Source organism: Plecotus auritus (genome assembly GCF_963455305.1).
Source record: "Plecotus auritus genome assembly, chromosome: 4".
Classification (NCBI taxonomy): domain Eukaryota; kingdom Metazoa; phylum Chordata; class Mammalia; order Chiroptera; family Vespertilionidae; genus Plecotus; species Plecotus auritus.
The window spans coordinates 127,387,173-127,454,835 of NC_137775.1; the positions used below are offsets into that span (position 1 = coordinate 127,387,173).

A 67,663-nucleotide genomic window follows, 5' to 3' on the forward strand; every position below is an offset into this window, starting at 1 on the left:
ACTAAAATGCAATAAAGTATGATTCCTAAAAGTAGCTATGTCATAGACAAGAAAATATCACCTTTGCTTTTTAAAAAAAATCTTTGTTTAAAAATCAAAATCTATGATACGATATAATTTTTGTTTAAAGAAAGGCTCTAAAACACAGAAATTTGGAAAGATGTAAACAAAGTGATTTTCTTTGGGTGGAGAAATTATTGGTGATTACGCAAAACACTTACGTTTTATATAAACTTTCTATTACAAGCAATTTCATTGTCATAATCAGAAAGACATTTTCATTTTGGGAAATGGTACAGAAACAAAGACATCAATTTGGTACAAATGCAGATGGATGACTTTAGAGACAGTTCAGAATTGACTATTAAAAGGCCTTCTGTTTTGTTTTAATATAGAGTGAAAACTAGACAGGGCCACATCTACAGGGAGATTCCGCAGATGTGGACTCAGTGATTGCAGTGTTTAAGGGTAAACATTATAAAAATAAACAAATGAGCAAACTAATGGAATGTGATAGACAGGATGCCCAACTAATTACTATAAATGCTGTGTCCTTTTTTTTGTCAGAGACCCAGAATGGACTTTAACCTCTAAGTCTATTAATCTGGCTTCTATCACTGAGTATAGAGCTAGTGGCACTTTATGTTCTAAATCATAAATACGTAATTTGCCCTTGGTATGCTCTTTCCATTAAAGTTTGTTATCTCATCGTAGGAATGGAAAATGTACGAATGGCAGATATCACACAGGTGGGTGTCTACAACCTTGAGAATTTGACATGCAGGTGGGAATTTTACCATGTGGGAATTCACTTGAGTTCTTAGACTGCTGACAGGTCAGCCCCAGTCACGGTCCCTATAAATAACTGCAGGACTGACACTGAATTCTAGACTCTGGGAAAACCCTTGACGATGAGGTTGATCCTGTTTTTTGGTGCCCTTTTGGGGCATATCTACTGTCGAGAAACATTTGTGGGGTAAGTTATGCTTTCTGATACCGGTTTGAATTTTGCTTACTTGATGCATAGAGGCTCTCACTGGATTGTGGCAGAATCATGGATTTAAGTATTCAGCATTTTCAGAGTGTTCTCTTAGATTTGGAGAGGAGATAGTGGGATTAATAGAAATGAGCCATTGAGAGAGAGGGGGGGGGGATGACATTTAAATATAAAAACAAAACTGAAAACCAAATACATATACCCTATTTCTCTCCGTCCTTACTCATTTTCCCCTCTGATGATCAGGATGTAGAAGTGACAGACATGACTGAAAATAAAGCTGTTAGGCCATTTGTCTCAGTGCGATCTCAGTAAGTGACAGGTTATTCTCCCACCTCCTTCTCCCTACCTTCCTCAGTTTCATCCTCCATGTCAACCCTTGTCTTCCCATCTGCAGATCTAGCGCCCAGGCAGTGGAACCTCATAAAGTGGGAAGACCAATCCAAATCCAACTCTCATGGCTTTGTAAGATTCATCTTTGCTCCAAAATACTTTGGTTCCAAGATTCTATGAAGGGCTTTAGGCAGAATTTTCTTTTTTGTTTTGTTATTGTTGTTGTTTTTGTTAATTCTCAACCAGAGGATATTTTTCCATTGAATTTTTTTTAGAGAGAGTGTAAGGGAGGGAGGGGGGAGAGAGAGAGAGAGAAACATCGATGTGAAAGAGACACATCGAATGGTTGCCTCCCGAGTGTGCCCTAATAAGGGCCAGGGATTGCCCTTGACGGGAATCGAATCCATGACTTCAGTCTGCAGGCCAACGCTCTAACCGCTCAGCCAAAACGGCTAGAGCTAGGCAGCATTTCTTGAAGAGTATTCCAGGGAACTAACAAAGTGGTCAAATAAATTTGGCCCTCAAAAGTGGGTGGTCAAATAAACTTTGGAATCAGAGGGTTAAATAAACTATAGGATTTCTAGGTTCTTTTACTACTATAGCATGCGCTGTAAATCTATGAGAGGGGATCTAGGTTGCGGCATCTACCCAATATTTTTGATCATGAAACTCCGCTTCCCTTTTTTTTTCTTTTTTAATGCTGAGTAACTCAAATGGCTACTATTCCTTAGCATGCACACCAGGAAATACTAGCTTAATGTAGTACTTTTCCCAGTGCCTTTCCATTTTAAAGTAGGACTCCTGGGAATCTATGCATTAATCAAAAGGAATGAGACTCAAATGAAAGCATTTTCAGACCATCTATGGCAGGTGGATACTTGAAGGCAGGAGAGCCTTGAAGATCCCATTCTATCACATACAGTATATTCCACTCGAGTTCATTGGAAATTGCATGGTGCTTAGTTTCAGAAGACTTAAATTCTTATCCCTGTGTATGCTCTTTGTACCAATCCCTTCCCCACTGTACAAATGGGCAGGGTAGTGACACAGGAAGTGACCTACTTGGAAAAAGGGATTGAGGAGAAACATCTGTCACCAAGGGTGACAAAAATCCAGCTCTACTACCAATTTTTTCCTAAAGATATGTGTTTGCTTGTTTTACAACTTCTTTTTCCTGCCAAATTGTCCTTGATATCCTTTGTTCGCCATTACGTATATATGTGTTTGTGTGGAGAGAGAGGCACACCATGACTTTCCTGAGTCCCAGTTGTCCCTAGCCATATCTCAAGTTTGGGCTACATAAATGGTGCTTGGAGATGGAACTCGGATACATTTCAATTTTAATATATTTTATTGTGACTTTTTACAGAGAGGAAGGGAGAGGGATAGAGAGTTAGAAACATTGATGAGAGAGAAACATCAATCAGCTGCCTCCTGCACGCCCCTACTGGGGATGTGCCCGCAACCAAGGTACATGCCCTTGACGGAATCGAACCTGGGACCCTTGAGTCCGCAGGCCGACGCTCTATCCACTGAGCCAAACCGGTCAGGGCGGAACTCGGATACATTTCAATGAACCACAGCAAACAAACTAACAAACCATACTAGGTCTACCCAGATGTGAATTCAATTCCTCTTACAAGCACCGAAGTAATTATTCTACTTTTTTTTTTTCATTTGTATCTGAAAAACAGGAACAGACAAGTTTTAAAAGCCAATTCTTTATGCGCAGCAGGTGCTATTTGAGAATAATCATTAGCTACAAGAAAGGTAACTTTAATGTCAAGCTTCCTGCTAGGAGTAGGTAAACCTCTTAATTATTATTTAGATAACATACCCTTGGGGGAAGTAAAGTCATTCTCTCAACTGCTCATTCTGGGGATGTGGGTCAGTATACTGTTCATCAGTTTCTTGATTGTCAAAAAGATTATTAACCGCTGCATTAACCTCCTGGCATGTGGAGACTAATAGGAGCAGAAAGCAACAGGAAACAGTGTCCAGGTTTTGCTTTTAAGGTCATGTCTGTGGTTAATATTCTTTAGAGATCAAGTTCTTGAGATCATACCAAGGAATGAAGAACAAATAAAAAATCTGGTGGAATTGGAGGCTGAAGAACATCTTCAGGTATCTGTCCTAGAGGGGATTTCTGTTTCTTAGAGACTACTCCACAGTTAGACACGACGGTTGAGATCTCTTACTTTGGACTGCATCTAACCTTCTCTGACAGTGTGTGGAATGCTAACTCATGAAGCTGGGATGCAGAAAACCTGGGCTCTTGTCCCAGCTATGTGACATTGGGCAAGCCACCCATGTTTCCTGTGTCTCATTTTCCCATTCAGTTTAATGAGAATAAGTAAACCATTCTTCTATCTCACAGGTTTATTGTAAGAATGAAAAGAGAGATTGCAGTTACTTTGAAAAATTTTGAAAACCTTTAACGCACTATTTACCTCCTAAAATGATGTATAGTATTAACATTCTGTTATAAAATGAATTAGATCACTTAAATGTCAACTGTTAAAAAAAACTGCCATAGTTTTAAATAATCTGTTCCTTCTGCCCATTTTAATATCTAACCATAGGAAGTGTGTGTGTGTGTGGGGGGGGGGGTTATAACTCATATGCTGATGCTTGGCTATTAAAAAACCCTTCTTGCAATATCATAGTGATTCTACAATGATTCCAGTCTTGTGGGCTTGAGTTAAAGTAGATATGAATTGATTTCTTGAAATCCATCAGTGCTGAGCTGTCCTTTTTCCCTGGAATTACCCACTCACTGCCTTGGTCTTTTATCCCTTTCAGCTTGATTTCTGGAAATCACCCACCATACCTGGAGAAACAGCCCATGTCCGGGTTCCCTTTGTCAGTGTCCAGGCCGTCAAAATTTTCTTGGAGTCCCAGGACATTGCTTATTCCATCATGATTGACGATGTTCAGGTAATTATCCCAGAGACCATCCTTCCAGAGGCTTGCTGATCCACTTGAACTGAAGGACCATCCTCCTTTATCCTTGGGTACTCTTTGCCAGCGAAGGGACCTGTGGGTTCCTTCCTGAAGTCTGGGCCACCCCTGCAGAGTGGGTAGGGAGACATTGTCACTCTCTCTTCTACATTTGACACAAATTGGATATGATAATCAAAAACTTAATGAAAGGGCAAGAGAGTCTCTGGCATGAAATACGAAAGGCAAACTGATGGATATTGGTCGAAGTAGGGAAAAGTAAGATGTTATTCATCTAGTTTTTTAAAATATATTTTTATTGATTTCAGAGAGGAGGGTAGAGGGAGAGAGAGATAGAAACATCAATGATGAGAGAGAATCATTGATTGGCTGCCTCCTGCACGCCCCAAACTGGGGATCGAGCCTGCAACTCAGGCATATGCCCTGACTAGGAATCTAACCATGCACTCCCGGTTCATAGGTCGATGCTCAACCACTGAGCCAATCCAGCTGGGCCAGTTTTTATTTTATTTTTTTCCTTTTTTTTTCTTTTCTTTCATCTAGTTTTTAATTGGAGGTTAGGCCATGTGAACCAAAGACAAAGCAGTCAACTCCATAGACTATAACAGAACTTATAGGGTAATTTACTTTTGGGAAGATTGGGCCAGAGCAGACACACGGATGGCCTAGCAGTTTTGTACTAATTATTCTAATTATTCTTTGCTACCAGGCCCCGTTACTGTACTTTATGTGTGTGTACTTTTTTAAAAAAATATATCTTATTGATATTTTACAGAGAGGAAGGGAGAGGGATAGAGAGCTAGAAACATCGATGAGAGAGAAACATCGATCAGCTGCCTCCTGCACACCTCCTACTGGGGATGTGCCCGCAACCAAGGTACATGCCCTTGACCGGAATCGAACCCGGGACCCTTCAGCCCGCAGGCCGACGCTCTATCCACTGAGCCAAACCGGTTTCGGCTGTGTGTGTACTTTTTAATAGTATAATTCGGGTACTAATGATTGACAGGACAAAGGGACAAAGAATGTAGTAGCTCCAGGGGCCATACCTCCTAATGGATGGTGGTAGGTCAGCAATTTTCAACCACTGTGCAGCAGGACTTTTTAAAACATGCAATACCTGTGTATTTAGTCAGGGGCACTGACCTCTTCTCCCTTAGATTGTTAAATTAAACAATGAACAACAGCCAACACAATAGCCATCTAGTGTCAATGAATCGAAATTATGCCTATTTTAGTCAGATCGGCAAAAAATATATTCTTTGGTGTGTTGCAGAATTTTAGTAATTAGTTTATGTGTGCCAGAATGTGAAAAAGGTTGGAATAGCTGTGATAGATAATTGTTTATAATCAATACTGTTGCCAGTTTGATATTTATCTCAGTTGTCATGCCATTCAGATGTTTCTAACAAAAAAATAATCATGGCTGTATTTTAAATTAGAAAGCTTTGATATGCTTGCTAAGGACTGTGACGTTGGCCAAAGGTCGCAGCATGAAACTTAAAAAATGAAATGAAATCCGGGACACAGAGATGGAGTTGGTTTTTTTCATAGCTACATCTATACACCCTGGGTCCCCGGAGAGGTAGGATGAACTATAAGACAACCATAGGACTGACTGTCATTCTATATTTGCAGCATCTGGCTGGCCAGAAGCCCCATTCATGCCCCATCCACTTTCAGGGTGCTACCAGAATAAGGTAGCCTATAGGACAGGAAAAGGGATGCTTGGGACTGGGGACTTGAGTGTTACCATTTCCTTCACAATTGTAGGTGCAAATGCATTGCTATACAGTAAGCATAGGTAAAATTGATTTGTCTTAGGTTCTGTTGGACAAAGAGAATGAAGAAATGTTATTTAATCAGAGAAGAGAACGGAATGGTAACTTCAACTTTGAAGCTTATCATACCTTGGAAGAGGTAGGTGTTTCAAAATGAACATCTGAGAAATGGGCCATTCTTTCCTCAGATAACAAAACCAATACGTCCACTTGGTTGATTTAATGGAAATTATTCTCATATTTCCTAATTTTCCCAAGTTTCCCTAGAATTTCACAGCCAGTATTAAGTATCACTGCCTTAAGGCAGAACCTGAAGCCCACCTGCCCATCTCCGCCGCCATCCCATTATTTTTGAAGTATCCACGAGTGTCTTTTAAGTGATCAGACAAACAGACTGCCACGCTCCTACTCTCTGCTCATGGCCCCTTGCTGATTTCTAGCCCGTGCTGCCTACAAAGCCATTTGAGAGCTGTGCTTCACGCTGTCACTGATGATAGAATCAGGGGACACCTTGACACCTCTGACTTCCAGCCGAGGCAGGGTCTCCCAAGCTGCCCACAGCTCCCTACCTCACAGTAGCAGTCTCTGCTTCTTTCCCGAGTTTGCTGGAGTGACGAGCACTCCCTTCCTCCCCCTCCCCCGCCCCCATCCCCAGCCACACACTGACCCCCGGGCACCTGGACAGTGTTGCCTTGTCTCTGCGACAGAACTTTTCTCAGGCCCACAGGGGTATATTTGCACTGACTGATTTGGGGGTGAGGGATGGAGGGGAGGGGATGAGGAGCTGGGGGGAGGGGCTTAAGGGGAGAGGTGGGGGAGTAGGCAAGAGCCAGAGAGGAGGTATCTTGTAGGTACTGACTCCCCAAATCAGGAATTATAAATTGCAAAGAACTCTGAAAACAAAGTTTCCCCCCTAATTTATTTAGTGGCAAAACATGACCTAAACTCATTTGGGGGCAAAATCTGACCTGAACTGACTTGCTACTCATTTGTGTCACTGCTAGACATATCAATGCATTTGAATACGGAGCGATGCTGCGTGTATAATATACAATGCAGGCTTCCTACCTTCCTAAATCTCTCCCCCGCCACCACCAAAACCCCTTAATTTGCAAATGTGTGTGGCCCCTAAGGATTTCAGATAAGGGTTTATGGATCGATACAGTGAGGGTGAACAGGGAATGCCACTCTCCTTCGCGGGCCTCACAAATTGGGGTCTGTCCTACGGAGCGCAAATGCTGGCCGCAGCTGGAGGAGCTGCTTTCCTGCTGCTCCTTCTCCAGACGCGCCCAGCCCCGTCTCAGTCCCGGCAATGGACACAGCTTGGGCGCCCCAGCTGCACAGAATTTCAATCAACTTCACAAATAGGAGGCGAGGTAGCTGCCGACCAGCGCATCTGCTGCCTGACCGAGCCCTGCTGCGTTTTGTAATGCTCGCCTCGCCTCTAAATCCATCTTTTTATTTTTTGGTGCCACTACCATTTGTGTTCCTCCGCGGGTAAGGGGGAGCAGCTTTCCGCCTGGGGAAGCTGCACTTCAGGGCCGGGCGAGGCAAGCCTGGAAAGGGCCATTTTGTTTTAAGCACAAAACAGAAAAAAGCCGGCGCCGCAGCCGCAAAATGGTTCCCCGGCCCCAGCCCTTCAGATGCCCAGCGCCCCTCTCTCAGCCCGCCCCAGCCTTGTAGATGCCCAGCTTTGCAGAGGCCCAGCGCCCCTCTCAGCCCGGCCCCAGCCCTTCAGATGCCCAGTACCCCTCTCTCAGCCCGCCTCAACCCTGCAGATGCCCAGCGCTCCCCTCTCAGCTCGGATGCAAACGTCCCCATCCAGCGGCATCTGCCCGCTGCCCTGTCCGCTTTGTCCTGGGGGGATGGGAAAGGGGAGAGAGAAAAGTCGCTGATAGGTGCATCAGATTATTCACTTACAGTGCCTATTTATTTATCTTAATTAAACATTTCAGATTTCCCAAGCAATGGATAACCTCGTGGCTGAGCACCCGGGACTAGTGAGCAAAGTGACTATTGGCTATTCTTTCGAAAAACGGCCCATGAACGTGCTCAAGGTACACATGCAGCGTGGGGGGTCTCCTCCCCAGGCTCGAACCCGCTGCTCCCAGGCGGCCGTGGTTCCCGCGCTGCCGGGGAGCCTTCCTCCGCCCCCGCCTGCCCTCCAACCGGTCCTTGCCGGTTTTGAGTATCCACCTCCCCATTACCGCCCCCGCTTGTTCCCCCTTTCTTTTTCTTTTTCTCTATCCTACGCAAACTGACGCAGGTCTGCGGGAGTGAATTAATGCTCTCAATTTGATAAATTCACTTGCAGGGAACCGGAGGCCCAGGCGCCAATAGCAACCGAGGGAGGGGGCGGTGGTGCGAGCCCTAGAGTCCGGGGAGGAGGGGGCGGTGGTCCAGGCCCCAGAGTCTGGGGAGGATGGGGGAGGTGCAGGACACGGGGTGGGGAGAATAGGTGAGATATTCTGTATTTAATCAAGCTAGTAGTTCTGTGCCGTGTTTCTCTCCCCCCTTTTTTCTTTCCTCTTTTTTTTTTTAAGCCGGGAGATTAAAAAAAAAAAAAAGGCGCCTAAGCCAGAGCCGCATTTAAAAAGGAAGGGTTCCCGCATTAAAAAAACAAACAAACAAAAAAGGAGTTCCCGCTGTGTGCGAAAGGATGGCAGGAAACTAAATAGCAAAGGCAAATGCCCACAAACAGGCATTTTTTAAAGTATTCCAACCTGAAACCTCTAATAGACTTAGTGCTGAAATTTCAAGTTTTTTCACCTCGCCCTGAAAAAGAGTGAAAATTATTTCCCCAGATTTCCTAGAAAGCGTTTGTTAAGGAAAAAAAAAAAAAAAAGAATGTCACAACTCCCTGCTAAATTTGGAAACGTTATGGCTGAGAACCAACGGACTCGGGACAGATGGATTTCACCAGAATGTTTTTCTCAAAGCAGGCCCGAGAGGAGTGGTTTGCCTACTTTATTGACACTGGACTAGGGTACATTTGCTAATATTCACTACCTTCTTTTAAAAAATGTCTTCTTGCCTGTTTCTCCTGCAGCTGGGTCAGGAAACCGCAGCCCCCGCTCCCCACCCCACCCCACCCCACCCCCACCGCCGGCTTTTCCTGGCTTCCCTTCTCCAGGGTGGTTCGTGGTTGAGAATGTGTGTTTTTTTTAAAGTACCCTGCTTTTTGCATTTGAGCTCTTTGGAGGAAAAGGCGGGGAACACTTTGAACGAAAACTCTCAAAACCCGTGAAATATAATTTTTAGCAAGGATTTGCATTTCTCATTTACCTTATCGGCTATGTTTAGAGTGCTGCGCAGACATAGAAATTGATGGTGCAAAAATAATGTTTTCCTCCCCATTTACTGATCCAGTTGGCAAAACCACTGCTCCAAATAAAACTAAGCCACTTAGACCATAAAATTTAAACTCTGGGAAGCACCTCAGAGCCTGCCATCCTGTTTTTATGAAGGACTCAAAAGGTTATCATGAACATTTTTATTACATAAATGACACAATCATTGCATAAAATTGGAAGAGAAACAAAATAAACAAAAAAAGGGGGGTGTGTGGGAGAAAAACATCCCCATATTCCTAATTCCACAAGTATGGAATGATAGCTATTGTTGCATATCCTTTTATTTTTCTCTCCCTCTCCCTTTATCTCATATGTTTGTATGTGTACATATACACACATACACACGAACTAGCCTTTTTAGAAAATAAAAGTGGCATCACACTATTTTGTAACCTGGTGTTTTTTTTTAAATTTGCAACATACAATGAACATATTTTCATGTCATCACATTATCTGCAATGATTTTTTACAAACACGAAAAAAGAAAAAGTCTCTGCCCTCCTTAGCCTGCACTTAGCTTACATTAAAGGAACAAAAAATCACATTAAGTGAGAAGAGTTAATTGATGCATCACTGTCTACACCTCCTCCTTCTCTCTCAGTCACATCAAGTACAGGAAGAGGGACAGACAAGGCCCCGGGTAGAAGAGAGGGGACCCGGGGCTGCAGCGCTCACATTTCCCTGCTTCTCTTGCAGTTCAGTACCGGAGGAAACAAGCCGGCCATCTGGCTGGACGCTGGGATCCATGCTCGAGAGTGGGTAACACAAGCTACTGCTCTGTGGACAGCAAATAAGGTGATTTTGCCTAACATTCTTCCATTATTTTGTTTTTTCTGGGATCAGGACCCACTTAACCACACAACAATCCCTGTGGTCCTAACGGCTGAAGCGCTCAGCTCAACTGCTTCTCTTGTCACACAGGCAGGAATCAGATCCATTCAACCTCTTTTGGTATTGCCCCAGCTAGCACCCTGGCACTCTTCCTCTGGTGGGCCACTGTGTGCCTGCTAAAAGAAAAGCAAGCTAGAAGAGATTGAAAGGGTAGAAAAGAAGGACCCTGGGGAGTCAGATTTCAGCTTAAGAACAGACAAGAGAAAAATTGCTTTGCTGCCTCGAATTCTCAGGGCCGAGGCATGATGGGCTAGAAATCTATAAAACCACCAAGGGGGCTCAGATGGAAAATATAAACAGGTGCTAGAAGAGTTTACTTTGACCTACAGATCCAAAGTGGAATTCGTTAAGGGTTTTTGGTGGTTCTGAAAAATTTCCAAATCTGATTTTGAAGTCAGGGTGTAGCGATACCTCTCTTCCACATGTTCATTGGAATTAGAGTCAGGACACCAGGCTGGGTGTGACCTCGTCTGGTATTTCTTAAGTAATTCAAAAGTGACACGCTATAAATCAGAATGTTAATTCATGAGCAAAGGAAATCAATCCACATCAGATCATTCAAGCATGTGCAACCACGTGCATACTGACTGATACATTTTTCCCTTCAATTAAAATGTGGTTACCTTTAGGGTATTATGAAATGGATATTTAACAGTTGAATAATAATGCTTTAGGATGGCTGAGCACAGGAAATGAGTAAATTTTAATCCAGCAGAAACTTCAACTCTACTGCAATTGATTGCAAGTAGAAATTTAATTCCCCAAATGGAATTTAACTGGCTCTCTGTATCTTTAGAAAAGTCTCCGCATATTTAAGTTATCTGATGTTGGTTGAGAGTTCTTTTGGAAAGCTACCCTGTGTGGTGATTAAGGTAAACTTGCAAATATTTCTTTGATTCATAGATTCCTATAAGCCACATACACCATTGCCTACCATTGCAAAATGCCTCACCAGAATTAATAGGAAGGATTCTGCTGCTTTTTAGAGAAAATGGTTAAGTAATATCTGATTTTTATTTAATATAAGTAAATACTTCTGACCAGAAATAAAAGTGTAGACGCTGGCATATGAAACACATTAACACTGCAGGAAATTGGATGAAGTCCTGTGAGACTTTTCATTGACCAGCAGTGATATCTAGTTCATGTGTGGAAAAAACACATTGCCTTAATGTTCTATCCTGTATTCCCTGGTGAAAGGGAACGGTGAGTTTGACATATATGTTGTTGCCTCTGCTCAGATTGCCTCTGATTATGGAAATGACCCATCCATCACTTCCATTTTGGACACAATGGACATCTTCCTGCTGCCGGTCACAAACCCCGATGGATATGTGTTCTCTCAAACCAAAGTAAGTTTGGACTTTTTCTCCTCAAAACAAGAATCTAAGGAGAAGTGTAGGAACTTTGAAAACAAAATAAAAGTAATCTTCCTGTCCTTGACTCACTGTAAACAGAATGCCTAATCTCTCCATAGTGGCCCTGAATTGAGGCAAGCAGTGGAATTTATAATCACTTCTTATTACAGCACACAGTGGCTTCACATATTGCCTCCGTCAGTGCCTCATTTCAGCTGTTAGGCTGGGCTATTAGAGCTCATTGTTCACTGTGAGTCACCTAGGAGATTTGTTCCAATTATCTCTGTGTTTTTGTGGCAGGATTGATAGAAAAGTGGAGGCGGATGTTACCTGCTGACAATTAGATTTGTGGTAGGATTTAGGTAGGCAGTACAATACATCTAACATTTTACTTAAAATCTGTAGAAGAAATCTCTGGAGTATTACTAAAAGGAGTTATGTCGTTCTTCTCCCCCCCCCCCCCCACTTTAAAAATCTCATTACAAAACGCCATTGTGGCAACTGTGACCCCATGTATGTTCAAAATGAGTGAGAGCTTCAAATTTATTTTTGGAGAGATCTGTCTATGATAGCATTTTTCAACGAGGTTTCAAAAGGAACTCATACAAATACTAGTACTCATCTTATGAGATACCCTATGAATAAAAGTTCCACAGTGAAGTTTGGGAACTATCGCCCACTATATCCCTTTCTTGGAGTTTCATTAAAAAAAAAAAAAAAATTTAGAGCATTAAAAAACCCTTAGAAGTTCTAAAGTAAATCAGCCAATTTAGTTCTATATTTTCCCAAACGATTCTGTCATGGAACCCTTGCTTTCTCCCCACTTTTTGTTTGTTTGTTTTGTTTTTGTTGTTAACATTTAATAGAACTGCTGTTCCAAGGAGCAGGGTTTGGCAGGCAGGTCGGTATTCATTTGAGGAGATGGGGGACTGTCTGCTTCTCTCTGTGTGAAACGGACTGGAAGCCCCCAGCAGAACTCCGAGGGAGCACTACTCCACACCTCCGTGGCAAGGGAAATTCGTGCAGCATCACAGGGGCCTTATGGAGGGATGGAGGGAGTGAACAGAATTCTGAAGAGACCGTCTCATCAGGATGAATGACCCTATCCCACCCCCTTTCTTTTTCTCTTTTGGTTGGATTTTAAAGAATCGTATGTGGCGAAAGACCCGGTCCAAAGTATCTGGAAGCCGCTGTGTTGGGGTTGATCCTAACCGGAACTGGGACGCAGGTTTTGGAGGTGAGCGCAGGGACTTGCCTCCAGGAACGGTCAGACTTTGGCCTGCTAGCTGTTTTGCATGGCTCTGCAGGACTGTCAGCCCGCTAAGCCCATTCAGGATTCAAGCCATTTAAAAACCAATTTGAAGAACACTTAACTAAATTCCCTTCACAGGCTCGCCGTGCTGTCACAGCGCTCCGAGCAGCATTTAATATATTTTGTCTCACATCTTGGTTTTCCCACAAGCTGCAGCCCAGCTCAGCTTCTGAGCTCTCAGGGTAGGACGGTGCGCAATGGCGGGAGGCCTCCGGAAGCCCCGAACCAACCACTAGAGGGGGTTAGGATCTATACGGAGAGAAGCATTACATCACCCATGGATGCTTCGAGAAAGAAAACTCAAGTCCAAATAAGACTAAGAAACTGATTTTCAAAATAGATTCAAAAGAGAAAATATTAGCTTGCTGCTCTGGCTTTGTTGACTTGCAGCTCTAATTGCTCGGAGTTCAGTGGCAGTCTGGTTGGGTGCTCCTTTATGCTTTCAGGCATCAGTTAAAGCTCCTTATATTTAATCACAGAATTGAAATTTGTTTGTTTTTTCCTTATTAGGTATGATAACAGTGAGGTGAGAAACTATCTCTTTCACTGCAGTTTTCCTAACATCTAGCGCAGTGTCTGGAACATAGAAGGCAATCATGGAATATTTGTAAGACAAATAAATTAGTGAGGTTCATTGAAGCAAAAGAAAACATATTAGGGGATTGTGATAGGATACGGATGAGTGGCAACTTCTTCATCGATTTTACAAGTGTGTGTGTGTGTGTGTGTGTGTTTTAGTGTAGGGAAAAAAAATCAAAAGTATCAGATCCAAAATAATGTTGTTCTTAGAAAAGAATCCTAAAATAAAGGTGACAGGCTATATTTACCTTTGTCCATATCACTTACTTAGAGACCTAGGGAGTCCCTGCTCCTACCCATCCCATCAGAATTTCTCTAGCAGTCATAGCCCTGACCAGGCCACAGTGGACCCACTTCAGTGGTCATGAGTTACTCTAGTTGCTGAGAAAATCAAAGCCAAAGGTGTCCTTGTTGTCAGATGTAGTTGTGATTTCCTCGCTGTAGAAAAGATGTCAGAGGTTCTTTGCATTTGTGGCTTTGTGACTTAGAAGTACAGATGCATAGACTCTTCTACTCTTGGACTCTAAGAATTGGAAGGGATCCCAGAAAATGAACTTGCTCAACTCCTACCCAATGCAGGAATTCCATCTATAATATTAAATCTAGCTTTTCTTCCAACAACCGCCACAGAGAGGAGACTATCTAATTTGATAGCTCTCTTTGTCATATAGAACCATATTTTAAAGAAGAGAGCTATGTCCAGAATCACTTGCTTCCTGACTGTAACATGCTTGCTCTGATTTACAGAGGAGGAACTTGGTGATGCGTGGAAATTGCCTTCGTGCAGCGTCTCTGTTAAGCTCACTGTTCTCTCTTGGGTTTCTTACATCAGGACCTGGAGCCAGCAACAGTCCTTGCTCTGATTCATACCATGGACCCAGTGCCAACTCTGAAGTTGAGGTGAAATCCATAGTGGACTTCATCAAGAGTCATGGAAAAGTCAAGGCCTTCATTACCCTCCACAGCTATTCCCAGCTGCTGATGTTCCCCTATGGGTATAAATGTACCAAGGTAGACGACTTTGATGAACTGGTGAGTTTCTGAAACTTCATTTTAGCCCAACCACAAATATCCATTGTGTGGACAAGTAAGTTTCAGTCATAAAGTTAGGTACTGAGATGGGAGTGCACTAGCGATAGGTTATAAAGATCAATGAGACATAATATGTCCAACCACGGGGAAGATTGTGATGTGGACTTCCCTAAATTAAGTTTCCTTTGGAAATAGAATTCATGAAATTATTATTGCCTTAATCTTGATGAGCAGGACCCTGATTTGAACATAAACTCCCAGGATGTGCTTTCTGTTGCTTAGGAAATAACCACTTGGACCTACAATCAGAGATGCTCTATGCTCTCTTCCAGCTCCTTGCCTGATACCTTTGTGGTGCCTTTAGCTCCATGATCTGCCATTGTGGTGCACTCTAATGCATGATATTGGGCATTAAACACTCACTTCCCTAACTTGATATCTTCCACCATCTTTTCTGTTTGAGGAATAGGTAAACTGGTGGCAGTCTTAAATCAGATAGTGACATCTCAGAGGGCTGTTTACAAATGAGCAAGCACTATCCTCAGCTGAAGAGAATGTGCAAATATTTCCAATTTGGCTTTTAGGCTTGAATTTTGAAACCCATATACTAGAGATAAGCCTTGAGATGTGACCTTTTGGTGGATTTATTTCCAAATAGATTCTTGTCAATAGCTCCTGGCAGAAATGAAATAGATTATTCAAATTCAGGTGTAGCTTTTATCTCAGTTGGATTTTAGCACCGGAGGGCAGGTTTCAGGGTTGAATTGGGGGAAAAGAATGTCAGGATTGAAAAGAACCTAAAAGGTACTTTTAGTAGATCTAGATTACCTTAAATTATCCAAACCTGGTGCTCACATCTCTGCCAGATAGTTATTCATCCTGTGATTGGATGGGTTCCTGGCTTCAAGGAGCCTGTTCCATTTTGGGGCATATTTGATTGTTTGCATTCTTCCTAATAGAGAGCCAAAACACCTCCTTATGGTTTTCACCTACCAGCCCTGATTTATCATCTGGCTCCATGGAACAAGCTTATTTCTCTTTGAGAGGCAAATCCATTAATTACTTGAAGACCGGTAACCTGTTTTTCCTAGGTTTTTCCTTATCTCTGCTAAGTACCCCCAGTTCTTTCAAGCACTCGTAATAGGATCCCAAGTTTCCATACCATTCAGGTTGCTATTTTCCAAACATGCTTTGTTTTTTTTCTGTGTTCTTCAAGAGTAGCTCCCAGAAGTGACTGCTGTGGGTTAAGCAGCACAGCAGAGCGTGACCATAACTGCCCTCATCCAGACTGTGTGCTTCTGCTTATGCAGCCGAGGGTCAGTTAATTGGCAGTAGCACCGTAAGGTTGACTCATGTTGGGCTTATTGACAACTGAAACCCCCAAGCTCTCTGAGGATTCTGCCGAGCCAGGTTTCGCCCATCTGGTAATTGTACAGTTGTTTTCCTGGACCCAAGTTTAAGACCTTACATTTATCCCTAGCAAGGATAGTAAAGCCTCAATCAGTCAAAATTGGAACCCTCAAATAATGGAAAATATTTTGCTGAGCTCTACTTCTCGGAAAAAGAGACAATCATGGGGAAATAAGCCAATGTAAGGATCTGGGGGGGGGGGGGAAATCAACTTTCTGGGTACATCCTGGGGTCAGTACACATTCTGTTGAGCCCCTTACTCCCACCCTATTTCCATCCACAGCCCTGAACAAGAAGAGTTTGTAGCAAAGTTATGACCCTGGTCATTATTAATGTAAGCGTCTGGATGACCAAATAAACGGGATGGGGGTCTTCATTTTTGTATTTTTTTTAATAGAGGATGTATCAGCTATTAAACTGATAGGAACAAATACTACACTTGATCTTAGCCAAAAGGCCGAGAAGCAATCATGTTGTATTTTAAAAGCGAACAAAAATGAGCTGTGCTTGCTTCTCATTGAAAATGGTTGAAACAAAAAGGGTGTTGAACTTAATTCTCAATTAACCAGAGAGTCCAGTTAACCAGACTGTCCCATTCTACATTCTGCTATTGGGCATCTGTTCTTCCAAGAGACAAGTGTTAGCCATTCATCTTTCCTTGCTTCTCTCACTGTAGAAGGAAGTGGCCCAAAAGGCTACCCAATCTCTGCAAAAACTGCACGGCACCAAGTACAAAGTGGGACCTATCTGCTCAGTCATCTGTAAGTATCTAATGTGTTTTTACAAATGATCCACTAAGATAGCAGGCACCATGTGATTTTGGGCCAAAGCCTTTAAATGCCCTGATGTGAAATTCATACGCCTTCATGCATGAAACCTAGCCTTATCCAGTTTCCCTCAGCAAGGCTAGATCTCCTCCATGAGATATTTACTATGTGATACTTAGAACAAAGAACTTTCTAAATACTGGAGTTGTGTGCTCTCTGTTCTGCTTGTACTGATCCTTACACCTCACTCTCATCCTTTGGAATCTGTGCTTGAAAATGGGCCTTTATTGAGACCTGGTCCTGATTCATCACTTTTATTAATTGCACCTTTCTTGGCCAGACTTCCTAAACTGCCTCTCCCAAAGTGGATTGGGATAAAAACAAGAAACAACTGCATTGCTATAGGAAATCCCAATGCACTCTCATGCAGATTCTGGGTCCCCCAAAGGCATCCCTCCAGTTTCTTATGGACACAGCCAGAAACTCAGGACCTTACGGTTGAATGGCCAGGAGTTCCCTAGTGCTCCCATGTCCATGATCCTTTGGAAACAAATGCCTCTTATAAGTACCCACTCTGTTCACCCTTTTATTAAGCATCTACTAAGTGCTAATCATTATGCCAAGTACTGGAGACATAATGAACCCATAGAGAACTCACTGTTTAATATGGAAGATAAAGAGGAAATCAATAAACTTTAGTATGATATGTGAAATAGAAGGCTATAAATGCTGCAGAAGTATTAGAAGTTGGAGGGATTTGACAGTGGAAAAGCTTCATACAGGAAGAAGGCAGGGTTTAAAAAATACATTTTTTTATTGATTACAGAGAGCAAGGGAGAGAGAGATAGAAACATCAATGATGAGAGAGAATCATTGATCAGCTGCCTTCTGCACGCCCCTCACTGGTGATCAAGCCGGCAACCTGGGCATGTACCTTGACTAGAATCAAACCGTGACTTCCTGGTTCCTAGGTCGATGCTCAACCACTGAGCCACGCCAGCTGGGCAAGAAGGCAGGGTTGTTTTTTTTGTTTGTTTTTTTAAAATATATATTTTTTATTGATTTCAGAGAGGAAAGGAGAGGGAGAGAGGGATAGAAACATCCATGATGAGAGAGAATCCTTGATCAGTTGCCTCCTGCATGCCCCCTAATGGGGATTGAGCCTGCAACCCAGGCATGTGCCCTTGACTGGAATCGAACCCTGGACCTTTCAGTCATCAGGCTGAGGCTCTATCCACTGAGCCAAACCAGCTAGGGCAAGAAGGCAGGATTTTGAAGGCTGATCACCAGAGAGCTAGAGAAGGGGAAAAGGAGGGGGGCATTCTGGCTCCTTCACAGCACATGCAAAGGCACAGAAGGATGAAACTTTATGACAGGCTCTGTGAACTATAAGGTTTGGGGCTGCTGGAATGAAAGTGTAAAAAGGGGAGTGGGGAGTTCAGGGTTTTGTGTACCATGTTAAGGAGTTTGGGTTTTAACCTAAAGGATTCTGGAAGCCACTGGAGAGTTTTCAGCAGGTCAGTGAGTGTCGAGGCATTGTGTTTTAATTTAGGTAAAACACATTAGCTTCAGCGTGGAGGATGAAGTAATAACATCCCACAAGAAGAGTAGGAGGAGTTTGGGGGAGAGATGGTGGGTGGCCCAACTGTTGTGGGCTGAAAGAGCACCAGGTGTCTGAATGGTGGAGTCAGACCAAATCTGGGTTTAGTAACCTAGGTACTTGGGTTTTGGCTAGGAAGGAATTCAGAGCCAGGACTCAGACTGTAAGAGAACATTTATTGGGTAAATCACAGAGGTAGAAGAAGTAATTCCTAGAAGAAATGGGCTTAGGAAACAAGTTATGGAGGTAAAGGAAGGGCTTGGAGCTTGGGAGTGAGGTAGCTAATGGTAATGTGCCGGGGCAGGGAGGGGGAGGAGAGGGGGAGGGGAAGAGATGGGACAGGGAAAGGGAGAGGCATGGGTGTGCTCCAAGAAGGGAGAGCCCTCTGGGTCCTCAGTCCTAAGGGTTTAAGGGTGGAGACTAGGGAGGTCCCAGGGGGAAGATCTCAATAGCACATGCAGCAGTTTTCCAGGTGTGTCCTTTCAGGGTTGTGCTCTCCACTGATTGATTGGCAGGCACAGGGCAGGGGGTCATTATTCAATGCAGCTGGTCCTGACAGCTGTGGCTGGTTTTGTTGCTTATCTGGGCCTGGAGCTGAAATATAACTTAGGCATGCCCCCTAATGGGGATTGAGCCTGCAACCCAGGCATGTGCCCTCTAGAGAGGTCAGGGGGTCCAAACAGCAAGACCAGTGACCAGCAGTGACCAGACCAGCGATATGGTAGGGGAGGGAAAGTCACCTGGGGGCGAGGTCTCACCCTAGAATTGATTGTCTGTTGTTAAGCACCTGGGGCTTTCCACATTGATGAGCTTCTGTACCTGGCCCATCAACCTTGCTTTGCTCATGTCTCTCGAACTGCCTACCACACAACCAGAGCAGTGAGATGGAAGAGAGACATTTAGGAGGTAAAAACCAAAGGTTTTTGCCATTTGTTGGATATTGAGAGTTTCTCACCAAAGGACATTGAATGGTGCCATTAACTGAGGGAGGCATCCAGGAAGATGAAACAGGGGTGGGCTTGGAAAGATACTGAATTGAGTTCTGGAAATATTGAGGTTGTGCTGAAGGTATTGGGCTACGTGGCCCTGAGATTTTGCAGAGATTTGGGGTTAGTTGACATAGAGAGGATGGTTGGTACAGGAGAGCAAGATCATTTGGAGTGGGAAGAGCCCTGGGCGGAAGAGGGGAGCAAGGCGATAGGCAGAAGAGGTTAGCAGTGAGGGAGAGAGACACAGCAGAGCTGGGCAGAGAGGAGGCAGACGACCTTGTGTTTCAGAAACGGGGAAGGAGCAATTGTTAAACAGGTGGCAGTGTTTAACAATGACAAAGGCCACAGAAAGGCCAAGTATTACAAGGACAGAATATTTACCATTGGATTTTCATCGCTATTGTTAAAAAACAAAATTCATCTGAGTAAATTTGAAGATGTAATTGGCTTTTTAAAGCGATTCATGAGTTGGACAGCATCCCATCTAGCAACTAGAAGGGCACTCTGGTGGTTGTACAAATGGAAGGTTTTTATAGGCAGAAAGAGGGTGGGGTGGGACCAAGAAGTTAAGAGTGGATTATTTCAGGCAAGGACACCTTTCCTTAGGGGAAGGGGGTCTTAAAGGGCAGATTAACTCACTACTGTGGATCAGGAAATTCCAAACTGATTTGTTTAAAATGCCACTCCTGGGAGAGGCTGAAACTGCAATTAGGTTAGGTATTAAAATCTAGGTTTGGTATCATGGGCTTTTAGCACAAGTGATGCCATTTTGGGCCTGTGGTTCTCTCTCTTTAATATGAGTGTGGGGGAGGAAGAAAATTTTCCTCTATCCTCAAGGTTCTTTCAGCTGGTTTAATAGACATGAGTACTGGCCGGGTGAGTCAGTTGGTTGGAGCATCATCCTGTGCACCAAAAAGGTGGCAGGTTTGATTCCTAGTCAGGGCACATACTTAGGTTGCCGGTTCAATCCCCGGTTGGGGTGTGTACGGGAAGTGACTAATGGATGTTCCTCTCTCACTTTGATGTTTCTCTCTCTCTCTCACTCAAAAACCAATAAAAACGTATCCTCAGGTGAGGCTTAAAAATAAATAAATGAATAAATAAACATGAGACAGATTAACAAGAAAAAATTTTAATTACATGCATATATATGTGAACTCCATGTACATGAGAGGTTCAATGACAGGGAAAACAAGGTATATATATATATATATATATATATATATATATATATGTGTGTGTGTGTGTGTGTGTGTGTGTGTGTGTGTGTGTGTGTGTATGGTCAGAATAATAAGAACAGATGTTCAGTAAGTTTGCCCTGTCCTATAAATAGGTAAAAAGAAAGAAAGAAAGAAAGAAAAGATGATTTCTGATAATCTTTTATTATGGGTAAGGCCGCTAATTCAAATTCTTCTAGGTAGTTTGGAAAGGGCAGAAGTTTCTCTCGAGCCTACAGAGTCCTGGTTGCCTTTAGCTCAGAACAACCTGCATACCACACCGGCACATCTTGGGGTAACTTGTTCTAAACCCCTACACTAGCTTATTGGTGACTTTAAGCAGAGTAGTTTCAGAAGAGTGGGGAGAGTAGCTGGAGGAGTACAGGGGTCAGGGAGAGGCCAGACTGGTGAGTAGACTACTCTTTAGGGCAGGGGTGGGGAACCTTCTTCTGCCAAGGACCATTTGGATGTTTATAACATCTTTTGAGGACCATGCAAAATGACCAACTTAAACATTAGCCTGCTTTATTTGGTCAAACATTTAATTAACACACCCCTACTACTTTGGCAGAGCCTGACCAAATGATTTCAAGGGCCTTATATGGCCTATGGGTCGGATGTCCCTCCCCTCTGATTTAGAGGAACCTGGATGTGAAGGGAAAGAGAGATAGGAATCAAGGATTTCTTCTTTTCTAAAACAAAAAACAAACAAACAAAAAAAACTTCATCAGAGGATATTTTTTCCATTGATTTCCAGAGAGTGGAAGTGGGGGGAGAAGGGGGAGAAAGAGAAACACATGGATTGGTTGCCTCCCACAGGAGCCCCTACGGGGCTGGAGAACCTGTAACCAAGGTACATGCCCGGGACCAAGAATTGAACCCACAACCCCTCGGTCCAAGTATTGGTGCTCTAACCACTGAACAAACCTGTCAGGATTTGCTTTTTTTCTTTTTTCTTTTCTTTTTTCTTTTTGAGATAAGAGACTGTGGGGAAGGATTAAGAGAGAGACAGGTGAAAGATACAGGAGAGATCAGAAATGACCAATGTAATACTGTCCCAGAGTGGGGGAGAAGAAGGGCAAGGAGGAGACAAGCGGAGGTGGGCAGATTGAGCTTGAACAAGAGGAGGGAGTCTGCAGACATGCTGGGGGCAAAGATAGCTACATCTGTAGGCGGGTGGTGGCAGAAATCTGAGGGAATGAACACTTGTGAGTCATGGTTTTCTTAATGGGAGTCATTAAAAAATAAAATTCAACCCAGTACATTTTAAGTTCTAATTGGCTTTATTAAGTGATTCATGAATCTGGCAGCATCTCATCTAGCAACTAGAAGGGCACTCTGGGGGTTGTAAAAGATGGAAGGTTTTTTTTCCCCAGTATATTTTTATTGATTTCAGAGAGGAAGGGAGAAGGAGAGAGAGATAGAAACATCAGTGATGAGAGAGAATCATTGATCTGCCTCCTGCACGCCCCCACCTGGGGATCGAGCCCGCAACCCGGGCATGTGCCCTGACCAGGAATTGAACCATGACTGCCTGGTTGGTTCATAGATCTATGTTTAACCACTGAGCCACACTGGCTGGGTGGTGGAAGTTTTTTATAGGAAGAAAGAGGATGGGACTAAGAAGTTAAGGGTGGATTATTTCAGGCAAGGACACCTTCCTTTAAGGCAGTGGTTCTCAACCTTTCTAATGCCGCAATCCTTTAATACAGTTCCTCATGTTGTGGTGATCCCCAGCCATAAAATTATTTTCGTTGCTACTTCATAACTGTAATTTTGCTACTGTTATGAATTGTAATGTAAATATCTGTGTTTTCCAATGGTCTTAGGTTCTACAGCAGCGGTTCTCAACCTGTGGGTCGCGAACCGCTAGAAGGGTCACCTAAGACCATCGGAAAACACAGACATTTACATTATGATTCATAACAGTAGCAAAATTACAGTTATGAAGTAGCAACGAAAATAATTTTATGGCTGGGGGTCACCACAACATGAGGAACTGTATTAAAGGGTCGCGGCATTAGAAAGGTTGAGAACCACTGCTTGAAGGGAAGGCGGTTTGGGGGGGTGGGGAAGTGGGTCTTACCAGGCAGATTCCCTCACTAGTGTAGATCAGGAAATTCCAAACTGATTTGTATAAAATGCCACTCCTGGGAGAGGCTGAAACTGCAATTAGATCAGGTATTAAATCTAGGTTTGGTGTCATGGGCTTTTAGCACAAGTGATGCCATTTTGGGCCTGTGGTTCTCTCTCGCGGAGTCTTGGAGAGCAGAGGAGGAACAGTTTACTCCTCTTACCTAGAATACTTATTGAAAACACACAAACTACTGCTCCGTTAATATCTCACATCGTGAAAGTTCTCTTTTTCCAGATTATGATTTTTCTTTTCTTCTTCCTATTATGATGCGTTTAAAAACGTCATAAAAAATAATCCAATAACCAACATTTTTATTTTGTTTCAATTTCATTAATGATTTTGTCAATGAACACATATATATTTATCTAGTTTGTAGATATAAGAACTACCAAACCTGTAGAGAATTTTTACAATAATTTATGTGAGCCAAACAGAGGATACACCTGGAAACAAGATCTCAACAAACAGAGGGCCCGCTCCCTCTCAGTAGCTTGCCTTCGCCTTTCCTTCCCTCCCCCCCCCCCCAGGTTACCTCTGCTTTTCTCTCTCCTAAGCAACAAGGGCACATCTACTACCTCTGTAATTTTCTAAATAAACTTTCTTTTATAATGAAAAAAAAAAAAAAAAGATCTCAACAGACTGAGAAAAATGATTCAGCAAATAACAGTTTGCAGTTTCTTTTATGCATTAAGGAGGGAGGGAAGTAAGGAAGATTGCATGACGATGAGAGAAAGCAAGGTGGAATCAGATGACACGATAATTAAGATTATGGGCTCTCATGAGGGTGGTCACGTTTTAGAAGGAGGGAGGGCTTTGGAAAGAGGCATTTCAAAAGCGAGTTAACTTAGATGCACAGAAATAATGGACATGGCAATCTTAAGGCACAGATAATCCTTTTATAGGCCTGGACGTGACTGTCCACCATGACTTGCCCAGTTAGGAATTTACGATCCGATCATGCTGTGAGATTACTTTCCTTAGAACCTCTTTTCTGTCCACAAGTTTTAATCCATGTCAGTGTTCTGTTTTGTGTCCAGCTTTTTTTAAGTTAACATTATTTCTTGTGTAATTTTATGTTTTTCCACACTAGGTATTTGTTATTCCGTTGTAATGCTATATCCCAGTTATTAGGTCTTTGGATTGTTTCAGCTTTTTGCTAAACAATGCTGCTATGAACATGTTGGTACAAACTCCTTTTTCTTTTAGAGCTCTTTGGTATGGACTCCCAAGGCAAGATTTCCAAATCAAATGGAATGAACAGCTTCGGAGCTTGTTACATGTTTTTTAGTCTATTCTCTGGAAAATTGATCTTCTTAGAGTTGCCCAGACCTTTTTTTTTTTTTTTTTTTTTTAAATATTCTTATTGATTTCAGAGAGGAAGGGAGAGGGAGAGAGAGATAGAAACATCAATGATGAGAGAGAATCATGGATTGGCTGTCTGCTGTATGCCCCACACTGGGGATGGGAGCCTGCAACCTGGGCATGTGCCCTGACTGGGAATCGAACTGTGACCTCCTGGTTCATAGGTCGATGTTCAACCACTGAGCCTCGCTGGCCGGGCTGCCCAGACCTTTTAAACCACTTCCATGTGGGATTGTCCTCTCCTTTGGTGGGGGAACCTTAGGGAGGAGAGCCTTTTGAGTGATGGCATAGGGAGGAAGGCATCATGGCCACTTAAGGCTGAGGAATGCATGCTTTCTCTGGTTGGCAGCTTCTGAGTGGAAGCTGGAGTTTGGAATGTCAGCAGAATGGCATCATATGCCCCCAGATTATACAAGGAATCTAGTTTCCCCCCTCCGTTGCTGAGGTATTTACAAGTAAGGTAGACCTTGGAAGGACTGAGATTTAGTATGTTTTTCTCGGTAAGATCACAGATATTGAAGACATTTTTAATAAGCAAATATCAGATAAGTATAGGGTTTGCTCTCTGATTTCTTTTTTTGGAACCTGGCCATTAGTGGTCAAGCAAGTTCTGGCTACATCTGTGCCCAGAGCTGCCTCTGTTATCTTTGATCCTGGCTTCATTCCAGTTTGGACAGGCATTGCCTCTAGGAACTAGTCCCAATTAACTTCTTGTTGCTTCCTGCTCAAGACTGGTATGCAGCTCTGAGTGAGCACCTGCTTCACTCCACCCAAGAGGTGGCTGGGCTTCTGTTGGGGGTGAGGCAGTTCCTCATTTGGAAAGGGTTCTGAGGAGCTGCACTACAGTAGGTGTTTGGTCCAGGAGGGGTTGTTTCTCATAAAGGTGTAGCGGGGAAAAGCACAGATCTTGGGGCAAGGACCTGGGTTTGAGTTATAGCTCCAAGTAACCTTGGGTATGTCACACATCTTCCATTGTTTTTTAGAAATATTTGTTTGTTTATTTATTTTTTTGTGTGTTAATCCTCACCTAAGGATATTTTTTTCATTGATTTTTTATTTATTGATTGATTTCAGAAAGAAAGGGAGAGGGAGAGAGAGATAGAAACATCAATGATGAGAGAGAATCATTGATTGGCTGCCTCCTGCACAGCCGCCACTGGGGATTGAGCCCATAACCTGGACGTATGCCCTTGACTGGAATGGAACCCAGGACCCTTCAGTCCACAGGCTGACGCTCTATCCACTGAGCCAGACAGGCTAGGGAGCCATTGATTTTTAGAAAGGAAGGGAGGGGCGGAGGGTGGGGGGAGAGAGAGAGAAAGAAAGAGAGAAAATCTATGTGAGAGAGACACATCCATTGGCTGCCTCCTGCTCAAGCTTTGACTGGGGCTGGGGATTGAACCTGCAACCCAGGTACGTGCCCTTGACTGGGAATCAAACCCGAGACCCCTGGGTGCCTGGGCCAACGCTCTAATCACGGTGACATACCAGCCAGGACCTCCCTTGGTTTCTTCATCTGTAAAATGGATTGTTGAGAGGCTCAAAAGATAGAATATAGATTAAAAGTGTTCACTAATTCTAAGGCACTAGATAAATGTTCTTTGTTAGTTTCCTGGTGAACTACTCTCCTCTGGATACCTCTTATCCTTAATGTGGCCCAATTTTTAAAATAGGATCCTAATAATTTATAATCATAGTTATAACAATAACTTAACATTTATTGAATGTCTACTCTATATACAGTATCCCAGCTCCTTCACTTAATCTCTCTGAACCTCAGTTTTCTCATCTGTAAAATGGAAATAATACTAATAATCTACTTTGTGACTCAAGTGGTGATTAAATGAACCAATTTAGCATACTGCCTATCACATTTAGTAAGCACTCAAAAAGTGTTGGAATTATAAACATTATATTATTCCATTTAATTCTCATTGCTCTGTGAAATAAGTAATATTTTTATCCCCATTTGATGGATGAAGCATTTTGGATGCAGTGAGATAAGTACATGTTTTATGTACTTATGTCTTGCAGAATTAGGATTCAGTTTGAAGCTAGCATTGCATTTACTACAGGCTTCTTAGTAGGACTGTGTCATGTAGCTACACTGAAGGCACAAGTTAGTAATTCTGGTACCCAGGAAGGTTCAGTTCAAGTCAGAAACCATTTGGTATTTGTTATTTACCAGGTTCCATAGCTGCTATGAGTGAAGACAAAGATATTAGTCACAGGAGTTCAGTGTTCATTCACAATCTTAATCATGAGTCCTGTTCTTGGTACAACCTCCCTGGTCTTCCACTTTGCCCAGCCCTGTTCTTAGGGACTAGGTGACTTTTTCCATCTCTGCCTCAGCTGTCTCCTTCATTTGACCTCTACTTCCCCTCCCTGGACCAGGCCTCAGAGCCCATCATGAGTCAGCTCCTCTGAGTCATGATTGCCCAAGTCTTTGTTGGCTAATGCCACCTTCCTTCATCATATGTCTTGTCTGTGGCCACACATTACACAGGTGCACTTTACTCTGTTGGGTGAACCATCACACACAGGTAGTGGACATGTTATTTTATATCAGAACAAGGCCTGTTCCACCCTTAGCTGAAAATCCCCTGAGGGAAGGGACCAAATTGTTTCTTGTATTTGTAATCCCTCCTCCCTCTCTAGAGAAAAAAATGTCTACACCTAGCACTTTTCTAAAGAAGGAAGTGGGGCAGCCTCCCTGTGTTGTAGCAGAGGCGAATTAGGAGAGCAGGCAGGATTCCAAATGGGTGGGTGAAGCCAGAGGCTCCTCAGAACACCAGAGGAAGGCCAAGTATAGTGTCCATTGACATAACACCTTTTGCTTTTCAAATTAATCTTGTAATTTTTCATAAGGGTGACCCCCTACTAAGCTATCCCTGCTTTGAAGGTCCTTGCAGATAGGGGCCTAACTTATCTTTTTAATAATAGTGGAACTTAACTTAGTAGTTACATAGCTGTGAGAGGCCAGTTGGGAATAGCATAACCAGACTTATTCTCATTTGCCCTTCAGACCAAGCCAGTGGAGGAAGCATTGACTGGGCCTATGATTCTGGCATCAAATACTCATTTGCCTTTGAACTGAGAGACACGGGTCGATACGGCTTCCTCCTGCCTGCCAAGCAGATCTTACCCACAGCCGAAGAGACCTGGCTTGGCTTGAAGACAATCATGGAGCATGTGCGAGACCATCCCTATTAGGGATCTGCAGAAATAAACACCATTAAAAGCTCTCTAGTTTGAAACAAAGTCGGGGAGTGATTATTCCTTTGTCGAATCCTGATTTAGGAGAATTCGTTCTTCAATTAATGCTGTCCTAAAATATAGTAAACCACTAAGCTGTACTCCTTCATCTTTTTAAAAAAATCCATTCTTAGCAAAATGCTCCCAACATCCTTTCAACATTAAAAAATGTGGTAAAATATACAAATCATAAAATTTACTATTTTAACCATTTTTAAGTGTACAATTCAGTGGCACTGTAAATGTACAGTGTTGTACAATTATCACCACCATCCATCTCCAGAACTTTTTCATCATCCCAAACAGAAACTCTACACCGGTTGAGCAATAACTCCCCGTTCTTTCTCCCTCCAGCCTCTGGTAACCTCTAGTCTACTTCTGTCTCTATGAATTTGCCTATTCTAGGCACCACATATAAATGAAATGACACAGTATTTGCCCTTTTGTGACTGGCTTAGTTCACTTAGCATAATGTTTTCAAGGTTCATGCATATTGTGGTATGTGCCAGCTCCTTCATCTTAACAGAGAAGCATTTTAGAGCTAGAAAGGGACTTTTGAGTTCATGTATTCAATAAGTACTAATTAAGCAACTACATTGTTCCAAGCACTATGGTAGGTACTGTGTCATCTGGTTCCATTATTTACTTTGCTTTTCCATTCCTGGTATGCTGCATTATAGAAACTGGTGGGGACCTAAGCCAATGACAATCCTTTCTGGTTGCCCTGTAATTTCCCTTTAGACATTTACTTCCATTAGGGGTTTACATTTTCTTCATGTGGATGATTTTCTCTGGAAGAAAAGGGTGGGAAGTGAATTCCAGCTTTCCTGGAATTCTGGGTACTTGATTCTTTAACTCACATTTCTCACAGATTCAGGTCTCAGGTTCTCCTTTTGGTAATTTCAAAGCTGAAATTTATCTTGGTGAAGGAGAGTCCCAGTCTTTGTGATGGACCAGGGTGGGAATAGGAGTTCTCTTTCAGTGTGGGAACGGTAAGAGAGCTGGGAGAGGGAGAGAGAGATAGAAACATCAATCATGAGAGAGACACATTGATTGGTTGCCTCTTGCATGCGCCCTAACTAGGGTCAGGGTTGCAGCCTATAACTGAGGTATGTGCCCTTGACCAGAATAGAACCCAGGACCCTTCAGTATGCAGGCCGATACTCTATCCACTGAGCCAAGCTGGCTAGGGCTCTGAGTCCTTTTTGACTAGGCTTATCCTGGGCCCTAAGTCAGTCTTAGCAAAGAATCCTGCTAAGGAAATCATCCCCCAGTCTTTGATATCTGATCAAGTTCCTTATCATCCACTTGTGATGTCTCAATACTTGGCCTGCCTTTAGCAAGAATCCTGTTAGGTCAGTTAAGCAAGTATCCCCCCTACCCTTGATGTCTCCTCTTTTAAAAAAAATACATTTTATTGATTTTTTACAGAGAGGAAGGGAGAGGGAGAGAGAGTCAGAAACATTGATGAGAGAGAAACATCCATCAGCTGCCTCCTGCACACCCTCTACTGGGGATGTGCCCGCAACCAAGGTACATGCCCTTGACTGAAATCGAACCTGGGACCCTTGAGTCCGCAGGCCGACGCTCTATCCACTGAGCCAAACCGGCTAGGGCAGCCAAACCGGCTAGGGCCTTGATGTCTCCTCTTATCAGTTGTCCATCCACTGACTCCTCACTCTGTTGTCTTTACTGTATTCAGAGTTGAACACAATTACTCTCTTCTATTTCATGACCCCTACTGCAATAATTTTGAATAAAGTCTTCCTTACTGTTTTAACAAATGTCAGAATAATGTTTTTTAACAGTCCCAGTCAGGACCCTTTGTTGTGTCCACTCTCCTTAGCAAGTGCAGAAAGGGTGTAGATCATGGGATGGGGGAGGCTTGTGGATTTGGGGCTCCCAGAACAGACTTGAAGGCCACAGAGCCCAGGAAGAAGTCATGGAGATCACAAGTGTTTTCCATTTATTCTGCTGTGACATGGTGGAAAGGACACTAGACTCAGAGTCTAGCAAATATAAGAAAGTTTTATTTTTAATAATACTATTAAGACTTAACTTTAGCTCAGACCCTAAGGAAAATGGATAATTTGTTCAGACTTAACACATTCTTTCTATACCCTCTGCCTCATATAATTCTACTTTCTTCCTGGAGTCCTAAGAATTATGTTTCAGATTCATAGCAGAGGCCACAAACTGTCATTGTTATGACCTGCTCTGGTGAATTCTCTGACAGGTTGTCAAATATGTGGTCTTGTGATTTCTTTGATACTCTTCACTTTTAAAAATACTCTAGAGGTAACTCTGTCTTAGGTTTACAACCTGGCCTCTCCTATGACTATGAATTCTATTTGGCACTCTGGGACTTCCTATTTATTAAAAAAAAACACCCCGATTTAAATACAGTGTTGAGCAATATGGCACCTTTGGCACAGAGTTTTCCAGCCTGAGGAGCAGGTTCCTGATTCTGTGAATCAGGAGGCTGGCCTTTATCACTCAAAAGGAATGAGAGAGTCATGGGTAGGGGCCCACCTGTCCATCATCAGAGTGGGAAGGCTACTTGGGAATCACATTAGCATTTTTGAGAACTGAGTCTGCCTCAGACTCCTTATAAATACATCTTGACTCAGCCATGGTGTGATAGATACCTTTGGGACATGAAGTGGATACTGTTCTTTGGGGCCCTTATTGGGCCCAGCATCTGCGGCCGAGGCAAGTTTTTTGGGTAAGTTCCCCTTGGACTTACTACTGCTTGGTTAGTTGAGAGATATGGGAGGCAGATGAATTTGGAAATGAATGGCTGATGCTACTTCAGGCGGTTTGGCATCGAGAAAAAAGCTCTGGGCTCCAGTCCCAGCTCTGCCCTGTGTCATCCTGGACAAGTTACTTGTCTCTCAGGCTCAATTTTACCTGTGAAATCAGGACTAGGTAGTCTCTGCAGTCCTCCCCAGCTCCCTAGTCTCCTGCCAATTATTTTTCTTCCTAGTTCTTATTTGTCCTGTCAATCCCAGGCATCTTCTGTTTTCTTACTGCTATATAGTATTATGAATTAACAAGTTACCAGAAATTGTTTCTAATTTCTGTCCTGCTTAAGGGAAAACCTAGGTCTTAGGTGTCTTGGTTTTACCTCTTTGTTAACAGTGAAGGCTTAGTAGAGCTGGTGCTTTCTCATTAGCACCTGGGACATGGAGATTTGATAGGTCTTGCCTAGCCACAGCTCTGAAAATTGACACGCCAGGATATACCTGTACACTGTGTACACAACATGCTCCACACGTAATGCTCTGTGGTTTGCAAAGGAGAGGACATTTGGGAGGTAGGAGAGATGAAAGGATGCCATGGTACCCTGCTGGAAGATTGGATTCTAATAACTCATTACTGCATAAATGCTTTGCCATTTGCAAAAAGCTTTAGTGCGCCTTATCTTTTGGATTACACAACAACTCTGACAGGCAAGGGTGTTATTTTCCTTAATTTAAACATGAAAAAACTCAGCTTCAGGAAGATTAAGAAACGCGCCCAAGGCCACTTAGCTGGTAAGCAGGGGAGCTGGAACTCTGAATGCAAAAACCATACCCTTTGCTGTAACACAAAGTAATCAGATAGAACCCTATATTTCACTGATCTATCTATATCTACCTGCTCACTCTATTATACTATCTGGCTAAAGGGACTTTGGGGTTGTTTGCTGTGGTAATTACATTAGCCCCCCCCTTATATGTGAGGGATGTGTTCCAAGACTCCCAGTGAATGCCTGAAACCACGGATAGTACCAAACCCTATATATATACTGTGTTTTTCTTATACATACATACTTATGACAAAGTTAATTTATAAATTAGGCGCATTAAGAGATTAATGATAATAACTAACAATAAAATAGAACAATTATAACAACATGCTGTAATAAAAGTATGTGCATGTAGTCTCTGCTTCTCAAAATATTTGATGGTGCTGTACTTACCCTTCATCTTGTGATGATGTGAGATGATGTGATGAGGTGAAGTGAGGTACTCAGGATGGCGTGTAATTGAAAATTTAAGAATTGTTTATTTCTCAAAATTTTCATTTAATAATTTCAGACTGCATTCTTGGGTAACTGAAACCAGGAAAAGCAAAACCATGGATAAGGGGGAACCACTGTACTTACATGAAACTGAGTAATTTTTATGGTGATGACTTCTGCTCACACCTGGTCTCTACTACCAAAAGCTTAGAGGCCCTTAGGCCCAGCAGGTGGCCAGGTAAGGAGATTTTCCTCAGGCAGTTCAGTGTAATAACTAACTTGCTGTCAAGCGGGCTGACACCTGGAGCTGTTAGGCTCCTGCTGCAGCTATGCAGGTGGCTGAAAAATCTTTATTTCTCAGGATACAGACTTCTCTTACAATACAGGGGGCACCTGAGTTGAGACAGCTGGGCTGGGCCCTGGAGTCCTGACCACAGGAGGGGGCACAGAAAGTGCCTGGGCTAATTGCAGATGGTTTTAGTGCCGAGCTCACCCCCAAACCTGGTCTCACCCCATAGTACAGAACCCAGCAAAGATAGTGGAATCCTTCCTGGGGTCCACAGACATGTCCCAGAAGGGGAACATTTAGATCAAGGATAAGCTGGCCTCTGAGCATTCAAGTAGTTGGGAAGCCAGGGCACACGTTGGCTTGGAGGGGGTACAGTGCTGAGGAGATGAAGGTGATGTCCTTCCCCCCCGCCCCCGCCACTCAAAGCCTCCACCCTAGGCTCTGTTCTTTCTACTCAACTCACTGACTTCCCTAGTCTGTCTCTGCTGGTGTCTTCTGCCTTGGTCTTCAGTCATTTTAAGGATGGGAAGGTGGCCAAGATGCCTAGAGATGTGGGGTGGGCAGAGAACAGGAAGTAGTTGCAGAACTAGTTGCAGTATCAACTGTAGCTGGCAGGCATTTAAGAGTTCTGGGCAGCCGTCTCTCAGTATTCGTGATAGATGCTAAGCCTGGCTGGGGATGCAGCTAAGAAAGGTACAAAGACCAGGCCACTTGGGGAGGGACAGAAGCTCAGCACCAAAGGGACTATTGACTGTCCAGAACATGGGACAAGGGTGAAAGAGTGAGAAGGGATCACCAACCATTGTGTAGGCAACAGTGGGACAGCCCTGGGTATCGGAATGGACCAGAGTTACCAAGAGCTGCCAGAATACCCGTGTAGAGAGGTGAACATGGCAACCTGCAAATCCCATCATATCTCCCCTCCCAGGCCAATCTTCCATAGTCAGAAGGAGCTTAAGGTCTTTGAATGGATTTCCAGATGGTGGACATAGGTTGTGTTCAGCCACCCACACAGGAAAGGGCATTTTCCAAAGAGAGACGATCACAAGAAAAAGGCTGCCCTTCACCTGGCGCCCACTTATGTTCCCGGTTTTGATGGACTGATGTTTATGGAAATAATGTTAAACAAGCTCTTCTCCCCAATCACTCTAGGTAGGGAAAACCTCATGGGTGATGGGAGTCGTCCTAAAGCCTGGGTGGGAGCTTGCTAGGTAACTAAGGAAAAGGGCTAGGTGTCTAGGCAGAGGGAACAGCATGTGCAAAGGCATAGAAGGGCAGAGTACATGGTGAATTTAGGATTTAATTGAGGCTGGAGCCAAGAAGGTATAGGAGGGAGAAGTGGAGAAGAGATAGATGGGGAAGGACCCGACCAGCCCTTTGTCGATGTAAAAAATGTCCAAACCTGTAGAGAATTTTCATATAAGTTGTTCTGAGTTTATTTGAACCAAACGGATGACATGCTGGGAAGCAAGCTCTCAAATGCTCCAGAAAATGACAGTTTTTGCAGTTTCTTTTATATATTTGGAATGAAGGAGAAAAGGTAAGGAAGATTACAAGAAGGTGGGGATTATAGGAAAGTTAACAAGATTATGTGCTCCCTTGAGGGGTCAGAAGTAGAGGCATTCAAAGGTGTGTGAACCTGGATGCATGGGAACAATGGACAAGGTTTGCTTAAGGTGAAGGTAAACATTTTAGAGATCTGGACGTGACTACCCACCAGGACTTGCCCAGTTAGGAACTGATGATCAGATTACTCCCTGAGGTTACTTTTGGTTAGATTGCCGAGCCCCCTTTTTGGTCCGAATCTTCCCTGCTGCCTCTCTGAATACTACAGCTGTGTCTTTAACCTCTGTAGCTGGGCTGCTGAGGGTGTGAGGAAATGGGCTGCGAATTTAATCATCAGCGCCAGTGAGATTCGCTGTGGTCCGTTGTCATGGACTTCCAGGGGTATGGAAGTTCTGTTGTGAAGTAACCACTTTGGAAAAAGTAAAACAAATGCTCTGGGTGAATGTGTAACATGATTTCGATAGTTCTGAGAGCTCCTTATTTTTATGTTCCTCTTTTTCTCTCTTCCTGTTCTTTTTCTCTCCCCTGCTTTGTGATTGCTCTCGTCAGTGCTGTATTTTACAAATGCCTAATTTGCCAGTATCAGTGCACAGGCGCTTTCTAGAACACCACTTCTAAGACGTTCTTTTCCTGGAGTGTTGGGGGTGGGTTGTGACAGAGCCTGGGTTTGGCAGATGGGCCCTGGGATTCAGCCAGGAGGAAGGATTTCCCTTCTGCTGTAAACCCTTCCCTTTTTGCGAGGCTGCCTGCCAGTGTCAGGGAGGTGGTGGTTTGACTCCCCATCCTCCCAGGGCTGCAGGCCCATGCCTAGCAAGCCTGTTGGGTTCTGACTGAGAGCTGCCCAGCCAGTGGCTTCTCCACTCTGGCCCCAGCAGCACCCAGGGACCCCATTAGCTGCCCACCTCCCAGGACCCTGTAGAGACCAGATGAGTTGGGAGAAAGTGAGCCTTTGGCACTGGCATTTCCTCCAGACCTGCCATCTGCAGGACCATGTCTCTTTGGGCTGGGCTAGACCTCCCAGAGATCCTGGAGAACCTCACAGAACAAAGTTACACCCTGAGAGTCCATCCGGATTGAGCTGGCTTTCTGAGGAGGAGATGCTGAGCTGCCACGTGAGGCTGCACGTTTAGCTCCCTGTGACAGAACCATTTTCTCTGTCAACAGGTCCTTCAGCCCACAGCTCTCTCCACCAGCGCTTCCTGCATTCATTCGTGTCAAAGGGATGACGCATGTGACAGTGTTGAGTGCAGATTCATTTGGCCCGTCACCTAGCAACGGCCTAATGGCTCCCCTGGCTACTTGAGCGGGCTGAGAGCACAAAGGCAGCTTTTCAGGCTCGTCCTTCTCCCACCCACACACAGGACTTCGGGGGGCCTCTACCCCTGCTGCTGTCGTGGATGCTAAATAGTGTATATGAAACAAGTGCAGGACAAATGGCCAAGGGGGGCTCGGGACCGGCCGGCTCCCTCTGGGCCCTCTCAGGGCCCCCTTAGGAGGATTGAATCCCAAGTTCAGCCCCAGCACCTTGGCCTTTATCTAATTCAAAAATTTTTTAAAAAATATATATTATTGATTTTTTACAGAGAGGAAGGGAGAGGGAGAGAGTTGGAAACATCGATGAGAGAGAAAGATCAATCAGCTGCCTCCTGCACACCCCCCATCTGGGGATGTGACCACAACCAAGGTAAATGCCCTTGACCGGAATCGAACCTGAGACCCTTGAGTCCACAGGCTGACGCTCTATCCACTGAGCCAAACCGTTTAGGGCTAATTCAAATTTTTATAGGATTCTGGAGCTGGATGCGATCAAAAGAGCACCCAGTCTCCCCACTTCTGCTAAGAGGAAAATAGCTAACCCTTCAGGGATGGAAGGTCTGTTCTCTTTTCCGGCTCTTTCCAGCACGGAACTTGGGCCAGAGTTACTTTCTTTAAAAAAAAAAAGGTATTGAATTAAATTTTATTTTTTTAATTGAATTTATTGGGGAGACATTGGTTCACAAAATCATACTCAACAAAACTTCCTCTGCACACTGCATCGTGCGTCGGGCCAGTTTCAGTCTTAGCCCCTGACAGTGAAGAACTGCTTCTTTATGTCTTGAGTTAGCTTTGCGTGTAACTCAGGAACATTCCTTTCTGCAAAATATATATGTTTTTCATTATAAAGTAATATGACCACATTACAGAAAACAGATACAAGGGGGGAAAAAGTCAGTCATCCATAATTCCACGACCCGAACATAAGCACTGTCAGCATTTGCTAGATTTCCGTTGTCTGTTTTTCTTCCAATGCATCTGCTTTTTCCATACTTGTGATCATGGCATACATACAATTCTGTGTCCTGCTCTTTCACTTAATATTTCCCTTAAAGTTATACCATAAGCACTTTTTCATATTAGCCACGTAGTCTTGTTTTTAATGGCTATACATTATAACCAAAGGCTAGACCATTTCCTCTCACTCGGCGCAATTATGTCTGGGATAGTAGGCTGGGGCTTATTTGCCAGCTGAAAGCTCACCATTATCTTTTGCTTCTCTCTCTTTTTCTCTCTAGGGATCAAGTTTTTAGGATTAACGTCAGAAATGGAGACGAGATCAGCAAACTAAATGAGCTAGTGAAATCAGACAACTTGAAGGTACCTGGTTCTTCCTAGTCCTCTTGGGTATCTTCTAATTTTGGTGGGAGAAGTCTTGTACCACTGGCATCATTTCTGGCGTTTCTGTCCTGGTCAATGTGCTTTTCCAAGATTGAGAGGGTTAAAGGGGGAGACGTGCTGTACATCATAACGGTGCTGGGAAGTGGGAAGCCTCAGCCGTGGGCTCCATCTTCCCATTTGCCATTGACTTATTATTATTATTTCTTGGGCTTTGCCAGGTATTGCCTGCTGGACAGGTCGGACCAGATAGACAAAGTTTGCCTTCTTGGGCAGAACCCAACTCCTCAGGGATCACCCTGCCTTCTGGCAGTTGTTCTAGAAGAATGAGCTAACTCATTATGCCTTTTACCTGAACTGTCCTTTAACCTGGTTTTTCTCTGTTATCTTCAGCTCAACCTCTGGAAATCTTCCTCTTCCTTGGGTCATCCTGTGGATGTCCTGGTCCCGGCTGTCAGTCTGCAACCGGTCAAATTCTTCCTCAAGTCCCAAGGCTTAGATTACTCAGTGACAATTGAAGACCTGCAGGTGGGTAAACCAAGGCTCCTGACTTGTCTTGCGTAGGACAAAGCAGCCAGAGTGGACCTGAGACATTTCCAAGGTCTGATCTTATTTTTCTCCATTTTACAGATGAAGACATTGAGGTTTATGGAAGTAAAGTGCGCTGACTTGTTAGAGGAGCATGTTGTAGTAGGAGGGGCATGATAGGGAGGGGAATCAGACAGATCTGGATCCAAATCCTGATTTTGCCAACTACTATTTGTGTGACTTTGGACAAGTTTTTAACCTCTTGAGCCTATTTCTTCATTGGTAAAATGTTAATAGTGATAACTACTTCATAGGATTTATTGAGAAAAGTGATTAAGTATATGTGAAATGTCTAACAGTGCCTGGTATGTCAGAAATGTCCACAAGTATTAAGTCTCTCTCCCTTTTCTTATTTGAAGTCAGGAGGGAAGAACAGAGCAGGGCAGGTGTTAGAGACCAGTCATAAAAAGCATCCTTTGAGAAAGGGGGAATGTCACCAACAGCCCCAGCAGAGGGAACACCACCCTAGCCAGGCATCAGTCTCACGACCTGTATTTAAACAGCAGGACAGTGTCTGGCTCATGTTCTCTCCTTCACCGAGGTAGGCTATGGACTAATTGGTGATTTGGCCCGGGAGTTTCCTGATGGCGTGAGCAGCTGTGAGCTTATTAATCATCCTCACATGTCATAGACATCTGCCAGGAGCCTTCAAAGTATGAGTGGTTATAAGAATTTCTTTGTTTCTGAATGGTTTCCCAAGCTGTGTATTTCAGAGGCACTGGATACCAGATGCGGGCTGATGTCTAGAGAATTCATAGTATAGAATAACAAAATAGCATATATATTACTTCCAGGGAGTGAGTGAGTTTTGAATGGGGTGATGTACAGTGGGCCCCAAGGAGTACGATTTTACAGATATGTGGAAGATAACTGACCTCCTTTACATCTTGGCTTTTGGGGTGCTTGATCTGTGTGCCAAAGGTGCCGCCATCTTGGCTGGCTCATGGACCACGGCATGGCAGAAACAACGTGAATCTCCATCTCCAACAGACCACTTCACAGTGTTGCCATCTCTGTTTTAGGCCCTTTTAGATAAAGAAGATGAAGAAATACAACACAACAAAGAGCAAGAACGGAGCAGTAATAACTTCAACTACGGGGCCTATCATTCCCTGGAAGCTGTAAGTGTTTCAGAGCAGGTTAAGATCAAGGTTATCCATCTCCTGGATTTTGTGACCCCTTTCCTTACTTTCAGGAGGTACTCATCCTCAGCATGACATCCCTTCACTGTGGGGCTAAAATGTGTACACTTGGATTCCTTTCTAATTCTTGGGTTGTTTAACGCCAGCACCTAAGGGCATAGTGAAAAGACAAACCACATTTTCTCCCACATGCATCCTTCTTTTCTTAAGCAACCCCTTAAAGAAAGCCATGAAATAATTGCAATCACTTCCAATGCTTGCAAATTAACCTTCTTGTACCCCACCGTAATTCTTGTATTTTATTCACCTATGTTAAAATGTTACTTATTCTAAGCAAGTAGATAAAGTGATTATTTCAAGGTTAACCAAGTATTTCCACTCATTTATCATGACTACTTAGAATATATATTTGTTCCATAATGCATTTTGGTGCTGTGTTTAGTTAGAAACCACTTTATATAGATGACTGACTTTCAAGGTAAGCCAACCCTTTACATGCAAAACTTGGAGCAGAATAATTTAATACGATAATTGGAACTTGAGGAATCAAGAGGAACTAATAGAATGGAATTGCATCACATACAATACAGTTGTCTTATGTCCCTCAGTGTATTCTTCATTAATCTGGAAAGTACTATCTTAGGATCTCATGCCAATTTAAATTGGTATTTGCCTTCCTATACCTGCATGTTGCTCTTTATGTCCAAAGATGGTGCTCCTGACATGCTGGTCATGAGGCGTATACTTTGGGTTGTTTTTCTTCTAGTGAGGGATTATTTCAAGGCTGACTAACTGTTTGCACTTCCTTCCCATGATTATCAGTAGCTTTGTTTATTGTGTACACTTCCAACTGCATTGCCCCTTGATCCTTCTTGTGACCAATGACATACATCTGCAAAACAGCTGGACAAAGTTAGGAGTTCAGACCAGGGCCACAAACGAAAGCAGAGCTCAGGGTCCAAACAGGGATTAAACCCATGATGTTAGCTTCAGTAACACCAGGCACTCCCTAGCTGAGCTAACCGGTTGCAAATGTCACCCAAGACCCTGGAGACATCATCGCTCGCTTGCCTGCTTCGGGAGCCTCACTTCCTTATTCGCTGGCTTTTGGTTTTTGTTCCCTGGTGTTAGGTGCCATTGTTACCTGTTTTACAGATATCTCTTGTTCCCTGAGAGGCCTTTTACTGTGGATTGGTGTACCATCATCTCCTCTTGGCTTGATCAGATTTAGTTGTTTTTTTTTTTTTTTTCCTAAAACCAGCTTTTAAGAGCTCATCTCCTACAACCACTTAGGTCTTAGTTCTCTAATGGGAATTTCATGTTTGTTTCTGCCAGGGTTTCTAATTTCAGACCATTTGTGTGTGTTGTGGTTGCTGTTATTTTTGTTTGTTTCTCAGGTGAGTTTTCCCTCTCCAGTCTGGACTCATGAAGCGTTTTGACTCTTTCCTCTCGTGGCTCAGGGTAGGCATCCGGCTTTCGCTCCACTTTCGAGGGTCAGTGGATAGAGTTTCCAGGCCCTTTTCATGGCTCAGTTGCCAATTCCCAGCTCTCAAGTTCTAGCTCCTTGCCCCACACATCCTGTGCCCTCTATTCCCACTCCTGGTTTGCTGTAAACCCTCAGCAGCTGAGGCATATGTGTGGGCTTCATCCTCTGCCCCCCACTCTGTCAGCTTGTTTCCTCTTCATTTCTGGCACCTGCCGTTTCCCCCTTTTCTGCTTTTTAACTTGGCTGTGAATAATTTTCATTGTATTTTATCTGGCTTGCCTATGTATTTGAGGGATGGTTTCTTGCTTCAATTTGCCACAGTGAATGCAACTCTGATAAATCCTTTAAGCTTGATTTTATTCTATGTGTTGATTGCACATTTTCCTCCTCTGTAAAGTCCTTCTTTCAATTTTAAGGTCTAAATATGAATTTTTTTATTTCCTTTTTTTTTGACCCTCAAAAGTTTTGATCAACTAAGATGGATGAACCCTATTTAACTCATTCCTAGCCATGATCAACAGCTCTTCACTTGTTCTCTTAAAGCCTTTAGAGGAATCATCTTCAAACTGAGTGCCTGTCCACTGGAATGCAGGAAGAAACTATTACCACTTCTACTTACATTTCTGTATATATATAGTGCATGCTAATATATATATTTCTTAAATATATTTCTTTATTGATTTCAGAGAGGAAGGCAGAGGGAGAGAGATAGAAACATCACTGATGAGAGAGAATCATTGATTGGCTGCCTCCTGCATGCCCCCTACTGGGGATTGAGCCCACAAACTGAGCATGTGCCCTTGACCGGAATCGACGCTCTATCCACTGAGCTAAATCAGCTAGGGCCATGCTAATATTTTTTTTTTTACTAATGGAGAAAGTGGTCAAAAAAGTTTGGAGATTTCAAGAGCCTGGGCTAAACTGGGCCACGCTGTTGATCCAGTCCAGTATGGTGCAAAGGGCCACACTGTTGGAGCAGTGGACTAGTTTAGTGGACTATAATTTTGTGGATGGATACAAGTGTACTATTTTCTAGAAAATTGTAGAAAAGGACTTTTTAGGCAGTTCTTTAAGAATAAGCATTCCATGCCAATTATATTGTCAACCCCATGGTTAGAAGGCTGGAAGAGATCGTTAAGATCATCAACATAAAGTTCACAGATACCTACCCAGAGCTGAACAAATTTTTAAGATGCCTCTCGGTTCACTTTCTCACGCTTCAGATTTACCAGGAGATGGACAGCATTGCTGGAGACTTTCCTGACTTGGCGAGCAGGGTGAAGATTGGGCATTCGTTTGAAGACCGGCCAATGTATGTACTGAAGGTAAGGCCCATGTTCTTTGAAGGGCCGAACTAGACACGGGCTCCTGGTTCCTTGTGCCCAGGACCCAACTATCGGGCCTCTGCCAAGGGCAGCTTTTTAGGACCTCCTTCAAATTTGGTCAGACAGGCAGTCTCCTACTTGCGCATTCTCATTCCAGGTTTCTACTAAAAGGCAAGATTAAGGGGATATCTTGGGGCAGGCAGAGCTTGTGGTGTGGGCGTGGGGCTGGAGGAGGTTAGTATTCTAGAAAGCTCTCAGGCTATACACAGTCTTCTTCCTTCATTCCCACCTTCTGTAAACAGCAAGACAAATTGGGATAGTTCTACAAATTCCATCCTGCTTCTAGGGGTACTTATTTGAAAAGCAATCTAGGAAGCTAATTTTAGGGTTGATGTAATTTTAAGCCCAGCCTCTGATCCTTGGCTGCACAAAGCCTAATTTCTAGGTATTTCTAACAGATTCAGGTCTATTTTGGCAGAGGAGGTAGATAATTTATGGCAGTAACATAAATTACATAAATAATCCAGCTGGATGAATAAAAAAGAATTTGGAGATGTGAACGACTGAGGATGCTAAGAATTTGTCAACCTCTAGCTTCATATTAGCCCTGAAGAACCCAGGCTTATAGCAATGGGTAAATTATCAGCAGGAGGAGACCTGCCTCGGAGCTGTTTGCTCAAATAATCTTCACACATTTAGAATATTTGCCTATCTGATGGAGACCCTGGCTTCATTAGCACTGAGCTCTGTCAGGTAGGGGAGGGGGCATGAAAAGGCAAGACCCAGAATTCATTTAGTGCCATTTACAAAGAGCTAGAGTGAACCCCCTCTTCCTCTTTTTCAAAACTGAATTCATTTATTGCATCAACCAGAACGGGCTGGTTCAGGCACTCTTGTTTCTCTCTGTTGGGATACCATTTGAGGTTTTTCAGGAGACACAATATTATCTCTAATCATACCGGCATTAGTTCACAATAGCAATTGTTTCCCTTTCCCATTTGCTTCCAACCCTGGAGCTTTGGCTGGGCCAGCCAGCCAGCCAGCCAATTAAGTTCCCTAGTCACTGATAAACTGATAAATAAGTGGTGACCTCAGGAACATTTGGTCTCTGAATTGTCTTAAATAGATTCAGTGACTAGGAACAAGCTGGAGAGAGGCGAGGTGGGCTGAGAAACGGGGTCAGAAGGGTCATTTTCTGGTCTCTTTTTCCTTCCACAGTTCAGCACTGGAAAAGGCAGTCAGCGGCCAGCCGTTTGGCTGAACGCAGGCATTCATTCCCGGGAGTGGATCTCACAGGCCACGGCCATGTGGACTGCGAGGAAGGTCATGTCACCTGGTATTAGGCGAGAATTCTGGTGGGCTCGGGGTGCCCCTGCAGCCTCCCATTAATCTGGGTCCAGGGGATAAGGTGGGAAGGCACAGTAGGCCGGGGGCCTTTTCATTTCGGAGCAGCAAAAGGTCAGAGCCCCTTGGTCAAGACTCTGTGGCTAAAGAGTGCATTCATGGCAGAGAGCAAGCTAATGAGTTGCAGAGGTGGCCCTGAAACACTGACCCATAGTCAGCTCAACAGAAAGGAAGCAGGGCCTTGCCAGCAGCAACACTCAGATGAGCTCTGTCTTTAGCCATTTGCCAGCCCCCCAGACCCTCAGGGACCTCACGCTGTCTCCATGTCCCACTGGGAAGCCCTCTTTGAGCCAGCACTGAGAGAAGAGGGGGCGTGTGGATAGGGAGGATCCATCTTCCCTACTCCTAGCATGGGGGCTCAGATTCCTAATAACTTCTAATGTGTGGCTCTCTGCTCCCCTGTCCCACCCCCTGGAAAGAAAGAATAAACCAGACAGCCCAGGACCCTGCAGCTGATGTCACCATGCAGCCATGCTCCCCCAGGTTTTCAAGTGCTCTGAGAGCCGGGTCTTTGATGGTGACAGGGAGGCTGCGGAGGGTGGATGCTGTTTTAGGAGCTGGGCATCTGGGGAAGATACACAGGCATAGACCTAACAATCCAGCCTTTGAGGGCATCGCTGACACATTTATTATCTCTGCTTAGATTGTATCTGATTACGGGAAGGATCCAGCCATCACCTCCATCTTGGAGAAAATGGATATTTTCTTGCTGCCTGTGGCCAATCCTGATGGATATGTATACACGCACACTGAAGTGAGTAATACCAAGTGGGCTGCTTGGAGTTAAGACTTGTTTGCTGAATTCCTTGCTTTGCCACTAAATAGTTGCATGACCTTGGAGAAAACTGCCACAATGTGCATGTTATAAGCTCCCTTGGGGTCTCATTTTCTAGTCATTCTCTGAGCTGAGAATCACCAGGGAATATTTTTTTTCTTAGAGAGAACAGTCTAATGAACTTCCTACATAGATCTTGAACAATTATCAACACCTTACCAATCTTTTTTCCATTTCTTTCCCTCCCACACATTTTTTCCTGATGTATTTTAAAGCAAGTCCTAGACATCAGGTTATTTCACCCAAAACTTCTTTAGTACACATCTCTAGCTAATGTAGTTAAAACAAAGAAACCACACCTGCCACTATCACCTTTAAAAAAGTAATGGAGCCCTAGCCAGTTTGGTTCAGTGGATAGAGCACTGGCCTGCAGACCAAAAGGTCCCGGGTTTGATTCCAGTCAAGGGCACATACCTTGGTTGCAGACTCCTCCCTGGCCCAGGCCCTGGTCAGGGCTCATGCAGGAGGCAACCAATCAATGTGTTTCTTTCACCTTGATATTTCTCTCTGTCTTTCCCTCTCTCTTCTGCTTTCCCTAAAAATCAATGGAAAAATATCATTGGGTGAGGATTAACAACAACAACAAAGAAGTAATGGAAATTACTTAAGCCAATTTGTTGCAATTAGGATCTAAATGAGATCTGATCCTGCATTTAAAAATATATATATATTCTTTGATTTCAAAGAGGAAGGGAGAGGAGAGAGAGACCAATGATTGATTGGCTGCCTCCTGCATGCTCCCTACTGGGGCTTGAGCCCACAAACCAGGCATGTGCCCTTGACCGGGAACTGAACGCGGGGCCCTTCAGTTCATAGGCTGAGGCTCTATCCACTGAGCCAAACAGGCTAGGGCTGATCTTGCATTATAAAAAAAGATTTTTAAAATTGATTTTTAGAAAGAGAAGAAGGGAGAGGGAGAGAGATAGAGAGACATCAAAGTGAGAACAACATCTATCTGCTGCTTCCTGCCCCTTACTGGGGATTGAGCCTGCAGCCCTGCAGGAATCAGGAATCGAAGTGGCAACCTTTTGGTGCAAGGGATGATGCCCAACCAACTGAGCCACACAGTTAGCACATAACAGTTAGCACTATCTCCTCTTCCCACCATCTCCTCACCCCTGCAACACACACACACTTAACTTTTAAAAAATATCATTCATTTTTAGAGAAACCAAGTAAATTGTCCTGTAGCATGTTGCACATTCTGAATTTGCCTGATGGCTTCTTGTGTGCCATTTAATTTATTCTCTTATTTCCGCATTCCCTATTTTCTGGTAGTCAGATCTAGAGGCTTGGTTGGATTCAGATTAAATTTTTAGGCAAGAATGCAATAGTTGTGGACTTCCTATCACATTAATGATCATTCAGGTGCACAATGTTCATCTGTCCCACTTTTTCTGCAGCCAAAAATGATTCAGTGGGTTCAGATGGTGTCACCCTGGTTCTTGCGTTATAAAATTCTCACGAGGGCATTTTGGGGGAGTCTTTCTCTCAGAACCAGAAGGGCTCAGCCTCCTCTTTTTGGGGTGAGAGGACGGGAGCCCTGATGATTCTCCAGAGAGAACTATAAGCAGCTCGCCCCATCCATGGTGCCCATTTCCATCTTTGGTCCCCAAAGAAAACTTTCACCTTTCTTGTGCTCTGGCTTATCTCTGGATGTTTGTTCCTTCCTGGGTGGATTTTTCAGAACCGACTTTGGAGGAAGACACGGTCCCTACATCCTAGAAGCCCCTGCATTGGTGTTGATCCAAATAGAAATTGGAATGCTAGTTTTGCCGGTAGGTTGGGGAGCTGGTTTTCAAATCCTGTTACCCCTGGGTAGCCTGGACCACAGGACTCCAAGCTGGCAGAGCGGGAGCCGGGTTCCAGGCCAGCTCCATTGCTGATTCACTGAGAGACTTGGGCGAATCCCTTACGCCCTCTATGTCTCATATTTTGGTTTTGTTTTAAAAAAAATTTGTGTGTGTGTGTGTGTGATTTTGAAAGGGAACAACTTAGCAATTCTGTCCTCCTGAGAGAACACTAATATTTAAAAACCATCACAGTTTTAGATATACACATCCATGCCTCTTCCTCATACCCTGGCTGCCTCAGCTTGTCCTGGGCGAGTTACTGGATGGGTGGAAGGGATCCTGGAGGCAACTCAGAAGAGAGCAGTTAGCACTTTTTTTGGTTTTTGTTTGTTTTGCTTTGTTTTTTAATCCTCACCTGAGGATATGTTGTTTTTTTTAATTAGTATTATTGATTTTAGAGAGACAGAGAGAGAAACATTGATCGGTTGCCTCCCATATGGGTCTGACCAGGGATTGAACCAGAAACCTGGGATGTGCCCTGACCTGAAAGGAACCCGCCACCTTTCGTTGTACGGGATGACACTCCAACCAGCTGAGCCACACTGACCAGGGCAAGCGAGTCACTGTAACAGACAAGATCTTGCGGTCTAACCTTAGATACATACATATGTGATGGAAAGAGAATAAGAATTAGGACACCTGGGCTGGAAGTTCCTACTGTTTAAAATCATTCTCACAATCGTGCCAACTGTGTGTCACGTACTTTCCCATATATTATTTTATTTACAATTCTTCCGACCTAGTGAGTGAATTTTATTATCTGAAATGAGACAGTGGACAATCTTAAGAATTTATGGTTGAGTTAGGATCTAAACTCATCTTACAATTCCAAATTCAAATAATTCTCTTTCACTGTTCCACTGATGTTTTTTTCTCAATATCGACTTGCACAGTACTTGCCTAGAAATACCACACCAACCAGTGTGCGGGGGGAAATAATGTGACTGGGAAAGGAGCTGATAAAAAGTTAGGTCAGATATTCCACAGCTGGAGTGGTTTTACACACCAGATACCTCAGGGAACTATATTGTGAAGTAATATTGAAGACAGTATTTCTAACACCTGACAAATAATCAAGAGATTTTAGCCACAACAATAGATTATTTTGGCAGTGCTTTGCCATTAAGATCTGAACCAAGAGAACAAGTTGACACCAGAATAAATGGAGTCATTTTCATTATTAATTGGTATTCATATTAATTATCTAGAATACTTATTAATTACATCTCATTGTCAAGTGTGATATTAATTATTTATGACAATTGTTAATGATACAATACAAGGTCAACTACCCTTTTAAAGGAGTTCTGCCAGTTTTCTTTCTCAGCTGTGGCAGATCTAACACCCGACATTCCACTCCTGCACCTCAATATACACACACCATGGACTAGGGGCATCTAACAGTGACCTGTCCATTGCCAATACCTTCCGTCCATCCTTTGGATTGTGGATCCTTCATTTCTGTTTTTTTGGCCTATGGGTTAATGTTTCTGCTTGGGCTGCCTCCAACAGGAAGGGGAGCCAGTGGCAATCCTTGCTCCGAAGTGTACCATGGACCCCATGCCAATTCAGAAATAGAGGTGAGGTCGGTGGTAGATTTCATTCAACAGCACGGGAATTTCAAATGCTTCATCGACCTGCACAGCTACTCACAGCTGCTGATGTATCCGTATGGGTACACAGTAAAAGAGGCCCCAGATGCTAAAGAGCTGGTGAGTAATGGGCTGCCTTCCACCCAGCCCCAGGCCTGCTTTACCTTCAGCTGCTGCCAAGGTGGTTGTTCTACAACTTTATAGGGAAAGTCTGGGAGCCTGGGCTTATTTCTTTAAGGGCCCAGGCTTCTTTCCCTGCTTATCAGACCTACAGGGATAGGAAGAAGATGGTGCCCTTATTTCTGTGTTTGCTGTGACTTCCAAGAACCACACCTGATCCTTGCCTTTCCTTCTCACTTGTTGTTCTGATAAAAACTTATTGCAGACCCACTGCTTGCCAAGAGCTGGGGTGGCACTGTGTTGGGTGAGGGGGCGGTGCTCCTCATTCCAGTTAAGGTAGAGTTAAGTAAGATGTAGGCCACAGCGTAGGGGTGCTCTGTGTCTCATACAGTGACTCACCCTAGGATGTGAACAGGCATGGAGGGTGGACTGAGGGAGCTGGGCTGACATCCGCAGAGTGACTGCGGGCCTCTCCCCACTGTGCTGGTCGGCTTTCACATGCCCCTCGGCCCAGGCCTTAGCTAGCCCATAAACCTCCCAGCAGATACAGGGTTCCTTGGCTTGGTGTGGGCAGATTCTGGTCTCAAGTAGGCACTCTGCATAGGACACATCTATATATGGCAGCCCCACCTCTACCTCCACTCTGGAATACCCAACTCTTAGAAGGTTTTCTCTTGAACATACTTGGCCTCACCTCATGCTCGTGAACATGACATTCCCTTCCCTTAGGATAGGTGAAGATGGTGCTGCCTGTACTAGATTCCTAATGGGCTGATGAGCAGCCCTCCAGGTCTTTGGAGAGCTGGAGTGTATAATACACATGCTTTCAGAATGCAAATGCGTCTTTTTTCACCTCCTTCTTTACCCCCTTCCCCAAACTAGTAGTAAAGAACTGGGGTGTGATGGGAGGAGTTCCCCTCATTTTGTAATCAGCCTTATCTTTAGTTGGATAGGAAAGAAGAGGAGACCAGAAGGGAAAATTGGGGGAGCAGCTGAGAATCTTCCAGACCATTACAGTGCAGAACAGCTGAGGAATATCAGGCTGCGGGATCCACTCTTTCTCATTCCGCTGACTCCCCTTCCTAGGACAAGGTGGCGAGGCGTGCGGCTAAAGCTCTGGCTTCCCTGTCTGGCACTCAGTACCACGTGGGTTCTACCTCTACCACTGTCTGTAAGTATTTATTCTTTATTTAGAAAGGCTTTGAGAGGAAACTTGAAATAGAGCAGGAGAAGAGCAGCAAGTTAGACTTCCTCCACTGTAATCTGATTGTCTTTGTTAGTAATAGACTAAAGTTATGTCAAACCTGTGTGGTAATAGCTGTTGCAGGCAGTCATCTTCATCAACATCATCACTGCTATCTCATGCCATTTATCATGTGCCCATGATGACTTGCCTGCCAGGGTGGTATGGTCTACATTCCTTATCTTCCATTAAAGATCCTGACATGGTTTATCAAAAATTCATCAAGCCCATCATTCCATTTTCTTTTTTTCCTCCCCATCATTACATTTCCAATGAAAACCCATATTTGAATTGGCAGACTCAGGTGGTAGTAGTAGGGTGGATGAGACTCCTTCACCTTGCTATCAGAAATGAACACGTGTTGGAGCATGGTAGGGTGGGAACTGGGTTAAGGTGTCCTACCAACAGTGGTTAGCATCAAGCCAAAAAAGAGAAAAAACCACACCAAGACCCCAAATCTGAAGATGGTCTTGAGGCTCAACACCTACAACCTCAACCTCATTTTGAGGAAATAACCTTTGTTTTGGTTTCTCACTGGAGTGTTTCATCTGAACAATTCACTCTATTCCTGCTGAGTTCCTTCCAGTCCCTATGTTTTGTGAGTCTGATTTCTAAATTAAAAAATTGAAGAAAATGATCATTCTCCAAGACACTAGCTATAAATGGGAAATGTACATACAAATGTGGGGAGCTCAGCTCTGACCCCTTTTAAGTTAGTGTCCTTCTTTTTCCCGCTAGTGCCTCCTCTGTAGTTTCCAACAGTGGTATGGTCTACATTCCTTATTTTCCAGAGCCCCTTAAGACTTGCTGATACTCGATTTGTTTTTTCTTCCGTACTGTAACCCACTCTCCCATTCTACCTGCTTTATCTTCCATTAGCTATTCTCTTCAGTCTTCCTCTTCTGGGTAGATTCTTATTTATTTATTTATTTATTTATTTATTTATTTATTTATTTTTTATTGATTTCAGAGAGGAAGGGAGAGGGAGAGAGATAGAAACATCAATGATGAGAGAGAATCATTGATCGGCTGCCTCCTGCAAGCCCCTTACTGGGGATTGAGCCCGCAACCCAGGCATATGCCCATGACCGAATTGAACCTGGGACCTTTCAGTCTGCAGGCTGACGCTCTATCCACTGAGCCAAACCAGCTAGAGCTATGGGAAGATTCTTCATCTCACCTCCAAGGTCCTCTGTCTCGGCCCTTGTCTGTGTTTCATAAGCCACAATGCTGCATAAGACAGTTAGCATGATGTTGGTGTTTGTGTTGCTAATTGCAGCAACAATTTATTAATTATTCATGCTTTATTATTATTAGTGTTGTTAAATGGGAACTCCTCAGAGAATAAACACATCAGGGAGTTTCTCCATCCTCTGCTTAATTAGTTAGAATCAAGTCCTGGACCAAAGAGAGCTAAACAGACTGGGTAGGAGCTCTCTGAGGAGGACCTCTCAAAAGATCTTTGTGGGTCATCAGGATCCTGACTTCTGGATCAAATACCAGGTTAAAGAATGGTCTTGTCCTCTGACATCAAACGCATTCTTCTCCCCAGCTTAGCTGTGCCAAAATCATGAGATACTCATCAGATGCCTTCAACAGAAGAGGAGGAAGGCTCTTCTGAGTTTTTTCCAGGAGACATTATTTCCTACCTCTTTTAAGAGCCCATCTTCTGTATTCTTTAAAAGCTTTGTCTGCCCTCCTTGCTTTCCAAAAATGTAATCAATTTTTGTATAATAATACTTGAACTCCATGGGTTATGGAATATGCTATACAAATAGTTGATGTTTGCCCTTTGAGAGCTGGACTTTTTCTTGGGCTTACCATTTTAGATGAGAATCATTCTAAAATCAATGAAAATCATTCTAAAAAGGAATTCACATTTTCTTGCCCTTTAAACAGATCATGTAGAAGAGATTTAAGCTCCTTTCTTTTTCTTTTTTTATTGATCTTAGAGAAAGGAAGGAAGGGAGAGAAAGAGAGAGTAACATGGATTGGCTGCCTCCCACATGCACGCCAACCGGAAATTGAAGCCACAACCTGGGTATGCGCCCTAACCCGGAATCAAACCTTTTGGTGTATAGGGTGACGCTAAAACCAACAGAGCCACACCAGCCAGGGCTAAGCTCCTTTCTTTATGACTCAGTGGCCTCCTGAATATCAATTGTTATATCCTGAAGGCTTACTGTACCCTATTGGACTAGTTAATCCCTGTGTTAAACAGCCTGGCCTGTTTTGCCTCTTTAATTCTGTGTCTTGCTTTTTAGAGTTTTCATGTCTCCTTCCTCTGGTCAGACTGTACTGCTTTCAGGCCAACTGTCTCCAGCAACCCTTTCCTTTCCTCTTACTGATTTTGATCTACTAAGGCCTTGGAAACAAGTTCTCTGGGCTGGGTTGGCTCATTAGATTGTGGGTATTAAGGATGGCCATTACAGCATTGTTTATAGTCACAGAAGACTGGTAATCCACAAAAACTGCTAAGCATATAACGGTCCATCAGTAGAGTGCTGGGGAAAAAAAGCACATTTGGTGCATTCTTCAGTGAAACAGTCCTAGAGTGTATGAGGTGGGCCTATGTGTGCTAATAGGAAATAACCTTCAAATGTTAGTTAAGAAATACAGTGTACAGGACAGTGTAAATAGTATGATCCCATCTGTGTTTAAAGAAAAAAAAAGAGTAGATAGACTTTGAACAGGGACCCAAATAAAGTGAAGTTCATGAACTCGATCACTTTGCTCAGCAGAGGTCTTCTTGTCGCCTTCCTGAATTTTGAATGCTCTGAAATAGTTGAGCTTGCTTGTGTATGTAACCTCTAGACACCTCTGGTGCCACTGCCTGTTTTTTGTTATTCAGCATTTTCTCAGGATAGAGAAAGGCTATGGCAACCGCACAAGGATTTCAGAGAGTGTAGGAGAGCATGTCCCATCCTCTCAGGGAGCAGGTACTCTCAGTGGAACCATCATCTCTAGAAAAATCACAAATGGTATCATGAAAAACAACCCTCAGGAACAATGGAAAAACGAAAGGACCCATATATTTATTTAACTGACATGTAACATGCCAAATGGACTAGAAGGAGGTTGAAGAAAGCATAGGCTCTATCCTGAGATGGACTTGGGTTTAAATTCTACCCTTGCCATTTTCCATCTGTATTTCCCTAGATAAATTACCCATTCTGAGCCTGGATTTCCACATCTGAAAAACAAGGACAATAATACCTACTCTCATTGGGTTTTTAAAGGTTAAATGAGATCATAAATGTAAACTTTCCAGTATAATGACTGGCTCCTGGTAGATGTACAATAAGTGATAGCTGCTATTGGCATAATTAGTTTATTTAACATCATCTACACTTTTACACTCTTACCCAATATTTGCTCTGGTAGAGTTTGAGAAGAAGCAGAAAAACGGGTCTCTTGCTTTCTCCCCAGCCTTTTGGCAGAGGGATGTTCTAAGGGCTGTGCTTTCTCCCTGGGTACCAGTTATCTCTTGCTATGTAAAAAGTTATCCTAAAACTTAGCAGCTTAGAGCAAGACACAGTTATTTTTTAAAAAACTGTTTTTGTGGGTCAGGAACTCAAGAGTGGAGTAGCTGGGTGGGTCTGGCTCGGGGTCTCTCATGAGGTCAAGATGTCTTCCAAGGCTACAGTCATCTAAAGGCTGGACTGGGCTGGAGGGTCCGTTTCTTCCATGGCTCCCTCAGGTGCCTGGCAAGTGGTGCTGATTATGGGGAGGCCTCAGTTCTTCACCACATGAATCTCTTTTAGGGCTGCTTGTGTGTCCTTACAACACGACAGCTGGCTTTCCTCAGAGCAAGTGGTCCAAGAGAGAGCAAGGTGGAAGCCACAGTAGCTTTTATGGCCTAGCCTTGACAGTTCCACACCTTCATTTCTGTAGTCTTTTGTTATACAGGTCAGGTAAGCCCTAATCACTGTAGGGGGCACTATATAAGGATGTGACTATCAGGGGACAAGGATCATTGGGGCTGTCTTGGGGGTTGTCTACCATACTCAGTCTCTGTAAAGATTGGTTTTGCATGACCTGCAGGAATCTATGGAATTAGTGACAAGGTGGGGATGAGGATTTAAAATCTCTTCATTTGAGACTAGTGAAGACCCTCATGGTGGAGGACAGCCTGAGACATATGGATCAGGCCAATGTCTGTGTCATAGGCCTAATGATTTGCAGAAAGAACTCTGGGTCCCTAAAGAACCACAGGCAGGCAGAACTCCCGGCCTCACTTAACCCTGAAAGAAACTGTGCTTCAAAGGTGTTTTCTCTTCTGATCTGCAGATCAAGCTAGTGGGAGCAGTGTTGACTGGGCGTATGATAATGGCATCAAGTATGCATTCACTTTTGAGTTAAGAGATACTGGGCACTATGGGTTCCTCCTGCCAGCCGACCAGATCATTCCCACTGCAGAGGAGACCTGGCTGGGGCTGAAGACCATCATGGAGCATGTACGAGACCACCTCTACTAGATGAGGAGCCCGCTCTGTCTACACTTATATATCCTCCAATGTATGTGCGCATGCTGAAGCCATATTAAAGGGAGATTATTCCTTCATATGTGTCAGAGCCCTCTGGCTTTGGAGAGGACAGAGGCCAGCCCCTCTCCAGTGCCCCTCCCTGAAGTTCCTACATTGGGGTGGCACACCTAAGAGAAGGGCTTCTGTCACTTGCCATATTTTTGTTCTGTTGTTTCTCTGAACCCTTTGTATACTTTTCCTTGGGCCACTCTTAGGATCACCCCTTACTGGTGGCATGTCTCTACCTCATTTTTAGAACAAAAGGGTATCTGCGATGGTTCTCTAACCTCATTCAATCCAGCCAAGCTTGGTGACCTTGCTCTGGTGGGGGCCCTGAGGCAGGTGCTGTGGGAAACAATGCGATTGGTCTCAAGGATGATACAGAATGAACTTCCTTTAATTTATTTCACTCCTTGAACATATTTTTCTTTGAAAAACAAATCCTGCACGGTCATCAGTATAGGTCATCTTTGTCCCCCCTTTTTGTTTTTGTTTGTATGTTTTTGGTCTGAATGTAAAGTAGGTTGTCACTTCTCATCACTGGGCCCCAAATTCCCAGATACTACAGTCCTGATCGCATCCTTTTTATTATTCAGTGTCACTGGGATCCCAGAAGGGCATCTATGTCACTATAGGTACTGCTTACCCAGAAACTCTGAATAAAGTGATGATCTAATAGCACTATTGCTAAATTGTCCCCATCTGCCTTATGGGCTCACCTCCACTTCGCCTTTGAACTTACTTCAAAGATCTTGCCCTCACCCTACAAGTTCTAAATCACTCCTCTGGCCTGGATAATCTCACTGCCTTGGCACGTTCCTGCTTGTGCTCTGGTACCTCGTGTTTCTTTTCTTTTTTTTTTTTTTTTTTGGTCTTCTATTTTGCACCCTGGCCCATGAGTACCATGGTGGAGCCAGGCTTCATCAGTCAGGCTCTGCTTGTTCCATTCTGCCTTAGCATGTTCCATCTGCACCTCCCCCACTTTTTTTTTTTTTTTTTTTTGCTTTTTTCAAACATGTCTGTAAATCTTATCCTTCTGCCTAGGATTTGTGCAGCATCTGGTGTGTGCTCATAAGCCAATAAATATTCAATATGAGTCTTATGATTGTCTCCTATTCTTCACCTTTACTTGAATGGAAGCAAGCCATGGTTTTTAATATGCAGCTCTTTATAACGTCAAAAGTTCATTTTAATCTCTGTTCTTATCACATGACATGTAGGAAGACCTTCTCCATCAGGTCAAGGGGCCCCCAGGGCAGTGTTGCCTTGGTGATTTCGTTCTGGTCGTTAGTCTAGTTCTTCGTTTTTCAGCTCAGAAGCTTGATATTCTCAGTGTCCATGTTGATTAGACTCAGGGATGCTGACTCACGCCTACAGAGCTCAGATGAGGCATGTGATAAAACCAGAATACGAATTTATTAATTTACATTACAGCATATAACTATTTAGTGAATTGGATCCTCACGTCAGCCTGAACAGTACATTCTCTCCCTGTAGGCAACATACATGGGAAGCCAAATTATAATCAGAAGGTTGTTTAGTGAGCGGGCCATCAGAGCGAGGAAAGTTAATTACAGTCTATGATTAGAATTTTTAATGGTATCCAGCTCTAATACACGATATATCCAATTCTATAACCAGAACACACCTGCCAGGCAGCTAGCTGGTTGCTTGTGCTGGCTGGTCAGGGCTGCCTGCGACCAGACAGGGCCTCATTAGGCATGACAGTACTTGCCTCTGTGACTCACCTGTAACCTGGCTGCATTTGTGCCTCCCACCCCAAGATGGAGATTGTCCTTTAGATTCCTTAAGGGAAAGGTTTATTAAACAAAATGTAAAAAGCCATAAAAAGAATACCTGCAACTATAATAATATTAAGAACATCTGTTTATTAAAAGACCCCATAAAGAAAGTGAGAAGAGTTACAAAGTAGAAGATATTCACAATATTCAAAATACAACAGATAAAGGACAGATAAAGAATTCCTACAGATTAACAAAATTATAAATAATCCAATAGAGCCTTAACCGGTTTGGCTCAGTGGATAGAGCATCGACCTGCGGACTGAGGGGTCCCGGGTTCGATTCTGGTCAAGGGCATGTACCTTGGTTGTGGGCACATTCCCAGTGGGGGGTGGGCAGGAGGCAGCTGATCGATGTTTCCCTCTCATTGATGTTTCTAACTCTCTATCCCTCTCCCTTCCTCTCTGTAAAAAATCAATAAAATATGTTTAAAAAAATAATCCAATAGAAAAATGGACAAAATATAGGAGCAAGCATGTCACATAAGAGGAAACAGGTATATCTGATAAACATACGAAGAGATGATTAGTGATAGAGGACATATAAATCAAGACCATGATGAGATTGCCATTTTATACTCCTTCAGTTTACAAAAGTAAAAAATGTGGGAGCGGGTGTGGATGATAGCGCTCATATACGCATTGTTGGTGAACATGGAAATTCGTAGAAGCAGTATGGAAAACAGTTTGGCATTACCTTCCAGAGTCCATACCTCATGATGCAGCTATTCTATCCCAGGTACCCCCACTCCATTCTTGCACAAATATGACAGGAATACATGTGGGAATGTTCATAGCAACACTGTTCATAATAGCAACAACCCCAAAATGACTCAAAAGTCCACTAGTGGGAGAATGGGCGAATAAAGTATGGTATTTTCACATACTGAAATATTACATGACAGTCAAAATTCAGTGTGATTTTCTTTCTAGGAAGTCCCAAATAACTGAAAAATGTATGTATATGCATACTTTTAAGGAAGGTATACAAAATTTGATAAACGGCATTAAAAGGAAAGCAAGGTGTAAGAGAAGTGCCCAGAACCCCTTTACCCGGTCAAGTGCACTGATCCTTAGTTGCTATGAGTGTTGGCTGCCAACAGCTTAAGGCTCTTTCCTCCTCTGGAGAATTGCCCTTTGCCAACTGGGGCTGTCTCACTCAGGAAGCTATGCACCTGTTTTCCCTATATTACCTCCCCAAAGGTCAGTCAATGACTGACTGACTTGGGGCTACAAAGAGCGAGTCTTATGCCTCAAGGTGGGTCAATGCTATAGGGCAACATGTGCCTCAACGCTCTGAATCCAGTCTCCAGCTGATTCTACATCCTTGCCTGGCTTTTCCCATGCACCACCCTGCTTCCCGAACTCCCCTTCTTCTGAGCACTCCTTCAATAAGTCACCTGAGTAAGAATCCCATCATCGCAGGCTCTGCTTCTAGGGAAATGGACTTAAGACAATAAGAAACAAAGAACCTGAGATTCTGAATGATGATTACCTCAGATAGGATAGGCAGGGGGATGAGATGGGGATAGGGCCCTATGATTATGGATGAGATGGGGATCAGGGCCCTAGATTTTGTTTCAGGTTCTGTTTTTTAAAACCCCTAATTAAGTAGCAAAATAAGTAACAAAAGAGGGCTATACAGGGATCATTGATGAGCATGCCATTAACCAAGGATTATGATTAATCTATTTCTATGGACCTGAAATCCAATTTTAAGAATGTTTATAAAGATGCAGATTTTCACACAAAAAGGTGTTATTATTCAACATGCCCTTATTGAGTGTCTAGTGTGTGCCAAGGACAATTTTAGATACTAGCAATGCAATGGTAAAAAAAAAAAGACAAAATTTCTTCTTGCATGGAATTTATTGAAGTTGGAGAGACAGGAAATACTCAAGTAAACAAATTTAAAAATTTAATTTGGGTAATGAGAGCTGCTTTAAATAAAATAAAACTGGCAGCTGAAAGGAGAGTGCTGGGTGGTGGTCAGGCCTCTAGGTTGGGAAAGTTAGAGGAGATGGTATTTGGACTTATAATATTGTTCTGAACTTTCTTCTTCGTATTCTTTTTATACTCCCCCAAACCAGACGAAAAAGGTGGGCTAGATGTTATCATCCACACTATACTGGTGGAAAATTTCAAGAGCAATTCATTTCTTGCCCAAGACCAAAAATATGTCCTATTTTCTAAGCGAAAGCCCCACTGAAAAAGAGAAAACCTGAGCCATAAACCTTCATGAACATGACTTAAATTTCTGAAATACATTTAAATTCAAGAGGCTGTGTATGAAATCAGTCTCTATGGGATTTTCCACTATTAAGAGCACAGTGAGCACTGATGATTGAAAAAAGCATTTTGAGTTCTTTTTTGTGGTCCTGGGGAGTGGGTTTGCTGAGCCGCCTCCAGCCCTTACACCCACAAAAAGACCTTTGTGAAGTAGCAGGCAGGGTGAAGGATACAGTCCATGGCTATGGATGGGATTGGGTGTTGTCCATGTGCTGCCCACTTAAAATGGGAGCCATTCATTGAACTGCCAGCCTCCTGAAAGGCAGACCACATCCACTTCTGTCTTCTGGGTTACAGATGGTGAGGAGAAGGGAGTAGCCCAACTCCTTTACTTAGCCATGTGACCTTGGACTATAATGTAACCTTTGGGAGCCCCAGGTTCCATATATACATATACATATACATATACATATACATATACATATACATATACATATACATATACATATGTGTGTGTGTGTGTGTGTGTGTGTGTGTATGTATATATATATATATATATATATATATATATATATATATATATATATATTTAGTTAATCCTTACCCGAGGATATTTTTCCCATTGATTTTTAGAGAGAGTGAAGGAGAGTGAGGAGGGGGAGAGAGAGAAACATTGATGTGAGAGAGACACATCGATTGGTTGTCTCCCACACGTGTACGACCGGGGGGCCAGGGATACAGCCTACAATTGAGGTAAGTGTCCTTGACCGGGAATTGAACCTGAGACCCTTTGGTCCTTGGGCTGACACTCTAACCACTGAGAAAAACTGGCCAGGGCTGGTTCCTCATCTTTAAAATGAGAATAATGGTATTATTTACAATGGCTTATCAAGAAAATGTAGTAAGCTACTCTGCTCAGCATTATACCTGGCAGTAAAAGCACTATGTTTGCCGGAGTTATTATTCTCACCAAATGGTGGAAATTCATTTATGGATTGGTCATTGGCATTTCCCCTAATTGGAAGACATTTTTTTTTTTTTTTAACTTTTCATGAGACCTAACGTCAAAGATCTCAACAGTTCACAGAAAATCAGGAGTTAGATATTAAGTCATTTTTAGTATTTGGGTTTGGAATATTGGGGTTCTTTCTCTGGGAGCTTTCCCATGTTAAGTGGAAATGGTTGCCCTTTTACTGGAGTAATACAAAGAACCATTGCCTGAAACCCTCATAGGTCCAACTTCCAAGCACATGGTGTCAGGCATGTGGGGTCATCTTTGATTTTTACAGGTGGTGGGAAGGCCCTGCTGTAAGTCTATTTTGGGTGAACATGAGGGTATGTTCCAGCTCTGGAATGTCCTATGTAGATAACATTCCTTTTGAATCCCTGTATTAAGACCAACTATGAAGAATCACTTTTATCATCATCATCCTTATCTTTCTGTTTGATGAATTCTGGAATTTCGCCAAACCAGACAGCTTGTAAAAGAAATTCTTTCTACCATTTGTACTGAGCCTTAAATCATGAACACCAGCTGTTTCTTGTATTTGAAGTAAAGCTCCAGGTGTACTGGGGGCATCCAGAGAGCACAGACAGATTTTTTCTCCCCTAGAATACATGGGTATTGTGGTGCAGCTGGGCAATTTGCTCCTTTAATGCAGAAAGTGAATCTCATCATTTTCTGTATTTCCTACAAGGCCAGGCTCAGCAGCTAGTAAATATTTGTTGATTCGATTTGCTGCAGGGCAGCAAATTAACAGTTGCATAAGCCATACACTCAACAAGTTAGGGCAGCAGGAAAAGAGTACTTTTTCCCACAAATATTATCAGGGGATTTCTGGAAAACAGATGGGCACGTATGTCTCTAAATTCTAAGAGAGACAGAGCATAAATTAAACCTTCAGAGATAAGGAAAACTTGATATTTGTTAAATTGCTTGCATTTTTGTAATGGTTTATAGTTTAAAAATGCTTTCATAGATATTGGATAATTAAATTATCACAACCACCCCATGATATATGCGCAATGGGTATTCTTATCCCTATTGAACTGACGAGGAAGCGAAGTCTTAAAGAGAAGTAACACGCTCACGTGCACATGGATGGGAATGATGAACTGGAGTCTCAAGACCGCTCTACAGAGTGTTGCTGAGAAAGCAAAGAGGCCACCATGTTGAACGTGAATGCCTTTAAAATGGTCCCAGTTCCTCTGGGTTCGTAGCCCTGCATTATTTGTCTGGCTTCTGAAGCCTCTGAGCTTCCAGTTTTGCAGTGATGAGAGGGAATTTAGGGAGGAAACAGCAGCCAGGTCACCCACTGGCTGCCAGTGCTGGCTGATGTCCACTGACAATTGAGAGGCATTGTGTGATTCTCATGGGCTCAACCCCTCTTGGTCTGGGCTTGAGATGGTCACCCAGGGATAATTTGGGATAGTGTTTTAATTATTTTGAAACATTCAAAATGAACCAAAGGCACTGTTTCTATCCTTTGGGGACTGTATGCCCTTTCATGGGGATTAGATAACCCACAGAACCACAAACCCCCACCGTTAACTATTAGCCTCTGGAAACCTTGGATGACAAAATGTCCACTTCTCTCAACAAACAAATAGATATATTCTGTTTGCGTATTTAAACAGCTTGGCCTAACCTTAGAAAACCATTAACCCAGGGTTTGAGTTTGTAATTCCCTCAAGGGCAGAGCCAAGGTTTTGTTTATTTTGGATCCCAGCGCTTAAGCACATAATGATACATCATAGTGGTGCAGCATGCAGGCCCTGAATGAATAGCTGCAGTGGCACCCTTTCACACCTGATCCAAAAGGAGCCCAGTGTCTTCTTTCCACTTAGCTAACTGGCCCAGGCAGTCTCCTTCCTCGGCTCCCAATACCTTGCCCTGGCATTGTTCTTTTCTGATGGACGTGAGAAGCACAGAGGTCAGGGAAAGCAATGACCTTCTGCTCAAATTTCAGCAAATCTGGATTAGAAGCTCAAGGTGCAAGGCCCTTTGATGACCTATCTCATCAGGGTGAAGCATTTCTAAAATACTTCCAGATGCAGCTGGTGGTGGACAGGTATTAACTTGTTTAGGAGGCATGTCAAAGAAGGCATCAGATCTTCCTCACAACCACCCTCTCTGCCTCCCTCCCTCTCTAAGGACATCAATAGGATTAATATTTAACAGGCACGTTTCTCAATGTCCTCCAGGCTCCCTGGTGCCTGGCAGGAGGTCTAGGAGCCTTCCCAATTACTCTGGAAAACAAATACAGGACTTGTGGAGCCAGAAAGATATTCATTCAAACTGGAAAGTGGACAAATTGCTACGCTGGGGAAGACCTGGCAATGAACAGCACTGGCCCTGGAAGAGGGTGTTCCTCTCCAACTGGTGCCAGGGCTGCAGGGAGGGGGGAGGCTGCAGGTGCCAGCTCTGCAGTCTCACAGGCCAATGTATCATGACCTTTGGGAATTAAGCCAGGTCCAGAGATGACTTCCCTTAGTTCCAATAGAAGGAGAGAGAAATCATAACAAGTTGAAGGATGTTTTCCTGAGTTGCTCAAACTCGATAGAGCTTTTGCTCCAGCAATATCAGGATTTTACTTTAAAAAAATATATATATTTTATTTATTTCAGAGAGGAATGGGGAAGGAGAGAGAGCTAGAAACATCACTGATGAGAGAATCATTGATTGGCTGCCCCCTGCACGCCCCTACTGGGGATTGAGCCCGCAACCTGGGCATGTGCGCTTGACCAAAATCGAACCTGGGACCCTTCAGTCAGCAGGACGACACTCTAGCCACTGAGCCAAAATGGCGAGGGCAGGATTTTACTTTTTCCTTCCCTGACACTTGGATCCAAATTTGTGGACACACCTCCAACTGCTAATATCATCAATATTTGAGCCAAAGTAAAGTTGTTGCTTAGGACTTAATGGCCCTAAGTTCCACGTCTCTGTTCTTCAAAACCATGAAGTGTCTCTCAAATTTCTCATGATCTCAAAACCCAGGGTCCCAGGAAAGAATGGGCTACACTCTTATTCCAAGAACCATCTTCCAGAGTCAGGCCGCCTTCTCCTTTCATACGTGATAAATTCCTGAACATGTATATTTATAAAGTCTGAAGGATGAAGTCTAGCAGTGGACACAGATTATAAAGAGAAGTATATTCCCAGTGAGCAAAACCGTTCTACTTAAAGTCGAATGAAAACATCAGGCTATACCAGGGAGCTTGTCAGAAACAATCTCTGGCCTCGCTCTAGCCAGCGGTCGCCAACCTTTCGGACCTCACGGACCACCAGTGCTCTGCAGACCACCGGTTGGTGACCGCTGTTCTAAACCCACTGAATCAGAATCTGTGTTGAACACGATTCCCAGGTAATTCACGTGCCCATCAAAGTTTGTGAAGCAATGAGCTAAACTATACAGTATATATTACTAATTACACCTTACCTCATTATCTTTAAGACAGGTTCTCTCTACCCTGGCTATACATTGGAATCACCTGGGGGCTCTTTTGCAAACTATTGATGCTTGATTTCCATTCCAGATCAATTAAAACAGAATCTTTGGACATTGGATTTGTAAAGATCTGCTCAGGTGATGCTAATGGACAGCCAAGGCTGAGGACCACTGTTTTAAACCCAATTTCCAGAGCTTCCTCCTCCTCCTCTCCCCCATGTTTTATACATCAGCTGGAGACAAGGCTCCATAGACCTCTTACTTACATTTCTGCACAACCAGATTACTCTAGATCAGTGGTCGGCAAACTCAGTCAACAGAGCGGCAAACCGCGGCTCGTGAGCCTCAGTTTGCCGACCACTGCTCTAGATTATCTTTTCAAGGATGTTAGAACAACAAACAGCCTGAGCAGACAGAAGCAATGTTTCCTTCTGGAGTGAAGGGCAGATTTGTTTACTGCCCAGTATAATAAATATAATCGTTACATTCAAACTGCAGAAAAATAAAGACAGAGAAAATCTTGAAAGAAGCCAGAGATGGGGAAAGACCACCTAACCTATGGAAAAACAAGAATAAGAATTATAGAGGACTTCTTGTTGAAACCATGCAAGCAGGAAGAGAGTGGACTGAAATTTTAAAGAACTGGAAGAAAAAAACCAACAACCTAGAATTCTTATCCAGTGACATTATTCTTCAAGAGTAAAGGAGAAAAACTTTCTCAGACAAACAAAAACTGAGGGAATTCATCACCAGCATTAAAAAAAGTTCTTTAGAGAGTAGGAAAATGATATAGGCAGAAATGTATATCTACATAAAGAAAGGGAAGGAGAAAAAATAAATGAAAATAAAGGAAAATGTTTTATTTTCCTTATTCTTAACTGCTCTAAAAGATAACTTTAAAGTAGTAATAGTAACAATGTATTGTATTATTATAGCTTATAAATAAATGAAATATATTTCAAGCAATGTCAGAGGGATAGGCAGAAAGAATTGGGAATACTCTGGTATAAAACTACATGTGAAGTAGTATAATGTTATTTGAAGGTTGACATAGTTAAAAGTGTTCATGGCAAACTCTCGGACAATTACTAAAATAATTTTTTAAAAAGTAAACTTGATATTCCAATAGAGAAGATGAAATATAATTGTAGGAAATGTTCAAATAAAATCAGAGAAGTCAGGAAAAGAGGAGCAACCAAAGAAATAATGAACAAGTATAATAAATATGAAACAGTTACAAACACAGTAGATATTTCTCCAAGAATATCAGTGATACATTTAAATGTGATTGCTCTAAATACACAAGTATAAGACAGAGATTGTCAGACCAGATAAAGAAACAAGAGCCAACTATTAAGTTGTTTACAAGAAACCCTGTTTAAATATAGAGATTCAGATATGTTAAAAGAGAAGGGATAGAGAAAGTTATTCCATGCTAACACTAATAAAAAATAAAATTGTAGTAGCTATCTTAATTTTAGACAAACAGACTTCAGAAGAAGGAAAATTATTAGAGAGAAAGAAGACCATTATATAACAATGAAGGATTTTATTCTCCAAGAAGACATAACAATTCTTAACAGTTACACACTTAACAACACAGTGTCACAATACACAAGGAAAAAAATGACAGAAATGCAAGGAGAAATAGATAAATCTACTACCTGGCTGGAGACTTTAACACGTTTCTTCCAGTAACTTATAGGTCAAGCAGTCAGAAAATCAGTAAGAATATAGTTGACCTGAACAGCACCATCAATCAACTTGATCTAATTGACATTTATGGAACACTCCATCCAATGACAGTAGGAATACACGTTTTTCTCAAGCTCTCATGGATCTTTCACTAAGAAAGACCACATTCTGGGACATAAAAAACAAACAAACAAAAAACAAATTTAAAAGGGTGGAAATCATAAAAGGTTTCAGATTCCGTGAACTCAGCATTCCTCTCCTGTAAGTTAGCCTGTGCAGGTGTTGTCTGGCCTTCTCTGTGGACAATGGAGCTCAAAGAACTGGCACAAAAGCCATGAGTAATCAAGTCCTTCTTCTGTGACCCAGGAGTTTTGTGTTTTCTGCTGGCATCCATGAAACTGTGGCAAGCTAATTTGTTAGCTTGAAGTCAAGGTAAAAATCTTCGACCTTTTGGAGTTCCTTTTTTAAAATTTTATTTATTTCTTTATTGATTAAGGTATTACATATGTGTCCTTATTCCCCCATTACCCCCACCTCCCATTCATGACCCCACCCCCCTGTTGTCTGTGTCCATTGATTAGGCTTATATGCTTGCATATATAAGTCCTTTGGTTGATCTCTCCCCCTTACCCCCGCCCTCCCCTACCTTCCCTGAGGTTTCATGTTCTGATTGATGTTTCTCTGTCTCTGGATTTATTTTTGTTCATCACTTTATGTTGTTCATTATATTCCACAAATGAGTGAGATCATGATATATTTATCTTTCTCTGCCTGGCTTATTTCACTTAGCATAATGCTCTCCATCTCCATCCATGTTGTTGCAAATGGTAAGAACTCCTTTTTTAACTGCAGCGTAGTATTCCATTGTGTAGATGTACCACAGTTTTTTAATCCACTCATCTGCTGATGGGCACTTAGGCTGTTTCCAAATCTTAGCTATGGTGAATCCTTTCTGATTGGTGTTTCTAGTTTCTTGGGATATAGTCCTAGAAGTGGATCACTGGGTCAAATGGGAGTTCCATTTTTAGTTTTTTGAGGAAACTCCATACTGTTCTCCACAGTGGCTGCACCAGTCTGCATTCCCACCAGCAGTGCACGAGGGTTCCTTTTTCTCCGCATCCTCACCAGCACTTGTCATTTGTTGATTTGTTGATAATAGCCATTCTGACACGTGTGAGATGGTACCGCATTGTTGTTTTGATTTGCATCTCTCTGATGATTAGTGACTTTGAGCAGGTTTTCATATGTCTCTTGGCCTTCCTTCTGTCTTCTTTCAAAAAGTGTCTATTTAGATCAGTTGCCCATTTTTTGATTGGGTTTTTTATCTTCTTTTTGTTAAGCTGCATGAGTTCCCTATAAATGTTGGAGATTAAACCCTTATCGTTGATATCATTGGCAAATATGTTCTCCCATGCAGTGGGCTTTCTTGTTGTTTTATTGATGGTCTCCTTTGCTGTGCAAAAGCTTTTTATCTTGATGTAGTCCCATTTGTTTATTTTCTCTTTAGTTTCCATTGCCCTAGGAGCAGTATCAGTGAAGAAATTGCTTCGGCATATGTCAGAGATTTTTCTGCCTGTGGATTCCTCTAGTATTTTTATGGTTTCTCGTCGTATGTTTAAGACCTTGATCCATTTTGAGTTTATTTTTGTGTATGGTGTAAGTTGGTGGTCTAGTTTCATTTTTTTGCATGTATCTGTCCAATTTTCCCAACACCATTTGTTGAAGAGACTGTCTTGACTCCATTGTATGTTCATGCCTCCTTTGTCAAATATTAATTGAGCATAGTGGTTTGGGTAGATTTCTGGATTCTCTATTCTATTCCATTGATCTATATGTCTGTTCTTGTGCCAGTACCAGGCTGTTTTGAGAACAGTGGCTTTGTAATACAGCTTGATATCTGGTATTGAGATCCCACCTACTTTGTTCTTCTTTCTCAGGATTGCTGTGGCTATTCAGGGTCTTTTTTTATTCTAGATGAATTTTGGGGGAGTTCTTTCTAGGTCTGTGAAATATGCCGTTGGTATTTTAATGGGAAGTGCATTGAATCTATAGATTGCTTTGGGTAGTATGGACATTTTAATGATGTTGATTCTCCCAATCCATGAACATGGTATGTTCTTCCATCTGTTTACGTCTTCCTCTATCTCTTTTTTCAGTGTCCTGTAGTTTTCCACATATAGGTCTTTTACCTCCTTGGTTAAGTTTATTCCTAGGTATCTTAATTTTTTTGGTGCTTAATTTTGATGGTAAATGGGATTGCTTTTTTAGTCTCTCTTTCTGTAAGTTCACTATTGGTGTATAGAAATTCCATAGATTTCTTGGCGTTAATTTTGTATCCTGCTACATTGCTGAATTCATTTATTAAGTCTATTAGTTTTTTGATGGAGTCTTTTGGGTTTTTTATGTATAATATCATGTCATCTGCAAATAAGGACAGCTTTACTTCTTCTTTTCCAAGTTGGATGCCTTTTATTTCTTCTTGTCTGATTGCAATGGCTAATACTTCCAGTACTATGTCGAACAGGAGTGGTGAGAGTGAGCATCCCTGTCTTGTTCCTGTTCTTAGGGGAAATGGTTTTAGTTTTTGCCCATTGAGTATGATGTTAGCTGTGGGTTTATCATATATAGCTTTTATTATGTTGAGGTATGATCATTCTATTCCCACCTTGTTGAGAGTTTTTATCAAGAAAGGGTGCTGGATTTTGTCAAATGCCTTTTCTGCATCAATTGGTATGACTATGTGATTTTTATCTCTCAATTTGTTTATGTGATGTATCACGTTCATTGATTTGGGGATATTGTACCATCCTTGCATTCCTGGGATAAATCCTACTTGGTCATGGTGTATGATCTTTCTGATGCACTGCTGGATCCGATTTGCTAGAATTTTGTTGAGGATTTTGGCATCTATGTTCATGAGGGATATTGGCCTGTAATTCTCTTTCATTGTGTTGTCTTTATCTGGTTTTGGTATTAGGGTGATGCTGGCTTCATAGAAGGAGCTTGGAAGTGTTCCTTCTTCTTGAATTTTTTGGAATAGTCTGAGGAGGATAGGTTTTAGTTCTTCCTTGAATGTTTGGTAAAACTCCTTTGTGAAGCCGTCTGGTCCCGGGCTTTTGTTTGCTGGAAGCTTTTTGATGACTGCTTCAATTTATTCCATAGTTATTGGCCTATTGAGATGCTTAGATTCTTCCTGATTGTGTTTAGGAAGGTTGTATTTTTCTAGGAATGTGTTCATTTCCTCCAGGTTGTCCAGTTTGTTGGAATAGAGTTGTTCATAGTATTTTTTAACAATCCTTTGTATTTCAGTGGGGTCTGTTGTTATTTCACCTCTTTTATTTCTGATTTTGTTTATTTGGGTCCTCTCTCTTTGCTTCTTGGTGAGCCTGGCTAGAGGTTCATCAATGTTGTTTATCCTTTCAAAGAACCAGCTCTTGGTTTTGTTGATCTTTTGTATTGTTTTTTTGGTCTCAATGTCATTTATCTCTGCTCTGATCTTTATTATTTCCTTCCTTCTGTTTACACTGGGCTTTTCTTATTGCTCTCTTTCTAACTCTTTGAGTTGTAGGGTTAGGTAATTTATTACCATTGTTTCTTGTTTTTTTGCAGTAGGCTTGTAGAGCTATGAACTTCCCTCTCAAGACTGCTTTCGCTGTGTCCCATAGATTTTGGATTGTTGTGTTTTCATTGTCATTTGTTGCCATGATGTTTTTTATTTCTTCCTTGATCTCTCTGGTAACCCAGTCATTGTTTAATAGCATGCTGTTTAGTCTCCATGTGTTTGATTTTTTGGATTGTTTTTATGGTAGTTGATTTCCAGTTTTATGCCACTGTGATCTGAGAAGATGCTTGATATGATTTCTATCTTCTTGAATTTGAAGAGACTTTGCCTATGTCCCAACATATGGTCTATCTTTGAAAATGACCCATGTGCACTTGAGAAGAATGTATTTTCTGTGGCTTTGGGGTGAAATGTTCTGAAGATGTCAATTAATTCCATCTGGTCTAGTGAGTCATTTAGGATTGATGTTTCTTTGCTAATTTTTTGTTTAGAGGATTTGTCCAATGGTGATAGTGGGGTATTAAAGTCTCCTACTATGATTGTATTGCTGTCAATCTCTCCTTTGATATCTTCCAGGAGTTTTTTTTATGTATTTGGGTGCTCCTGTATTGGGTGCGTATATGTTTACCAGAGTTATTTCTTCTTGTTGGATTGCTCCCTTTAGTATTATGAAGTGGCCTTCCTTATCTCTTGTTATGTCCTTCACTTTGAGATCTAATTTGTCAGATATAAGTATTGCTACCCCAGCTTTTTTTTTCATTTCCATTTGCCTGAAAAACCTTTTTCCATCCCTTCACCCTAAGTCTGTGTGCGTCTTTTTTTCTGAGGTAGGTTTCTTGTAGGCAGCAGATATATGGGTCGTGTTTTCTTATCCAATCCGTTACCCTATGTCTTTTGATTGGGGCATTTAATCCATTTACATTTAAAGTTATTATTGATAGGTACTTATTTGTCACCATTTTTATTCTTTACCCCTGTGTTCCTTCTTTGCTTCCTATTTCTTTCTTTCTTTCTTTTTTTACAGCAGACCCTTTAGCATTTCTTGCATTGCTGGTTTGGTGGTAATAAATTCCCTTCCTTTCGGAGTTCTTAACAACATCTTTTATAGTTTTATTCTTCTCCAGACCAGATCAATACCTAGTTACCTGGATTAATCCAATGAATGTCCAAGTGAGGCTATTTGCTTTCAGAATGTTTATTTCCATCTCTACCTCGGTTGCATCCAATTTATCTCACTTGTTTGATCATTGGCACTAGTAATTTCCGTTTTCCATTTTTACAAAATGTGGGGGAAATGCACAAACATCGCTGCTTAGGTGAAATTAAGTAAAGTCAGGAGCTAAATTGCCGGCACCCCCCCCCCCCCCCCGCACCCCCTCCCCACCCCCGCCGCCACACACACATACGCACAACTTTCCCTTTTGCACAAAGTCTGCTGTTGTACTGAGACTGAGTTTAGCACATACAGGCAGTGTGACTATGTCATTGATGTACACCAAGGAAAGCCGGGGGTAAACATGGATCCAGCCACCCTCTCAAAGTTCTTTGCATAGTCTCAAAGTTCTTATCCTGAAGACCTGCGCTGGGGGAAGATGGTTCTGAGTCTATGTGACAAAAGGAGCAGCAAAGTTTTCAAATTTCCATGAGACATCAGCTTCCACAGGCAGAACCTTGCTCATAGCAGTGCCCAAGTAGCTTTTTTAATGTTTCTCATAATATATTGTTTTCAAGGTTGGTAAAATTCTCCAATATCTGTCAACATTGGTTTAAATAAATTTTAACTTATTTTAAGAAGTCAGATTTTGTTACCCAACACTATTTAGGAGAAGAGGCACTTGTATAGACAAAGGCATTATGGCATACAGCTTTCCAAAATCAATCAGTGCCAGATCATTAGGCCAGCATTCTTCACATTTTTTTCATACTTCACCCCTACAATTAAAAAATTTAGCATGTCACACCTG

General features: G+C 42.8%; 2 protein-coding genes across 3 annotated transcripts; both read left to right on the top strand.

Moving 5' to 3' along the window:
• Positions 1–911: 911 nt before the first annotated feature.
• CPA2 (carboxypeptidase A2) lies at positions 912–27,337 on the top strand (the record flags this gene model as incomplete). Its single annotated transcript, XM_080665159.1, has 11 exons — positions 912–976; positions 3,373–3,454; positions 4,133–4,267; positions 6,116–6,211; positions 8,028–8,129; positions 10,122–10,220; positions 11,558–11,668; positions 12,821–12,911; positions 14,398–14,597; positions 16,684–16,768; positions 27,105–27,337. 11 exons carry the CDS (start codon positions 912–914, stop codon positions 27,290–27,292), a joined length of 1,254 nt encoding a protein of 417 aa, XP_080521285.1. The 3' UTR covers positions 27,293–27,337.
• A 2,654-nt stretch (positions 27,338–29,991) lies between these two features.
• On the top strand, positions 29,992–51,913 carry CPA4 (carboxypeptidase A4; the record flags this gene model as incomplete). Of its 2 annotated transcripts, XM_080664659.1 has the most annotated exons (11): positions 29,992–30,059; positions 35,748–35,829; positions 36,241–36,375; positions 37,458–37,556; positions 40,287–40,388; positions 41,607–41,711; positions 42,436–42,546; positions 44,315–44,405; positions 45,993–46,192; positions 47,279–47,363; positions 51,726–51,913. In XM_080664659.1, the coding sequence occupies 11 exons, from the start codon at positions 29,992–29,994 to the stop codon at positions 51,911–51,913; spliced, it is 1,266 nt and encodes a 421-aa protein (XP_080520785.1). The 2 variants fall into 2 exon arrangements, with proteins under 2 accessions (XP_080520785.1, XP_080520786.1); XM_080664660.1 differs by lacking the exon at positions 37,458–37,556.
• Between the last annotated feature and the right edge of the window lie 15,750 nt (positions 51,914–67,663).